At 40.9% G+C, this 72,089-nt stretch overlaps 1 protein-coding gene across 3 annotated transcripts; it reads left to right on the top strand.

Annotated features, from left to right (window-relative positions):
• Window positions 1–25,624: 25,624 nt before the first annotated feature.
• On the top strand, window positions 25,625–71,800 carry ITPRID1 (ITPR interacting domain containing 1). Of its 3 annotated transcripts, none has more exons than XM_086742999.1 (13): window positions 25,625–25,681; window positions 32,083–32,126; window positions 35,401–35,452; window positions 36,267–36,353; window positions 36,956–37,158; window positions 42,778–43,370; window positions 45,545–45,599; window positions 61,580–61,665; window positions 62,079–63,563; window positions 67,144–67,271; window positions 68,099–68,210; window positions 68,881–69,234; window positions 70,186–71,800. In XM_086742999.1, the coding sequence occupies exons 3-13, from the start codon at window positions 35,430–35,432 to the stop codon at window positions 70,240–70,242; spliced, it is 3,183 nt and encodes a 1,060-aa protein (XP_086599125.1). In that variant the 5' UTR covers window positions 25,625–25,681; window positions 32,083–32,126; window positions 35,401–35,429; the 3' UTR covers window positions 70,243–71,800. The 3 variants fall into 3 exon arrangements, with proteins under 3 accessions (XP_086599125.1, XP_086599126.1, XP_086599127.1); XM_086743000.1 differs by lacking the exon at window positions 25,625–25,681 and adding an exon at window positions 30,638–30,745; XM_086743001.1 differs by lacking the exons at window positions 25,625–25,681; window positions 32,083–32,126 and adding an exon at window positions 33,513–33,563.
• Window positions 71,801–72,089: the final 289 nt, after the last annotated feature.

Below are 72,089 nucleotides of genomic sequence, written 5' to 3'. Positions count from 1 at the left end.
TTTTCCAGTTGACACTGTTTACCACAACTGCAGGCCAGGCAGAAAATCAGAGAGTCAATCTGCTCACTCAATGCATCCAATACTGTGGAAAGTCTACTCTGGACTTTGACGTCAGTCCTCTGTTGACATCCGAAATCAGACTCTGCACTTTGTCTAAAAGAGTTCAAGCTCAAGAAAGATGGGTGTGTGAAGCTCATTTTAAGCTACATTTAAAATTCCTTAATCGTAGAGTTGGCGCACACTGAAGGCTGTTTTAAGTCATCGGTAGATCAGTTTGCTCTCCTCCTAATTCCTGTGATAGTGGATGGTAGGATTACCGGTTCCCCAGTATAGCTTTGTAACAACGATGGTTTGACTGGGTGGCTTAAACTGTTTCAAGAGGTATCAGTTGAAACATGAGAATCGTCCCAGGTAATGACAAAAAACAAGCCATACCTACTAGAAGGTGTGTACAAGATGCACACTTCCAGTGGAAAATGGGTATACACGTCAGCACTTCGCCATACCTCGAAACAGATCTTAACTACAGTCCCATGCTTGGTATGCTCTGTGCTTGTATGAAAGAGTTATGCTGGATCATTAGTCCTCAGTTTATGGGACTCTCAGTTTGGTTTCTATACGAGCTCCCTACACTGGTGCTGCTGAGAACCCTGCTGGAGTGTGGTTTAGTCCTGAATCAAAGAGGTACTGCAGGTAAATTCTGACATCATGTGGTGATGCATACATATACATGGTATTACTTTGTTGTTGTTTTTTTAAAGTTGCATTGCCTTACAGAGAAAGGAACCATTAAAATGTGGAGCTAGTTCTCACATACTGTCCAGTCAGCACTTAAAACCTATGAGCCAGATTTATATGAGTCTTTGTGGCTCCAGACTTTTCAAGTAGAGCGATAGCACGCTGCACACTTTCCATATTGGTTGGAAAAGAAACAGGGAGGAGAGTATTTGAGACTTCAGTGCAGTATGATGCTGCAGGAAATTTCTAGTAGAAAATGGCGGGAGCTGCCACACAATCTAGCCTTTCACAGTCATTTTAGCTCTGTTTCGTCAGGAAGAGGTTGCTAGCAGCAGGAGCACGACTGGACCTTTTAAATCATTATCACTCCTAACCTGTATATTTATTGCCTGCCAAATGGCAACAACAAAGTGATTCATCTCATATGTTCATTAAGCAGTGGAGAACCGTGCAGCCTGATTCATAAGATATGAGAACATAAAGGGGGACGTGCTGTTATCTACTGAAATTCGCAGAGGGACGTATGGGAGAAAGTAGCAAAATCCTAGCTTAAGGATTGTGACTGGAGAGGGTCTCACTTTATGGGTACCCTTTACGTGATTTCCCAGGCAGATGTAGATAATTTGTGTTGTTCTCATGAAATGTATCTCAAGGCAGCAGAGGATGGCGTGCACAATATGGAAGTTACACAATAAAAAATTACATTTGTTGAGGTCATAAGGATACTTAGTCAACCACAGAAAACTCTGTACTATCCAAAGCGCTTTCCCAACATACAGTCAGGTCCTAACAACTGTGATCCTAGTTTAATGGCTTAAAACAGCAAGAAAAATGTAAACACCCAGGCAGGAATGTCTTTGAGAGAGTTCAAATCTAGAGCATTCACCTTACTTTCACACTAACAGTATTTTAGCCACTAACCTGTTCTTTTTGATTTCTCTAAACTGGAAGTACCACAGAGGGGAAAAAAAAAATTATTAGTATTTGCACTTCAAGGGAGTAAAGCAGTATGTACTCATAGGCACACAGAAAATGGCATGCATTTTTTTCAGGGCTTATGGAAAGCTACATACAGATTTTGTTGAAAGTTATGGTCAGGTTTTTTATGACCAGAGCTGGATTGATGTCCATAACTGGGATAATCCAGTTGCCACACAAATGGAACACTGGAAGTTTGGATCCAGGCATGGCTTCATTGTTAGTGAAGATTAATTTACATACTGATTTGAATATGCTTATCCTTTTTCCCCCATTACACCTATCACTGAAAAAATATATTTCTTAATGTATTTGAGTGGTTCCCCTAGCCTAAATATTCATTTATTTTCCCTCTACGTTGACATTGCCTCTGGCTAAGACAACTGCACAGAGCCAATGAATATGTAGGGTGGAGGGAAGGAGCTCTTGGCTTTCTGGGGTTTTTTCCCCCAGACATTAAGATTTCATTTTTTATTTCATATGGGAGTTGCAAGCATGTGCTAAGACAGAAGCATGACCCCAACCATAGCAAATATTCAGCCCTAACAATTTTGTAACCAGGTTTCACTTACACTTGTTCAGAAAACTGGACCAGTTAAACCAGAACCGTAGCTGGACTGAGTCAGAGTTGCTCTGCTGTCTTCAGGGGACCTATAGCAGCTGCCGTCATTGCTCTCTGTGACTTACTACAACTGAGGATGTGGTCCCACTCTTTCATGGATCAATTATTTCAAGATGTTCAGAGTGTGCTTCTGCCAGTGAGACAGCACAGTGGGAAGCATCTTGGGCATGGTGTGTCTGTGCCTTTTCATTTGTGTTATTGGAACACCTTGTGTTCCTTTGAGGGAACTGACTCTCAAGAGTGATCATGAGCAGTATGGATAGCATAGCTGTAAACCAAGGAGTTTATATAGGTGGAAATGGAATGCAGATAAGGTATCTTTTTGACACGTCAGTGTATGGTTATGTTTGCATTTCCTGACATGTTGCTCTTTTGTAACTACTTCAGGATTAATAGTATTTGACTCAAGAAGCGTCTCTGATTTTAATGCTGAAGTTTTGGCTTTCCGCCTATACTCCCTAAACTGCTGGGCTTCTGCGGGGAGGGAAGGCTTCAACATAATGTCTAGCAATACTAAGTCCTGATCTGAATTCTCTTGGACTTAAGAAAAAGTCAATCTGTTTATTATGCAGATCGAGTTTTTCCTAGCTTTTTTTGAATCTACATGAAGCTTGGCATGATGTGCTTAAACTAATACAACGGAAAGAATTGTTGAAAAACTCACTTGTGACTTGTGGATCATTATTTGTTATTACCTCACTCAGAGTCCTCTAGAAAGTGAGCTGCAATTTACTGTGTTTTTATACTACTCAGGTGTTGTAAAGAGCTCCGTTTAAAAAAACGCAGAGTAGTAGTCTGTCAATAAAAGGCAGTATTTGCTATTTAGTTCAAATAGTTATGTGCCTGAGACATGCCCACTATGATCAGAAATGCTCTGTAGTGATTTTGTATTCCTTAATGTACCATAGGTTTCATGCTTGGATATCTTACATTTCATGGCTGAATTTTCTTTGTTCTTTTCTGTTCTGTTATATTCTATTTGCGATCGGAATAGGATACTTGGAGTCTCTTCTTATTTGGGGCTTATTCTTTGAATTTCTTCTTCCATGCGAGGTGCCATCATAATCCAGTGGCTTCTGTTCACTCTCCTCCCATACACAACCCTTGTTCTGAAAGACATAGCTCCTGCACTTGGGAATTGATTGCAAATTAACTCTTTGACCGTTGATAACAATTCATTCTCAGGAGTACAATGTAAATTTCTTAATGGAGTCAGGTCGAGATCTCTCTAAACAACAAATTTAAAACTCCACACCTCAGAAACAATTTGTCTAATAAACTTTCCATTTCTCTTCCATCCATTCAAGAAACTCTTGCTTAAACAGTTTTCATGTAATCTGTAATATGAATGAAGGATATATTTTTTTTTTCTGATCATTGGATTTTTAATGGAGTTTTTTGGGGGGTTTTGGGTGGGGTTTTTTTGAGGTGTATTCTACCTCAGGGTATTTGTCTCATACTCAGCAGGTATCCTTTTGTGATGTTCATTTCATAGCAGACATCTCATTACTCTTCACCTTCTAGGAAATCCAGAGAGTTTCCAAAGACTGAAGTGGGAAAGGATTTTACGAATGTCAGAAGCAGCAGTGAACATGGAGGTGAGAAAGGAGTTTCTCTTTCAAGTTTTCAGAGGTATGAGAATCAGTCTCCAAGGGGGAATCACTTATCACTGTTTTTTTTGTGGGAAGAAATATAATTCTTTTCCCAAACTATGAGCCTTAGATGTACAAGCTGGTGAATAATAACAAACTGTGCTATACATAAATTCTAGAAGTAGTATTTTAGTGATGGCTTTAAAGCATGCATTATAGCAAGTACTGACAAACTGATGACCTGATGAAGTAGGTAATAGTATATGGTAGGTGGTCTTCTATCTCAGGCAGAGGAGGACATCCTGGAAGACTTTGATTTAATTCTTGGCTCTGTCACAGTCCTTTTATCTGACCGTGGACAGGACATTTCATCTCAGTGACTCTTTTTTTTTTTTTAATTCTGTCAATTTATTTCTTGTTTTATTTAGAATCATACAATAGTTAGGGTTGGAAGGAACCTTTAAAGGTCATCTGGTCCAACCCCCCTGCAAGGAGCAGGGACATCTTCAGCCAGATCAGGTTGCTCAGAGCCTCATGCAGTCTGGCCTTGAATGTTTCCAGAGATGGGGCATCCACCACCTCTCTGGGCAAGCCGTGCCAGTATTCTACCACCCTCATTGTAAAAAATTTCTTCCTTATGTCTAATCTAAATCTACGTCCTTCTATTTTAAAACCATTACCCATTGTCCTATCACTACAGGCCCTGCTAAAAGGTTTGTCCCCATCTTTCTTATAGGCTCCCTTTAGGTACTGAAAGGGCCACGATAAAGTTCCGCTGGAGCCAGGCTGAACAACCCCAACTCTCTTAACCTGTCTTCATAGGAGAGATGCTCCAGCCCTCTGATCATCTTTGTGACCCTCCTCTGGACTCACTCGAACAGGTCCATGTCCTTATGTTGGGGGCGCCAGAACTGGACGCCATACTCCAGGTGGGGTCTCACCAGAGCAGAGTAGAGGGACAGAGTGACCTCCCTCAACCTGCTGGCCACGCTCCTTTTGATGCTGCCCAGGATGCAGTTGGCTTTCTGGGCTGTGAGTGCACATTGCCAACTCATGTTGAGCTTCTTGTCCACCAGGACCCCCAAGTGCTTCTCCTCAGGGTTGTTCTCAATCCATTCTCTGCCCAGCCTATATTTGTGCTTGAGAATGTCCCAACCCGTGTGCAGGACTTTGCACTTGGCCTTGTTGGATTATTTGGATTATGAACTCGGTAAAAAGGAAATACCTTACTCTGTGCTCCACAGTTAAAAAGAAACTTGAAGAATAATAATGTAACATAACCAAATTTTATCATTTTCAGAGTCTGAGTCAGTTCAGTGAGTAGCATGATGAACTCTGAAGGGCATGTACTTCATGACGCTGTGTGTGTTCTGAAATCTTATGCAGAGGCAGATTGAAATCCTGATATTTTAATGAGGCTTTAGGTATGAGGAATAATACACTGTCATATTAAATGACGGTAGTGAGTTATTTCACCAATTTGCAAGTACCCATAACACTGTAAACAAAAATTAAAAAGCCCTACCCTTGGAAGACTTTGAAAAAGAATCAAATCACACAAAACCCCTTGTATTTGAGAATAGTCTAAATAGAAGAGTTGCAATATTATCACAATAATTTCAAAGTAAAAGGATAAAGCTAGGAAGCCAAGTATTTCATAATGAATGCAGCATATAGCTTTTAAACAGGGCTAACATATGGACCACTAATGTGAATGTGAATGCAAATTAGATACTTTTGATTGCTTGAAATAAAGTCAGCAGAATCCAAGCTTCAAAAAGCAAATTGTGTGGATTTAACTACCTGAGCGCCACAGAAAGAATACTGTTCCTACAATATTTCCATATGAAACAAGGTAATAAAGCTAATTAAGCTAATTCTAAGGCAAGCTGCCCTACGTAACTTGAAGATGAATTGTATTTTTTTTTTTTCTTTTTGGTTTACCTGAATTCCTCAACACTGGTTTGTTTAACCTTTTTAGGACACTCTGCTAATTTTGTCGCCCAAAACTACAGGCACTTTAGAAGGTATGTGTCATTTCTAGAAGTGACACAGCTTACTACAAATACCTTGCTTTTGAGGAGAAATAGCACAACTGGTGCTGGCTGGAATAAGCAGACATTGGGAACTCCTCAGCTCATGAAGTATGATATAGCAGATAGTGTCATAGGGTTTCTAACATGTTCTGGCTCAGGTAAATAAAGGGAGAAGATCAGAGGTTGCCCTAAAACCATGGAAGTGCTGGTTTAACATAGCTCAGCAGGACATACCCTGCACCCAACCTTGCTGGGCTGTGAGCAAAGGGAAAACTGGAGAGTAATATTTATTTTCTCCATGAGCCATTGTCCTTCATACAAAACCAACAAGCTACTCCTGGTGAGAAGGAAAGAGGGCTGCCTAGCACCCTGAATCTGGCACGGCTCGCTGCTATGCAGCAGCTATGTCATAGCCTTGCTGCGAGCAGCCGTTTGCAGGTCCAACAGGACCTGCTGCCAGAAGCTCTTGTGATGGGTGCCCATGGGGCTACAGAGACTGGAGGGTGAAGAGCAACCCCAGCCAGTGGGAGCCTGGGAGCTGGGATATCTCCATTCCAGCTCCAAGTCCTGCTTCCCCAATTCAAAGCAAAATCTTAGGCTCTACCAAAAGAATCAAGAGATTACTTTGTTCATCCTGTCTCCTGATTCCACAACTACCTTCTGTCAAACCATCTCTCCCTCATCAGGGGACACTAGGCTGTGTTCCAAACCACTGTCCCTTGCTGTGAAACCAGCTGGAAAAAGAAAAAAAAAAAAAAAAAAGAAGAAACCAGCCAGTGTTACTGTTTCCACCCCTGGACTGACCATGCTAAACATGACCACACCTACACCCTTTTACCGCTGATAATTCTGCAACTGTGCTGGGTACTCCCTGGATGTCTTCCTACCACATCTGGAGATCTCCTCAGTGTCTTAGCAGCCTGTGCTGGTTTTTTAACATCCTTCCAATACTCGGCCAGGCACATGGGTACGCTAGCCCAAACCCCTACTAGACCTGCCAGGTTTGGGGCGGTTGCATTAACTTCCCTTCATTGCCATAACTTGGGGAAGGGTATACTGATCCCAAACTGAAGTTTAAGGGAAGAGGAAAATGGCTAAATGAGCTCACTTACATCTTTGCCAATCACTTGCCAATTTGCAAATATGTGAATTAGCGCATTCTGAAATTTGCATAAATTCACACATGGAGCTATGCAAGACTTGGCAGCTATGGAACGAAAAAGAAAAAAATATATTAATGGCTGTGCAAAAAGGAAAGGAAGCTGGTTCCAGAATATAAATGTCTTTGTGACTATATGAAGAATGGGAAAATGGCTTTTGAATTTAAGATTGCTTGCTAGGTTCAGGACTGGGAAAACCAGAGGCAGTTCTGTTAGTATCACTGCTACTTATTTGTGTAAGTCCTGAAACTGCACATCAGCATTCCCTGTTCTTTCTTGGGAAAACATAAAAAGCAGTGGTGAAGACTAGGAAGAAAAACTCTTACAAAAAGAAAAATGCATTGATCAAGGCATTGGATGATGTCAGTGAAGTGTTTGGGGGGATTTTCTGTCTCCTATGCTGCATGCCAGCATGACTCACCCCTGGCTGTGCACTTGTACTCTGGAAATTATTTTGATTAAATCAAACAATGTTTCTAACTTACGGCTGTGCTAAAATTTAAATTGAACCTGAAGGGCTTCCTGGACCACTGTTGTTTCAATCGTGTTCACGTCTGGAGCTTAGTGAGGTCACTGAGCCCAGGCTGCAGCGTGACTTGCAGTTTTCCTCCGGAGGGGTCTCTGAGAGCAAGGAGGTGTGTGGGGTTTGCAGCTGGATCATGTCAGCCAATGATTGGTCTTTTCTGGGGCCATTTCTTCCCTCATCTTTAGAAATGTGTGGCAGCTTGAATCGATAGCAGGCCCTTCCTCTCCACAGGGTGCTAACTCTGAAGCACACATTTGCATCCTCACCTATTTCAGGGATGGCTGCTTGCAGGCGGATGGGTAATACATAATCCTCATTGTCTCTGCCTTTCCAAGTGCTGCTGTCTCCCGTTAGTTATCTCTCAGCAGGTAAAACTAGCTGACAATGTCAGTGAATGTCAATGACTTGGGCAGTGTCAGTCCATACCACACATGTTTGTTAGCAGAGGTGTAACTGCCATGGATAGGCAAGGCAAGGAGTGATTTGTGGCCCATGTAGCTAAACAAGGGGTAGCTGATGGTATTTTACACTAACAGCATTGAGCTTTTGTCAGTATATTCGGCTTTAGCTGTAAAGATTGGATTAGTCACTACCAAAGAAGTACATGGTCACACTCAAAAAAAAAAGAGAAGCACTCTGCTAGTCCCAGATCCTGTTATTGTTACACAAGCTGCTCCCTTGAACAGTGGGTCTCAGCTCCGTTGTCAGCACCACAATCTTTCACAAATTGAAAGTTAAAGGCGTAGAGCTGTGTGCAATGCGGTGGTCTGGTATCAGTGTGAGGGGTCACAGAAATCTCTGCTTTGAAAAGCAACTGCTTTTTGACTGCACTAAAAATGTTAAATTTGGATGGAGTTTTCTGAACTCTTAAGAGCAAGACAGAAAAATAAGGAAACTTTATTTTAGGTTAAAATTGCCTTGGTTTTACAAAACTGTATTATTTTACTGAGAGCTTTTTTATATATTATAAAATGCAAATAATCTTTAGGAAAATTTAGGAAAGCAAAAGAGAGCTATTAGGTATTGTAGGTTTAATTTTTAAAATTTAACTGAAAATGCTGGAACATCTTCATTTTGAACTGCCTTGATACTGTAGACTTCAGGAACCTTGCTAAAGCTTTTTGGACCATTACGTGCACACTATTCACAGATAAAAAGTTGCAATGAGTTAGTCCCTGGTTACCCCTGTTACAGGAGTATGTATATTTAAAGGACTGTTCATTGCGAAGAATGTGAGGGTATGTTATACAGGGGAAAGATGGTATGAAAGCTAGTACTCTGTTGTACTTTTGAAATATCTGAGGAGACTTGGAGCCCTCAAAGTCTTACAGGTTCTTCCCTCCCTGATTTAAATGTCATACACCATGCTGAATATGTTTTGATACTATGATCACTGACTACCTTGTAGACTACGGTAATTAATGTAGTAATGCTTCCCTTTGGCATGGACGACACAACTGGAAATCTGTCCAGGTAGAGACAATTACGGAGAAGCAGAGAAACATAATCCTCCTGTCCCTGAAGTGACACAGTACTTATCTGTCACTATGTTTCTTCTTGTGAGAGTCAGCAGCTATTTCAGTTTCTCTCATTTTATTTACTTTCAGGTCATGATTAGATTAGAGAATTCTGTTGTTGTCTCCTTCCCTTAAAATCCAGGAAATCAGAGCTGAGCTGATTCACTTTTTAAAGATCATTTAATTACCTTAATGACGTTGCTTGATTTTTCAAACCTCCTGTGAAGTCACAGGCAGAAGTTGAAATGGTTTTATTTGCCTTGGAGAAAATATAACCACTTTGTACTAAACAAGTGTTTTATGTGTGTAACGCCAAAGCATGCACAGCCTCATCTGTCCACAGCATTGATGAGGAGGCCCCCATACTGTCAGTAGCACCTGGTGATGTGCACATGTAACATCTAGTTTGTAGACAGAAATGCCCCAAAGTTTCAGCAATGTTAAGTATTTTGAACCTGAAGCAGAGAGGAGCCGAAGGGCTACAATATCCTGACAGAATAGGAACATGCTATGCAAAACTATGCATGCAAATATTCATATTTGGGGTGGTCAGCTCTGGGCAATTTACTCTTGTGCAGTTTTTATTTCTGATCCTCTGAAAATAGATTCTCTGTTCTTCAGAAAGGAAGGGAAGATGATGGACCTGAGAAGGACAATGTGTTGCCCTGCTCCCGACTTCTCAGGTGGTCTGAAGCAGGTCATTTATCTTCTCTGAGACTTTGATGTCCACCTGCCTAAGAAAAATATAGTGCATAAAGATAAATCCATTAGAGGCTGCGGGGTGCTTCGAAGCTATTATAATGGAGGTGAAGTATTAAAACTACTGCAGAAATAAGTGCAACTGGTCAAGGGTTATGCATAATCTCCATGCCCTTCAAGTAGCTAGGATTTGCCTCAGTCCAATTTCTGAGGCAAATAGGTGCCAGTGGGTCTATCTGTGCTTGCAGGCTTTAAGAATTTGCTGCCTCTTCAGACTTTTTGAATTAAAACACAGGAGGTTTGTTCTGCATTTAGGGACTAGGAAGTATCCTATCTGCTAGTGAGGCACATCACAGACATGGAGCTGCTGTGCAATCACTTAAAATACCGATCTCTAACAATTTTGGAAATCCCATATGTAGTCTTATATGTGAGACAAAATAAGATCTCATTCTGCTGAGACACAAAATTTCCCTGCATATAGACATTACCCTAGCTGAACTGGGGCATACTGGGTAACCAAGCAGGAAATCGACTCGGTGGATCTAGATAGGCATCTTCTCAGAAAACATTATCAAACATCATTCTGCACTCAGGCTCCCAGATAAGACTGTTTTGCAAAAGATATAAAGGGCACGAGTGATTAACCAGTGATTTGTTCCCATAACAGGAAAAAATGGCAGGGGCTGAGCAGTGTCAGAAGAGTCTCCAAGACATGTTGGGGCCATGTGAGAGAATGGGAGCCCAAGAGCAAAGGCTGACCCAAGGCAGGCAACCTGAGAATGCCCTTTTAGCAGGCTCCTGCGCTTCCCTGAGCATGAAACTTCTGTAAGACCAGTAACACAGCCATTATTATAATTTTTTAGAGAGCAAGGAAGGAAAGGCACACAATCAAGCACTGCAGTGCCTACTTTGCCTGTTTTGCTGTATCTCCCTTTACTCTTCTGTGCTGGGTTGTTGCACGTGGGACCACCAGCACCAGGCTGGGTGCTTGGGTCTGCCAAAATCCCTTGCTGTAAGGCTTCTGTAGTACCAGATGTGCAACGCAGGACCTAAAGCAACTCCTTTTTCTCTCTTTCCTTATTCTATTTCATCTTGTCTGAGAAATCAGAGACTACCTTTCAAGCACAATAAAGCACTTAAGCATGTATTTACATATTTAATAAAGGCATTTTGTAATGGTTTTGATGCTTTAGCCTGTCATGGTGAGAACACTTTAAATAATATTTTCTTCTGTATTTCAGCACTGGCCCTTCCTGACTTTATCACAATTAGAGAAAATAAAGGTAAGAAATAAGAAACAATTAAATACAATCTTTTACACTGCCCCAAAGGCCTGTGATCTGGTTTGTTTCAAGTTCAAATAAAAGTTTGTGTCACTTCTTATTTAATAGCATTGTTTTCCCTTCTCTGAATTAATTCATCCTAGAGGGAGAATTGTCTTTGGATCTTTCTCAATTGCTTTTTAAACTGTTAATAGAACATATAATACTCTAGTGATGCACTGTTTTTTTTTTTTTAACAATTGCCTGTAGCTTAGACATCTACTGAGTTTAACTTCTTCGGTTTCTAGAATTAATGAGTGTTCACACTTTGCTTGATCTCTCCGTATCCAAGTTGGACTAATCATTGACAATAGTTCTGGTACAAAAAATGCATTTATTTGGTGTTTAAATTATGTGTCCAACTATACAGTGAAGTGCTGAACTGATGTGGAGCATAGAGGAAGCTAATCAAACAGTGGGAACTGCATTTTGTAACAAGTCTGAGCCTAGCACTTTTCCTAGACAGAAATACTTGCACATGCGCTGCCCAGTAAGTGAACAGTATTTGGGGAGTATCAGATGCGTTGCCTGTATGCAGAAAGCCTTTGTGATGGACACCGTATGAATAGTGATCCTGGAAGTGACAGATCCAGTATACGCAGACTGTAAGATTTATCCATACTTGCTCATTGCTCTTCACCAGGCACATATTGGGAGAAAAAATTACATTTCACCCAGCAGGAGAAGACAGGTCTGAGGGACCCCAAAACCAGAGTAGCTTTATGCGAATGCCAGGTGTAAGTTTTTTGTTTGCAGAGAAGTTAAATACTTAAGGGTGACACTTGAGATTGTTTGACACTTGATTGAAAGTGCCTTTCCTGTCTTTGATGAAAGCAACAAAATCACCATGTGGACACAAGTGAAAAATGACAAAAGGCTTTGTTTGTGCTGCTCCACTCCATGGACCTAGAAGTGTATCTGTGCAGCTTTAAAATTTAATTTAACATCTTTTTAACTCAGATAGAACAAATGTCAAATGAAAAACGACTGGCATACTTACTGAAAACATAGGATGTAGCAGCCAGAAAGAGTTTCTGCAAATCTTTTGTGTAAATGGTGGCACTGCTATTGCTGGCATTGCTGTATGAATCGTTGCGACACTTGCTGGTAAGTGGTAGAGATGCTTTGACTACTCTACAGGCATTTGGCAGTACACTTTATAACTTTATATATATTGCAGATGATATAGGTCTAATATTTTGCACACAATGCAAGCAAGTACCATGGTCGGCTGAATCCACAGATTGGGTAGATTAAGATACTACGAAGTTATTACCTGTCGTGTGACCTTTGAGGTATATCTCTCCACCTCTGCAAATAGCACCTTGCATGCAAAAATATCTGGTTTACAGGTGGGGTTTTAGTTTTAAAAAGCGTGCCAGTATGAAATGTCTGCCGTAGTATTGGGGAATCATGATCTCAAAACCTTCTCTCATAGCTGTACCAGTCATTGCTTTCCTTACTGTCTGCTACCAGTTAGAACTATGTCCTAGTTATGCCACCAGAGTGGACACAGCAAGTTCAGGTAGGTTGTACATAGATGCAGAGTTTGAGTTCACTTGTCAGAAACTGGTGGTACTCATGTTTGCCAACCAATGTACTTAATTTTTTTTAATCTAAATTCAGTGGTTTGTGATCCATGAGTTTGCAACCAGCCTGTTGTGTGCTGCCTCGAAAGCACAGCATCCTGCAAGGACTCAGCAATGCTGTAACAGGTACCTTATTTAGCACAAGATGTGAACTTTCTTCCCCAAATCTCCTCCCAGAGAAGGATGTGTGGGTCATGTTCCAGTCACGAACAAGCTCAGACCTGGCCAGGATGGGCCACTACAATGCCATAGGAGATGTGGAGGTGTCATGGGCTGTGCTTTGAAGAGCCTTGCAGGAGGATGGGGACAGTTATTGAACCACCTGCTTGTAAGTTGGACCTTGCAATGCAAGAAAAATAAATTTTCTGTTCCAGTGAGCTTGTGTTTGGAGGCAAGACATTTATCCTGAGGAAGAGGAAGCAGAAGGACCATGTTGGCTGGTGAGACAGCTGACTGTTGTAGGCAGAGCTGGAAAGGCAGAATGAGTGTTTCTAGAGTTTCCTCCCATCAATTGCAGAGGAAAAAAAATAAAGTTGTTCTCCTACTAGGTTTTTTATTTCAGAAGAAAATGAGAGAGTCATACTCTCACTGCTGTACTTTAGTCCTTCAAAATTATTTCTGTACCAAATAAGCATTTCAGGTGAAGTTACTGGTTCTAAACAGTATCAGTCTGTTATGATTCCAGTATGCTCCAAGGTAAATATGTTGTTAGTGCTTAATATCTGTCTTTGTTACATTCAATAAGTATTGGGCAGCTACAGTGACTTTCCAAACTCTGTAAAAACAGGTGTTCCTCTATCTCTGTGAGACTGTTAGGAGTGGGATGCATCCCATCTCACTCTGGCTGGCTGGAGTGCAAATTTCTGTGCCTGAGCTTGTGAGCCTGTCTCCCTTTGCAGTCATTCAGACAAATGAATCTCATTCTAGATGTCTTTGTTTTATGGATATAAAATTCCTTTTAGATTTCATGTAAGCAAGATTGGTGATTTTTATTTTTGGTATTCCACTCTTTGCATTTCTGAACTCTATCACTAGATAAACTCTCTCCCATCAGACACTTGGTAGTCCCGTATGCTTTTATGTGCAAGAAAAGGTTTGTACTGATTTAGTTTATAAATATACTAACAGTATGTTAGATGTACTAGCTGAAATATGTTTACCATATTTCTAATTCTTAAAGAGCTCAAATATTTATTTGTATTTATGTATAAGTGAAAAATATAGATTTTTTTTTCCCCCTCTAATTCCCCACACTTTGGGGGAGAAAAGGCAAGCAGTTATGTTTCTTAAAGTTTAGAAGTTTTATGCCTCTACTTTCAGCACAACTGCAATGTAGATGTTGCCAAGTCCTTTGCATTTTTTTTTTTGTGACAAAAGCAGTTTTTAATGAGACATTTGCTGGAACAAAGTGAAGTAGTTGTGTCAATGTTGTTAAGTCCAGGGAGTGCACAGGAGATATTGTGGTGGGATTTGTTTGCAAATATGGTACTAGATTGGAGGAAGATGACCTCCCATTTGAGATATCATCACTTTCTCTTTTTCTTGATCTTCTCCTGTTCTCCCCAAGCATTCAGAAACCATGAGTCAAGCCTCAGAAGAACACCATGAAAAGGAATGGAAAATATTAACTGACTTGGAATGTTTTTCATTTGTCCTTTCACAGCTGATTTTGCAAGTTTTTTTTTGTAATGGGGATCACAAACTCACTTTCTGTTCTTAATGAGCAGTTTTGATTCACATGACTCCAGTAGCTGGAGCTTTAGGAAGAATATCATGATACTTTCATTATAATTGTGATATATTCATGGGAGCTATCAGCTGTGAAATAGATCTGGAGCTGAAAAAGTAGGAGTGAGCTTCCACTTTGTCTAGATACTTTGGGCTAATGGAGCTGTATCCCCTTTCCCTTAGTACTTCCTTAGGAGACTTTCCTGGGTCAGGGAGGCAGCATAATCTCCTCACCAGTCATCTACTCTGCCGCTGCAATCCAACTGCAGCTCCTGGTTTGAGGTTTTCCTGCAATGTCCTCCCCCACACTGATTTTAGAGGAGCTCTTTTCTTGGCTGTACAATCAAAAAGACCAGGGCTCCTCTGTGATGGGAACCCGGGCAGCCCAGGAAGGGCAGAAGTACTGCTTTCAGTTTGAAACGTGCGCATTAAGGGGTGATCTCTGAGCAGTGGTGGGACTTGTAATCATAATTTCTTGTGTGCCACAGTGACCATTTACATTTTTTGAAAAAGTCTCCCTACAGAATTAATATTCAGCATTGGGGAAATATGGGCAGCTTTTTATAGTTTCATAATAATTTATCAGCCTCTCTTCTGCAGTCCTTTGCCTGCTGGCTGCTCTGAAAGCACACAATCAACAAGACAACAGTGAACAGAAATATTTTCAAGAGCAGATGGGATGTACCTTCAAAAACCAGGATTGTCCCAATGAAACTGGGACATCTGGCAACCCTAAAAAAAACCCAAACTAGATGAAATAAAAATTATGAGATGGAGAAGCAGAAAAATATGTCTTTGCATTGATTAGCAGGCAAAGTAATTAATCTCCTTCAACTCCCCATTCGGTCCTTGGTGTAAAACAAGGAGAAATAGGGATATTATTGCTTTGCCAAGCGTTAATTCCTCAATAGTGGTTGCTGAGCAGTGTTTTCGGACTTAGAAGGGATATTTCACATCCTTTCCTCCTTCTTTCCTGTTGCTCCCAAAAACAATCTTCATGCCGTTTGTAAACAAAATCCATACCTCGCTATCTTTGTCACTGGGCCTAATTCAAAGTTTTTCCATTGTCTTTAAACTGCTTTGGATCAAACTCAAGCCCATCTTTACTGGGCATGTTATTGTGCAAGACACCAGCCTGTTCACAGTCCAGTTTGGAACTGACTTTCTCTCCTAGGACTGCTTTATACCAAGTCAATGTATATTGGCCTTCTCAACACACCAGACAGACAAAGTAGCATGCATCACCTAGTCCCACAGTAGGTTTTGGGGTAGAAAATCCACTGAAATGCTGAATGTGATGAACAGGGACAATTGATCTGTCAGTTCAAGAAATTCACATATCTTGCTAGAAAAATGCTTTAGAACTCCAAATGAATGATAGAATTTTGTTCCTGGCATTGAAACAATTTAGAAATTATTTCTAAATTTATTAGAATTTATTAGTATCTAATGCAGTGGGATCCTTACCTCCATTGGGGTGGGGAAAAATCTCACACAGTGTTATGGATTATAAGCTCTGTGGGAATGTTAAACAATACTGGTTTTATATGGTCTTTCTTCAGCAGATAGCACAATATCTCCATAGTGGAAACCTGTAATTAGTAAAGTAAAAAATTAAGTAGTAAAGAGGTGTTTGGCCGGCAAGTGCAAGTTTTTTAATGGCAGTGAGACAACATAGAGAGAGAAATGTTATTCCAAGCATCTTGTCACCTGTAAGATGTCAGGACAACCCAAAAAATCAAAGCTCCCTGATATCCAGCATAGATGTGTTTCCCGATATGATTGTGTAACAGTTAGTTACTACCAACTCTCTTCTCACACACATCTACTCGTCATCTGAATCATTACGAAACTCTCAATGCTCACATTGGACAATTGCACATTTTATCAAATTTCCCATTTCCCTTTGTTTCTATTTTTAATTTGTTACAGTATAACAGTTTAATACTTTCTCGGGTTCGTGCCATAGCCATGTCTAACAGGTATTTCTTAATTTTTAACTTTAAAAAAAAATTATTATACCAGGTTCCTTTTCTAAATAGCGTCTCTTACCTTTGCTAAAGCCAAAATCCTAAAATGCATCCCCTTCCTAAAACTCAAATATCAGTATGTATTAGTTCATAATTTGATCTTTGGGTGAATGGTATGCATGTGTATGTCCTTGTGAACACAGTCATTTTGTCAGAGATGCCCCTCAAGGACAGCTGTGCCACCAAGGCAGTGTATGTGAGGGTGGGATTTGGCCTTCCAGGAAGGGAGTCACAGATGATACTGGTAGACACAAGGATGAAAATGGAGAAGACAGATGGCTCCCATTTGCCCACTGTGTTTTACTGAGACTTATACAAAGTTTTAGTGTCACATAGGCAAGTTTTTCCCGGACAAATATAATTTACGCCATCAGGGTTGCTTAAACTGACCAATCCCATATGCACAAGAAATGTGAAAGCAGGGGTTTTGTTGATATTTCACAGCACAGACTGAACTTGTTTGATCAAATTAAGAGCATTTGTTTAAGCTTTTTAACATTCTTTATATCCTACCCCAGATGATTTTGTTGATGAAGAGTACCCCAGGCACTGGGACTGTTTCAAGATATTCTCTTACATAACAAGACAGAGCCTTTAATGAGCTCTTTAACTTATTCTAGAGTGAAAATGACCTCTGCTGGTGGAAATTTGCACGTCTGTTCAATTAATCAAGTATTATCTAGGTCTTGAAACATTTGTATCCAAATGCTCTTGTCCTGCTTTCTCAGTGTACTTTTTTTTTTGCTGCGATATTCTAAGGGGAACTGGAATATTTCAGAGAGGCTGTATCCAGAAAACTGTCAGCTATCTTCAGTATCAAAAAGGTACAGGTCCAAGAAATATTAAGGAGGATGTCACAAATGCTGAAATGCTAAAGAAAATACAGAATGACCCCCAAATATTTGTTCTTATCTAAAGAATTTTGACTGTGACACCCACTTCTGCGGTATCCTCTCCTTAAAAATAATGAACAAACTCCTAGCAAGGATGAAGTGACGTCACGTAAGTAGTAGTAGAATAATTTTACTCCTTTTTGTATGGAACATATATTTGATTTGGAAGAAGATCATCATTCTGCACTTACTAGTAGAGTCTGTCTTTCTAATCTTTCTATAGGATCCAAAAGGTTTATGATCTGAATCATGTTTATAAAATATGCAATTTTTTATCTCCTTCTATAAAGGGCACTTAGTGAATGATAACAATCAACAAACTTTGCACAGGCAGTAGTATTAATCTGTTGGCAGCCATAGAGAAATAGAAAATTATGGCCGTATAGATTTCCTAGATTATGGCAGTTTTGAAAATGTTGTCTAAAGTCACAGTACCATTTTCTAGACACCAGCTTACTATTTTCTATGCCAATGTCTGCACACTTTTGGTATTGAGAAAGACTTGAACATAATCAAGGGGGAAAAAAAAGGGTTTTTTTTTTAATCCACTTCTTGAAGTTGCTAAGCAATGTTTACCAGTTGTAACACAGTAGCAGAGTGGGAAAATGGGATGTGAAAACGTTGGAGTGTCTTTCTAAATGTGCTTGTTTAAAAGCAATTAAAAAAAAAAACACATTAAAAAAAATCACAGCTTGTGAAAGCTTAGTTCTCATAAGAATCTCAATTTCAACAATCCCATTTTTCAGTAGGGAAAGAAAGTTCTTCAGAAACTTTCCAACTAGATGTCTCTAGGGAGTGTGCAGTCACAGGACAAGGCAGGCTCTGTCATTTGTATGCTGTATTCCCAAATTGTCTTTAGCACTCTGACTTGGAGTCTGCTGTGTGATGAAACAGGGCAGAGAAGACACTACAAGAACCCAGAATGATCTTTTTGTGCCATGGGTTGCAGGAGAACAAATATTAGCTGTTTCCCCATCCAGGTTTGGTTTTCATCACGTTTCTGCTAACTTCACAGAGAATGCTGAAAAAAATATACTTTCAGCACTTTCTTCTAATTTTGTACACTCCTCGTATGCACCCATAGAAAAGCAGATGCATGCACACACGCAAATCACTCCTTGTTACTGACTGTCCTGTTGAAATATGTTCTCTTTTTTTTTGCCTGGTATTCTAGAAATAGCTCTGAAAGGAATAGTTTCACTTCAGTGTCACAGGTCATCAACCAAACTTTTATTTTTATTTGTATAGAAGACATCTGTGGCTTTAAATCTCTGAGGAAGAAGCTGAGCTATTTTATTATATTCTACAAGAGATGTAGAAGGAGAATTTAAAAGGTCATGGAGGAAAAGTCGACAGAAAATCTACCACTGAAGGGCTGAGTCCAGCATCAAGATAATACTTCAGCCTGTGCTTAATTTCAAGCATAATCTGTCTATATGAGCAAAACAGTGGAAGCTATGCTTAATTTTAAGCACATGCTTTGCTGCTTCAGAGCCTAAACTGTGGCTAATTGCTCTGGATACCATAGGGTCACACTGAGGTAAGGAGGGAAATTTGGCCATAGATGTGTTTCTGCAAATCCACTCTGTCTACTGAAAACAGAACCTCGGATTGGTTGGTGCAATCCCACATCCTTTGCAGAGGGTGAGACTGAATCCCCTAGTAATGAATGAGCAACGTTTTAATACCCGATCTTTGGAACAGCCCCCTCTTATTTTCTCGTATGTTCATTAAATTGTGTTCAGAGTAATGATAAATTGCATCGTACTGGCTGTGGCGAAGACACTGGGATACAATGTCTGACTTGGTTAAAAAGCTGTGGAAAAGAGGCTGATTTATTTCTGTTGGCCTCTTTAGTTTGATTTTTCTTCCTTTGCCTTTTCATTACAAGGTACCACTGAATGCCCTGAAAATAAAGAGAAGACAAATCCAGGTAAATTGCTAATCCAGGCTGGGTAATATTTTCCCTCTTAAAGAACAGGATTTCACTAGGGAAAATAACATAATTTTGTGAGGATGAGTTTGCTATATGAACACCACGCAACATAATGTTGTGTTTAGAGACGTCCTTGCAGGCTCTGCTGGGCATCTTGCAGCAATATCAAATTGCTAAATTTGTTTGTCTCTGGTAAAATGCCATGCAATAGTGCAAACTAGTTAGCTCTGTACACCAGGAGTTTGATGGAGCTCTGTGCAGCTCTGTTGTGCTTATATTATTTCCAGTTTTGTACATCTATTCTTAAGCACGAGCAAGGAGCAATAGTGAATGGACTGAAGTTACATGTGAAACCAGTGGTTTGTGTTTGGGACTTCCTCACTGTCGAGGTGCAAAGCCTAAAAATGTGGGAGAAGACTGGGAGGAAGAAAGAGTGAAGGATAAATGACACTTAATGAAATAATGCGTTATTTGTGTGTGTTCATGAATAATAACTAGCTCCTCTCCAGTAGCTCTGTAAGAGCTCCAGGTTGGATTCCTAGGCTTTTCCTTGATCTTTTTTCTAGTCTCAGTAAGTAAAGTGGTATGCATAACTTAATATACACATGCCAGGTTGCTAGAATCCTTATTTTACAAGGGTTGCAGTGTAGAACTGAAGAAGTCAAATTACATGCCCAGAATACTTAGTGGAAGTCAGAGGCTGAGCCAGGCTGAGGATATGTGATTTGCCCTGGGTGATATCTGTGCTAGCTGGTCTGGTCAATATCTCTGGTGTACTGAAGCTGTTGAGAGTGGCCTTGCACCTTCAGATCTGCCCCCAGCTGAAATGGCACACCCTGTAGCAGTTGCATGCTTGGGAATATTGTGCTGCTGAGAGTAGCTTTGCAAGGCTGGATTTGTTGTTTGTCAGGCTGTTTGTTTATTTTTTTCAAGTCTGATGAGAGCAGCTTTGTAGGCTTTGGCTGTGTTGTTATTTTCATTAGTTTTCAAGTGCTGAGTTTGTTTTTGTTAGCTCTCCTATTTGTTTTAAAAGTCTTGTTTGTTCTTGGGATTGATGTTTGAGAGTGCTTTGTGCCATTTCCATGAGTTGTGAAGGCACCAGGAATTTTTATTGCTCTGATGAACTCTGCGACTGCCACCATCCCCAGGGAACCTGACTGACAATTGGTCAGGCTGGCTTCTTGTGGATATCTGGACCTTCATACCTGTAGAAGATAGCGTGGACCAACCACATTAAGGCAGTCTAGTTTTGGATGTCTTTGGGACTTCTTCCCAGCCTGTGTCCACCTCACACCCAGGGTGTTCTGCGTTCACGTACAATGCTGTGCACGGGCAGGTTGGCTTGTGGCATCAATGGGGCAGCAGCCCTCACAACAGGTCTCGCACACCCGAAAATCTATGCCACATCAACTTCCCACACCACTTCAAGAAAAAACTCAACAGTACAAAACTTCCTGAAGGCATGTATTCTTGAAAACCCTTACACGACCGAGAGTAGTTAAAGCATATTTGAAAAACAGGTTTCTTTTTGGCGTGAATGGGAGGGGATTATGAAAATCTCAGCCCAGGTTATGCAAATGTTTGTCCTCTCTCCTTTAGGAATGGGAAAGATCTGAGAGATTTTCAGAGCTGCTGAGCTGAGATGGGAGGAGTACTGGAAAGTCTCACTTGTCCCTCCTCTGGCTTCTGAAGGAGCATTAGAGCATGCTCTGTGGTACCCATCCAGCTCAGGTAAGCCCTGTTTACTTTCCCTTATTCTTTATCAAAGCTGCATTTGCTTTGTAAGCTTACCTCAGTCAAGCACAACTGACAGAAGGATGATGCCAAGAGAAGAGTCTTTGGAGGACAAATTTCCTTTTTTGCTGTTCCACTGCGTGCAAACACATCTACTAGAGAGGCAAGGTGTGTCTAACACAGCACGACTGTGTCTCGTGCTATGTTACTTCGTGTGTGTGTATGGGACAATGCCATTACAGGCAATTAAACCTGGAAGCTTATGTCCCCGAGTAATTAAATATACAGTATCTAATGACACCACTAGCTAAGATATTGAGCCGTGTAGTTTTATTGGTCTGTATAAAGTCAGATTAAGTTATTAATTTACCAACTATACTCTTTGTTTTCTCAGACATAGAGATAGGATTAGCAATTGTTTAAATGACACCTCTGTTTGACTAAGGGCCAGATAAAATCTGGCCGACAACACAAAGGATTACATGTACTTACAATCTCCCTTTCCCCACCCCGGCTATGCAAAGTATACTCTTATCAAGTAAAATCTTTGCCCTCAGGGTTTCCTGTGCCAGTTCACAGGCAGGGGAAATGAACGTTCATGATGGCTAGCAGAGTCTAGTGTGGATGAAGCCTGAACCGGATTTTCAGCAGGTAGTTTTCTGTTGACTTTTGTAGTTTCAGAACTAGACCTGAAGTGACTGTCAGTTATATGGGGAGTAATCTGGGGCAAAATCTCTCTACTTCCAGATGAAAGAAAAAAACAGTTGAAACTTTCTACTGAAGAGAGAAAGAAGGGAGTAATTGTGGTTAAAAGCTCATCAGAGCAATTCTAGTGAACATGTAGTATCTCTAATCTGAGATAGGAGGTCAGCTTCATCTGATTTCTTTCCTTATACCCTGACACATACCAAGCATGCTGGCTTCTGTCTGAAGTTAGCCAGACTGTTTGTGAACTAACCTAAAGCTATCTAAATCTGTTCCAAAATTATGGCAAAATTGGGCATGACCAGCTGCAAGCAAGCAGAATTAGTGTTTGTTTCTCCATGTTAGGATGTCACTGAGATATTAGTGAAATGCTTACCCATCCCAGAATTGGTCCTGGCTTTTTGAACTGTTATCATCAAATAAGAAGTCTGAGCTCTTATGTAAGGGTGGGGTAGGGATGTAAAGGTTGGTGAGAACCAGATTCCACTTGAACTTTATTGCCATAAATAGCAACAAATGTAAAAATAGTTTGCACTGATGCTATGTGTTGAAGTGAACCCTGTAAGAATGACATTGCAATAGACTATTGCTGTATCCTTTATGACTTAAAGATCCTAGTTTAACTGAGAAGAAAAAGCAAATGTTCTAAATTTCAGTTCTGGAAATCTAGCCTTCTCCATAAGAGTCAGGGTGAGTTATTCCTGGCTCTGACAATGCTAAAAATAAAAATAGAAGGCCATTTACCTCTTCTGGAATATCTCTCTGTAACTCCCTTGAAACCAGTGGAAATAGCAGGATATCTGCCATTTATAGATTCAGCACTACCATATAGGATTTGCGGTCAGGCTGATGTGAGGAGGAAGGAAATGCTGCTTTTCCCATCCCTCTTGTGGTTGTACAGGATTAATAGAATTAAAGCAACAAAATGTTTTTTACTAAAATAAACAGAGGACTGAACACACAAAGGGAAGAGATTTATTAATTGGAGGACTGAACCCAAACTTATTTTCAGACATTGAAGAAAACAGTGCTTTTCATAGTTTATTCACTCTGAGTCATTTTGTCATTCAGGAGACTTACCATCCTGCCTGCCTTACTTTATCTTTACTGGCTGGTGTGCTAGTGCTTAAAGAAATGCCAAGAAAACAGTTTCCTAATCAATCTTATTGCAGCGGAAGGAAAGGATCCTACAGGGCCAGAGGATGGGACTAAAAGTGAACAAAATGCTAAGTTCAGTTTTCAAGGAGACCTGCCTATGGTCAGGATTTGTGTTTGCTTTGGTTTGAGAAGACAGGCTGGCACCACCGTTTTCTGCACTTTCCTGTTGCTGCTTGCAGGGTACATCTCGAAGAGCACTAAGAGCAGCCCATGGGCGAAGCATCCCTGCTCTGCACCACTGCAAGGGGAGACTGAGGACTGGAAAGCCCTGGAGAGCTGTCAGAGGCATGCGGAGAGAGCTGCCGGTCCAGGTATTTGCTCTCATTTCAAGTCTCACCCTCCTCCCTCTCCCTTCTTGACCTGCTTTGTGGGCTGGTGCAGAGAGGGAGGAGGACAGCGTAGGCTTTATTTCATTGCAGAACACTCCACAAGGGTAGGAAAAGACCAAAGCGTGTGTGCATAAAGTCCAGTGGTGCTTACACAGGCACTATGAGGCTGGGGCAGCATTTCTGTGTTTAACACTTGCCCCCTTCCCTGTCCCTCTCCCAGCAGCACGTGCACTGAAAGCTCTGACAAAATGTGTCCTGCTGGTAGATAACTTAGCATTAGAACTGCTTGAAATGCCTGAAACAATCCTCAGGGTAGGTGAAGGGCTTGGTCTGGTGATGCTGCTATGCTCCTCCAAAACTGGTCTCAAGGGCACATATTACGATGCCGCTATGGGATCTGGGTGCAAGTTCAAGGAGCGTGCTGACGTGGGATACCAGAGCAAAGAGATAATTTAACCCTTTTGCAAAGCTCCCTGTTCTTTGCTTATGGAGTTTGCTCAGGGACATGACCGCAGTGGGCTTGAGCCCCCTGTGAGCACAGTGTTAGAAAATGCATTCAGGGCTAGGCATGGTGCCAGCTGCTTGCTTTAGAAGAAAGGGAAAAGGCAAACACATCTGGGGCTGATGCTTCTCTCACTCACAGACACTAGCAGGAAACAAGTCCACTGATGAGTGGGATTATATTGGTGCAAAGCTATTATTTTGTGGACCCTTTGGTGGGCCAGTGAAGGGTTGGTGGTCCTAATTATCCCCCCGTACCCACAGAGAATGGTGGCATAAGGATGGAGGGAGATCTGGCTGCACCCTCCTTATCAAAGGAAAACTACTTAGATGGTGCTGGTGCCATGTTACCAGCTGTGGGCCACTCTCCTGATGGGAAGAGCCAAGAAGAGTATCCTGGAATAATATAGTTGCCCCGGCCCGATCAGAGATGTGTCTAGTCCAGTGCTAAGGGAGGAAACAATGTTTTTGCCAAATGTCTGATCTGCTGTTCTGGTTAATCTGTGCCTAAGATCCATTGGAAAAAAAACCCCTTGATTCATGGATTTGTGTTAACTGTTTGGGATCCAGTTCTTTTTTCACTCAAACCAATGGCAATTTGGCCATTTCTATCCACAGAAGCAGATTCATACCATTTGTATTCCATGTCAGCTGAAATAAAAATGATGTGTGACTATTTATCTGGCAGAGCTTAAAACAATAAAAAAGAATTACTGACAATCTAGCAATCTAATAGACAAACAATCATCTGCAATTTATTTTAGGGAAACGACAATTTCCCTCTTATCTATTAACTGTACTGCATTGGCTCCCACTAGGTCTGCTTAGGGGACTGTTCATCTTGCTCATTTAACCGGATTTTGTATAAAATTAAGGTACTTTACACAATACTTCTGCAGCATGAGGAGTACAGTCAGCTAGATAAATACTGTTGCGTAAAAGCCCACCAGTCATAAGACTTGGCCACTTCCTATTCCATTCCAATGTTTGTGAAAATCACTTATTCCAGATTACCAACACACCGATTCAGCTCTAGTACCCCAGGGGGAAAAAGCTGGAAAGCTGAATGATCACCATAACTATCCATGAGATATTTCGCACTAGGTAGCACAAATGCCTCTTGTTTTGCAGATGTGTGTGATTCAGCCTCTTCCTTCTTCATCTGAAATGCAACATCCCTTACCCTTGTTCTCCTGGTACCAAGCACAGACCCAAAGCTGGTGGGTTGTTTTACTTGCAATCAGTCACGAGAAAGAACCTGGGACACTCTGTGGCCAGAATATCAAGTTGGGTGTCCTTCACTGCTCCTGATTGTTTGCAATGCAAATGGGAGGCTTTGTCTCACATAGTGCCATATCCATGGTAACCAAATGAAGACAAGTTTGCATTACTTCCTTAGTAAAGTGTAATCCTTCCCCTGGTGCATGTGCCAAAGAGGCATACAGAGTTAAAGGGACAGCAATATATTTATTGAAAATAGAAGCGACCGAAGCCACTTCTGCATTTTTTTTTCTTTTTTTCCTCTTGTTTCAGTTATCGCTGTCTTTACTTATCCACCCTCTCTTTCCCATCTTTTTCTAGAGTTCCCATTGTTAAAACCTGGACTAGTCCTGATTCCTGCTTTCCCTCTGCCTAGAGGCTAAGGAAACAATCATTCATCCAAATTGCAAACTTAAACACCACTTCTTGGCAAACAGCCTTTCCTTGCCTTTCGTGGTATCTTTGGGGAAAAAAAAAAAAAACAAAACAGGGGTGGAAAGCTAAGCCAAGAACACCAATTCTCGTCCTTCAGTTTTTCAGATTTTGGGTCTGTGGCAGAGCAGAGGCGCAGATACACTAGCCTGCAACTGTTCCATTATATTAACAGCTGGATCAAGCCATAAAGGTTGGAGCTTATCATTTTTTTCATTGTAGTCATTAAAACTTTCAGAAAGCCTTTTTTTTTTTCTCTTCTGATCTGTAAGGTATGATGTGGGAAATTTTTTTTTTTAATTTCTGGTTTTAATTCCAGTTAAAATAGCTTAATTCCAGATTTAAAGAGATTTGATTTTTTCATAGCTTCATAGGCTGTCTCTTTTGACCATCCAGGGTATGTTTTTTAGCAAAGGGACCAGACTCAAACTGAGTGTACCACAAAATCATTGCTGTTGTTACTATTTCCACTGTTGTTTTGTTTCCTTGCTTGTGACAGCCTGTGCACTGAATTTATGCACTTTCCCTTATGTATCTGGGATGCTTAAAATACAACTCTTTCTCTCTCTGTTCAGTGCAGTTATGCTGTTTCACATGGAAACATCTTTAGCTATTGCTACGTAGTGTTATCTGTAATGTTTCTTCTCAATTAAGAGTGAGTCCACGTCATGCTTAAAATGCATCATGATGATATCCTCAGCTTCCAATGTGGTTATTCACAGTGACTAACTCTGCTTGTCTCAACCAGCCCTAGGACTTCTACTTTGAAAAGATCAGAAAAATTTTATATTTTGGCCTCTGAGCAGCTATTTTACCAAAGGCTTCACACAGAGGGAAACCTACCCAAATTTATATTTACCAACATATGAGAAGGCTTAAAGTGTTATTACAAGCTTTCACCACCTAGTGCACTTCCAGAAAAACTTCATTCCCTGGAGTCACTTCACTTATGAGTTTTCACATGGATGTTCCAAGGGTGCTTTGAATATCAAACCAAGTGTCCTTCATTTCTTTCAATGCAAATGACTGGTATGTCAAAGAGACAAAATAAATTAGTATCTTCCTATAGTAGCTAGGATTTCAGTGTGCTTAACCATTTGCAGGTTGATGGGCAGGGAAAGGGGACCTCAACTTCATTTAGCTGCCCAAAGTCAGGGACTAAAGTTGGAGAAAGAAAAGGTTTTTGCATCTCCTTTTGCTTCTAGTAAGACAGAAAGAAAAGAAGAGTTCTCAGTCTTCAAGCAGTGGTTTGTCCCAGTAAATGGCAACTGAAAAGGGTCAATACTACAGACAGAAAACATGATTGTTCCAACTTGAGGGCACTGTGTTAGCTGCATCTTGTTTACTGGGGCAGAGATGGGTAGATAGAGACCATGAGCTTTCTCCCTGATGAAGATGCCTTAAAAAGCATAGCTAAGCAAGAATGCCAAGCACAACCGTATCACATAAATGACTCTGCAGTAGTAGTATGAAGGATCATCTTTGTTGTTTTCCTCTCATTCTTTTCTTTTTTTTAATGGTTACCTACACGCAGTGATTGATTCAGAAACTATATAACTATATGAGTTCATAGAGTTGATAATAACTTCTCATCTGATAATAATCTCAGTTGATAAAGACTTCTCATCTTAGTTATGAGGTCTGAAAAAAAGCACTGTTTTTTTTTTCTCTATTTTGTATGGCAAAACACACATAGTGTTCCACTGTCATGCCAAAACAGCCCAGTCACCATAAATATGCTCGAATACTTTTCCATTTGGAAATGGAATATCTTGGGAATTTAATGACCTTCTTAAGTCAAAGTATCTGAGATTTGCCGCTACCTCCTAATTCATATCTGTATAAGTTTAGCTGCATATTTCTCAACTAACTGTGTGCTGTCTGCTCAAGTATTGGTGCACCTGGATATGGAGATGTTTGCATTCATAAACATCTAAAGAAAGTGGATAAATATTAACCAAGTGTGACTGAGTAATCACTTGACAAATGGAAAGGGAAGAGTAACATTAACAGTGCTATCCAGTAGGTATCATACAGCATGAGGAATATGGTGCGAAGCTGGTGAAGTTCAAGATCCTGTTTCAGTGAAACAAATACACTTTACTGTAGTAGGTGGCAAGGAGAATGGTTCTGTTAAATGCTGGCAACTGAAGTGAGACAAATCTGTCTGGGAACCTGCCATAAACTGTTTATGTGTTTTTCAATTTTTAGAAACTTTTCATTTCTTGCATTCTGTAGTGAAGAGCTGGTATAAATTCCTCACTGATGCAGAGTCCTCAGTTGCTACCTTGAAACCTCCTTGGAGGGGAGGGGGAGAGGAAAAAAAAAATATTTCCAAGATGTTCTCAGTGTGTTATCAAATGAACAAAACACACAGAACATGGAAACCAGCCAGTCATTCATTCCATCAACAGATTTGCAGAGCTAAATTTGCTTCTGGAGAGCAGTTAGAAATTAAAACACACAGATGATGAGTGGTGCTGGCACCCAAACTGTGATCAAGAGGACACTCTTGTCTGAAAAGATGTACCCTATCAGATTAATCATTATGTGTTAATTAATTTGAAATCAAAAGGATGTCTTCTGCTGTCTATGCACAGGAAATTAATGGTGATAGCACTAATTAAATGTAATGGAAGTTACCTCTGTACTTCCCACATCTGGGGCCAAACTCTTTATTGGCCTTCATGTTGCGTCATTTACAGTTCAGTCCCATTGTAGCATCTTACCCTCATTGTACCCTGCTCTAAGAGGCTGTGCAAGTCATCAGGCAAGCAAGTCGTCAGCCAATGGAGAATCAGACCAGTGGATTATTCAGCTGGGAAATGAGCTAATTTCAATTAGGCTAGCTCTAAACTTTGACTTCTAAACCTAAGAAGGTGTGTCACTGCATCTTCTCCGCTGTGAGTCATTCTAACATGAATAAATGGTCCTTCTGACTCACTCTCCCCTTTTACTCCCCCAAAACACTACTGTCCTTTCTTTGACCTCCTACTGCCTGAGCATTTCTCCTGACAACTTCTCTGACAGATGGGAGGTTCCATTTCCTTGCACCTTCTTTTTCTTTGGCCAAATGTAGCTACAGGTGTTTTCTCAGCATTCTTGTGTTACAGAAATACTCGGATTGAGAGGAATTGGAGCAAGCAGACAAGACTCTAGACTCTCTCTGTCAGAGGACTTGGGAACACTGTTTCTGCTGTATATCCCGTCCTCTGCCCAAAGGAGATTGCTGACCTGTTCTTTCAGTCTTTTACTTAAAACTTTTTATTAGTCTCCAAGTCTCCTAAAAGGTAATAATATAAAATAAATCAATGGGTTTGCCAACCCTGTTATGCAATGACAAGTGACTACCTACAACTGAAAATCTAAGTTATTTCAAAGGATGTCAAGTATCCTGGTTTATTTGTCCTGAAAACGTTCACAAAAGGGACAGCAAAACAATTTTTTCCACAGCCTGATGATTCATAGTTTTCTCTCTGGCATCATATCCGGGATGTTGTATGTGACTACGGCAGACATAGACATTGTTCCTTTGGGTTTTTAAGACAGGAGAGTCATAAAAACACTTCTCTGTTAGCTGTCGTTTACCTTGGAGGACTGGCTCTTTGCTCAGGAAGTGGTGGCAATGCCCCAGGTGATGCAGGTCAAGCATCTCAGCAAAGCTAAGTGGAGACATCTCTTCAGTGGCTGCAGAGATGTGCCTTCCTTGAACCAACACTCTCAGAGTCAGACAAAAAAGCCTCCCAAATTGACTAAATAAACCAGCATTTAATAGGTGTTCTCTTTCACCACCATGTCTGCTGATACTGAACCACTTAAAAGCTACTCTTGTGGGGCTTAATCCATTTTTCTCTCTAAATATTTTTGACACATCCTGGCCTCTATCTGTTATCACATGCATCCTCTTCTCACCACCCCTTCTCACCACCTTAGGAACAAGCCTGCCCTGATGTGATTAATAATTGCATTGATGGCTGTGAGAACACTGCCTTACTGGTTAGCTGGAGCATTCTGAAGAGTAGCACCTGGACAGCTATGGCAGTAGCGTAGCTCACTTATGGTTGCAAATGCATCTGAAAATGTGGGAAAAAGTTAAGTTCTGAAAGATATGGGAATTGACAGAGAACAAGATATCCCAACACTAGTCATGTCAGAGGACTTTACATTTTCTGTTATTGTGACACTGAAAAGAAGAAAAAGAGCACATTATTATACTGATCAATGTACAAGCGGGATTTTTTCCCCGCTGGCCAAAAATCTTGCAGTTCAAATGGATACCATTGGAAAAAGGCAGTATTATTTTATTTGCAATGTGCACAGGAAAGTGAGGTGCAAAAGAAAGAGGAGACTTGACACTTCAAGAAGGAACCCATGTTTCCATAGTACCCACCCAAGGGATTTAACCTCAAAAAATAGCATCCCATTATACGATGAGCAGTAGAGCTTTTTATTGACTGACAGGCTGTAAAACTGCTGCTGATGCTTTACAATAAGTAAGGGCAAGGGATCTTTTTCTTTAGTTTTCAGACTTTTGTGAGATGGTATCAGATCCATGCCAATGGATGGCCATAGCTTTGAGATGGACAAGGGAGGGATTCCATTATGCAGCAGAGCACCATGGACATACCTAGATGAAAATTCTCCACTGTCGAAAGTGATAGACCAATAGTGCTTGGTAAGACTGGAAAAAAGGATTCTGCAGATTCTCAGCTTCCCATGGTGACTGAGGGCAATGTCAGGAGTTTTCTTCTGTACTAGTGTGCTCATGATAAACATTCACATTCTGATCTCAGTCACTAACTCCATCTTCATTTTTATTCTCAATCTCTTGCTCTTGCCCACAGAGGTTCTAGTGGAATCTGTGCATCTGTTTGTATTTCCTATTGAAGTGTTAAATTTACACAAATGTATTGTTTGCCCAGGCCACTTTATAACTGCCAGGTACTTAAATCAATGCTCAATGTAGTAACACTTGTGGTTGCAGTTTGCCTCCTTTCTCTTTGTTGGATGGGGAAAAATCACTATATATTGAAAAATCTGATCTTGTTTTCATCAAATTTTCACCTTTATTCTACTGTTTTCACTTAATCCCAATCTTTCTTATGTATTCCAGGATTCACGAAAAAATGAAGCTATACGATGAGGTGGTTAATTGCCATAAACTGATCTGGCAATACTTTACCTAAGTGTTCTACTATTTATTTTTAGAAGACTCTATAGAAGAAAATATTAATCACTGGTTGAATTCTTGTGTTTTGTAAGTTCAGATCACATTATTACTTAATTACTCTTTGCCTGATTTCTCCAATAGGAAATACAATGTTTGCAATATTGAAGTTTCCTATAGGAAAATTGTGAAGCCTGGAAATTCAGAATAAAATATTTTGCTTTGGCTGATTTCAATCAAATAATGAGCTTTTTATTTTGTTGAACTACATCAAAATATTCTTTCACAACTGTTCAGTCTGTACTAATGTCTCCTCCTGATGATCCAGTGCTTCATGAGAAACATATCTCAGTGCTCTGTTTAGTTTCACAATATTCTTTGAAGGATAGCATTTCCCATTATGGGTCTGGACAGCTTTCTGATCCAGCAGTCTGCTACATCATGAGAATTTCACAATCCTGGGTGTCGCAAGAGAGATGTAGTCTGCCGCACGAGCAGGATTTGTGGCGCAAATTGTGGTTACAGATACCTATAACTCCATGAGCCAATGTGCTGCTTCAGGGAAATATGGTTCAACATTGTACTTACTTAAACTTAAATGTATTTTCTTCACCAAAATTCTGATTCTTTAAACTTTTTATCCTTCTTTGGGATGAAAATAAGGTCTTTAAGACTGATATTTCCCATGAACTCTTCAGTATGACTTTAAGGAGTCACTGCTTAAGCAAATGCAACTGAAGTGTATTGGGTTAAAGGCAGGGTTGTACTAAAGAAGCAAAAAAAAAGCCCACACAGCCTTAGGAATGCTGTCTGGAAGTATGGTGAGGACCAAAAAAATAGCAGTACTCTCATGTGACAGTTGCAGCAGCATTTTCCAGTGGCAGGGTAAGGCCAAGTCAGACAAACTCATGCATTGTAAGGCTGGCTATTTTTGTTGGTGTCATTAATAACTACTGTGTCATCATGAAGACACAGACTACCTGAGAGCTATCATACAGCTGCCTCTTACGTGATTCTCTGGAAAGGCTTTTGGTTCCATTCCTCTCGCTTCTGCCCTGGATAAGCTAATTTAATTAGCTGCTTAGTAAAGTTTAAGTTCAGAAGTGACAGACTTTACTCATGTAGAATGATAAAATTTCATGGTCTTTGCCTTAAGCGCAAATGCAAGATTTGAATCTCAACTCTGAACAGAGGCCAATGTATATTGTTCAGAAAGTAGATGGTGTTCACAGGCAGGAAAGAAGGGCCTATGGCTCTGTTTTTCTACCAGTCATCCCCACTCAGCTCATCTGTGCTCTGAGAGCCCTGTGCTGTGCCTGCCCATTGAACTGCCTCCCTCACTTCGTCTATTCTCAGGAAAGAGCAGCTATTCTTTTGGGGATTTAATTTCTTTGTCTTTTTAAAATGTTTTTTTTTTTGTTTTACAGTCTGTCTACAAATGGAGATAAGCCTCAAGGCTAAGGACAGGCAGGTAAGAGAATATAATTTGTCATTTCTAATAAGGACTGTTTAATGACAAAATATCAAGCACCACAGACCTCTGAGAGGGGGACCTATTGGGAAAAGCTGATATGCATGGATAAGCTGTATATTTTTGGAGCTGTAATGAGAAGATTCTCACATGAGATCATCAACAGAAAAGTCTTAGGTTCACCTTCTCCACTGAGCCAGAAGCCCAAATCACCTCACAGCTCCTCTTATATTCCTGAAAATGTCCACACTTTTAATGCTTTTGGAAGCCCAAAATATTGTTTATCAACGCTTCCATATCTACACTTTTTGTTCATTGGGTTCACAACTAAGAGATGCTTTTCAACAATATGTGATTTAATCTTGTCTCCTGTTAATTAGATGTTACTGAGGCTAAAATGTCTTGTCCTCCCTCAAGTATCATAGGCTACATTTTGCTTAGCAAAATATATTATTCATAAGCAAAGATATACTTAGCTGTGCAGTAAACAGAGCACCAATTAGCACCACAGTTGGTTTACCAAGTTTGTTTGTTTGTTTGTTTTCATAAGATTTCCTGACAGATTTCTAAAGGGCATTATTTCCCCCAAAGTATCTTCTAGTTTGGTAATGAGATTCAGTGTTTCTTGTGTCAGGAACAAAATACTTACATAGATCAGGAAATGTAAATACTGTACCCGCCTCATTACTATTTCTATGACCTCTTAAATATGGAGAAAACAATCTCTAGTATTTCAAAATGTCAAGCTCTGTAATAAGGAACTTGTCATAAGAGTCTTGTCGTTAGAGAAAGAAGTGGAGACTCTACCATGAGTGAAATGGCCCATCTTGCACTGCTGTAAGTGCAAAGTTTGTCCAAATCACAAGGTGGACATGGGCTTCTGAGCAGTTTACTGTCACTTAACAGGTTGGATGACTTAGCCTTGGTAACGGTATGTTGGCGTGCTCTTGACCCACAGCAATACAGGATAATTCAACTTACTTAACCTACAGCAAAAGATAGTTAAGGTGTCATACCCAGAGTTTATCTGATTTGAGAGTACAGCCACACCAGCCACTGCCTCTCATCCAACTTGCTGTAACTTACCAAGTTCTGCCGATTTGATCATGAGTCTCAGCCCTTGATTTTTTTGGTGACTTAATACTTCCTACACCTCCTACAAACATCAGGTTTCTCATAATTAAATTACTGAGTTAACACCCTGCCCAGCGTTTCTCAGTGCTAGGTTTTTAATTTGGCAGCACTTGTGTTCATTCAGTCCCAAGTATATGAGGTATTGAGGAAATCACAGCAGCAGATGGTTTGTGGTATAATATTCTGTGGCAGAGAAGAGTGTCTACGTTCTGCTAGGGTAAAATTGTATTAACTCTCACTTCCAGATCTTATTTTTTACATTCTGAAGCATTTTTATAGTGAATCTACAGCTTCTGTTGACACGTGAGTAGGAAATGGTATACAACAAGTAGCTGATTCTCATTCAAATTACACTCAATTTGCTGCTAGAAAATCTGGTTTATGTTACCACAGCAAATTACAGGATGTCAGTAACCTTTATTTTCTCAATTTGGATGGATATCCTTGCACTGAGTAAGCCAAAAAGAACTTGTGTTAGAATTTGCAAGTGGAAGAATAATCCAGTAAAGAAGATGATAGGATGTTTTCTCCTTCTTTATTGATGCAGTTTTATTAAATATAAAGGAAAACTTTAAAAGGTAGGCAAAAAAATTAATCTTGTGGAATGCAGAAAGATATCTACTGTAATCTTAGGCAAATGCTACTCCAGCTTTTGGAGAATCAGCAAGTGTTATTTCAGTGTTAGAAGGGGAAGTGACAACTACAGAGACTGCATATTTGCATCCAACTTATTCCCATTTTGTCATCATGAAATGATGAAAAGTGCACCTTACAGCTCACAGGTATAGCACACTTGGAGTCCAGTAAACAATATAGAATCATAGAATGGTTAGGGTTGGAAGGGACCTTCAAAGGTCATCTAGTCCAATCCCCCTGCAAGGAGCAAGGGACATCTCCAACCAGATCAGGTTGCTCAGAGCCTCATCCAACCTGGCCTTGAATGTTTCCAGGGATGGGGCATCCACCACCTCTCTGGGCAACCTGTTTCAGTGCTCTACAACCCTCAGTGTAAAAAATTTTTTCCTAATATCTAATTTAAATCTACCTCCCTCTATTTTGAAACCATTACCCCTAGTCCTGTCACAACAGGCCCTACGGAACAGCCTCTCCCCATCTTTCCCGTAGGCCTCTTTGAGGTATGGGAAAACTGCTATCAGGTCTCCCCAGAGCCTACTCTTCTCCAGGCTGAACAGCCCCAACTCTCTCAGCCTGTCCTCATAGGAGAGGTGATCCAGCCCTCTTATCATCTTTATGGCCCTCCTCTGGACCCTCTCCAACTCGTCCATGTTGGGGGTTCCAGAACTGGACACAGTACTCCACGTGGGGTCTCACGAGAGCAGAGTAGAGGGGCAGAATCACCTGTCTCAACCTGCTGGCCACACTCCTCTTGATGCAGCCAAGGATGCGGTTGGCCTTCTGGGCTGTGGGCACATTGCCTGCTCATGTTAAACTTCTCATCCACCATCACTCCAAAGCCCCTCTCCTCAGGGCTGGTCTCGATCCATTCTCTGCCCAGGGAGCAGTTCAACAAGTATTTTCTGCTCCAGAAACTCTTGCAATTGTGTTGCAACTGTCTTACTCCTCTCTAACACATTTATAGCATGATGCAAAACCCAGAGAGATCAATAGTAAAGTACTTACTTAAAACATTCCAGTGAATTACACCCGAAAAATCTGTTATACACACAAAAAAAGATGTACTATCATGTGCTGGAATGAGAATTTAAAATAATATATTTTTATGTTATTTTTTTTTAATAAAAGGTAGAGATTAGAAGTTATTTTTAATCATATTTGCTGCATGTATATCTTCAATGGCTCTGCAGCAGGTGGTGGAACCCAATTTGTAGTGCTTAATTTTAAATAGCAAGGGCTTAGGATGTACTGCTACGGCTTTTTGAAACACTAAGGCACTTATTTTCCTCTTCTTTTTACATGTATTGCATATATTTGTGATTAACATACCCTGTTAGTTGAGCTTCCCACAATGGTACTGTTCTGCAACTTTGCCACTTGGGCTAAAACGTTTCCTTATATAACGCAATCAGTCTTTTAGTCTTTCCTCTAGTTTGATACATTTCTGTTTTGAGGGGCAAAAAAAGTAAGAAAATAAATTATTTTTATTTCTTCTTGTTTGCAGTTTCGTTGTCAGTACCAGAAGTAGTACAAATGGCTGTGCAAAGCTACCAGAGGTAGGTGTCAGACACCATAAAAAGCCATTATAAATTCTTTTTTCTTCCTTTTCTTTTGGACAAATGGAGAAATTTTAGGTTTTTTGTTTTTTTTCTTCTCTCAAACTGGTTAGTTCAAAAATCCACATATCCCTCAAGGTCTGTTTAAGATGTGAGCTGATCGATAACCTGCAATGATTAAAAAAAAAGAAACAGAAATCAATGCAATGCTTCCACTATATATACAATTTGCTACTGATCTTCATGGGTACATGTAGGTAAAGTTAAGCTTGGATGTGATGAAAGCATGTCATTTTATGTATTGAGAAAGACTAGCATGCTGCAGGATGTTCCTTTTGTGGCAAGCAGGCTCTGAAAAGCAGTTGTTTCTCTGCAGATTGTCAGATACAAGCTTAATGAGAAGCAAAGTACAGAATTGTTCTCAGGTGCCACTCCTGCTGCTGCAACTCATTGTGCCTTGTCTCTTCAAAACTTTCTTAAGAGCAATTATATCTCTTGAAGTAGATGGCTAGAGAAACCATGCTCCCTAAAGGTTCCCCAAAGATTCACCATCTGTCAAAAGTGAGCCATTCTGCCACCTTTATAATTAGCATTTACTGGTACCTCACACCTACGTTCTCACACCTACTGTAACATACTGTTCTTGAGAATAAGCGTATTGCCACACTCTCATTCCAACTCTTGTAAGGCATTGCTATTATGTATCATTATAAACCAAGACAAAATGCAAGTGTTTACTCTTGGAAAAATCATAATGACATCCCAGAGGAGCACATGAGTAAATAAATTTCATTGTTACTTTTTTTCCAAACAGGTCCCTGCAAGAGTTTTCAGAAAGTCTGGTTACGTCAAGATGCAAGAGTCTCAGCTCTTCCCACTCGCTCGCTAGTGCACCCCAGAGGTTAGTTATCTCCATGTATTTCCAGCTAGGAATACAAGGTATTAGCCGATTTAGAGATCAACAAATGTGAATAAAATTTTGAATAAGCAGTTCAAGGTCTTAGTTTGTAAAAGGCATCTCCTCCTTTATTTTAACAAGATCAAAGCGACTGTCTTAATAACAGGTTTCTGATCTCAACTGGATTTGTAGCAGTTAAAAAAAAAAAAAAAAGGAAGTAAACTTAACTGAAACTGCAGTGGGCTTTGAATCCACTGGAAGATAAAGGACTGCAAGGTCTTACAGCAGCTGCAGCACACCTTACCTGTATTGTGTCTAGAGAGAAGTGAACCTGCAGAGCTGTGAACCTACACCTTTTATTAATGTTCATTTTGCTAAGCTATCTAGATCCCATGCCACCAAATTCCTCTGGAGGGAGGAACGTGTATTAATCTCTTAGCAATGTGAACAAAAATGACTACTTTCACTTAAGCAGTAGTTCTCCACAAGAGGGGAGAAGAAGGGAAGATGATTATTTGACAAAAAACAAGGCCATATGATAGCTACTTTAAGAGAAAAGTGGTACCAAGACAGTGGTGCAAATAATCCTGATGTTTTCACCACAGCATCTCTGAATGGCTGGCATTCTGGGAAAAGGATCCAGTGGAGATTCTTCTTGATTTGGGGTTTGGTACAGAAGAACCTGATGTCTGCACTAAAATCCCTCCTCGGTTCCTCAGTGGTGCTTCTGTAGCAAAAGGGATCAACATCCGAGTGTTTTTGGAAGCTCAGAAGCAACGGATGGACATTGAGAGGCCAAACCTATATGGTAAGGAGAGATATTTTGGCAAAAGGAGAAATTTTAGCATGGGAACTGAGAGAGCAGGGAAAAAGAGGCTTATGAAAGAAAATTAATGAAAAAGGGACATGTATTCAGGAGACATTGAGGATCCTTACGTACATTTTTGTGGCAATGATACTTCTTAATGTGACTGAAATATAGTTTACCTCTCCTGAGCTGTGGACTCTGATTTATGTGCTGAAGCTACCAGCTTGTGGCATTTTAAAACATAGATGCCCATCCCCTGTCAGACCAACTCCACCATCAGAGATTGTCGTTGGTGTTGCAGAAGCTGCAGAATTGAACATGGATCCATTGCCCCAGCTGCTTAGTAGGCAGTATGTTAGTACATACCCACCATCATTGGTGGTGTAAGCCAATATAGAGGATTTTGAATTCAGCCAGGCCCAGATATGGGCTCACATTTCCTTTTACTCTTGGTGGGCGCAGTACCCATCTCACAGGGAAATGTGCAGAGCAGATGACAAGGTCTCAACTTCCCATGACTAGAGCTGCCAGAGCTTGTGCATCAGACTCATAAATCTGTAAGTAAAAGTTAACAGGTTTGTGGTTCAAACATGCCCTAAGATGTAGATGAGGATCATATTTTAAGTACAGTAAAATTACCCCATTTAAAGCACACAGTCTTGATTTTTATTCATTTAGATGGTTTTAGTTCTCATGTTGTGTATTTTGCAGTTCAGAAACGTCCTCACACTGAAGATATATCTGCATTAAAATAGTATTGTTAATTTGCTGATATATCACCCATCTGAAAAGTCCAACTTTGACATCATTTCCCCTCATGTTTGCTGCACAAGATAGCCAGATGGCTCTTGAAATCTTCTGTTTACTTAAGATGCTCAGCGAAGCAGGATCTCTCACATAGCCTGTGCATTCCCGTTTAGAATTACACCAAGGAAGCAGTATGGATGGAATAAGAATTGAAACAGAAATGTCAGAGCATTGTGAAAAATGTGGTTTTTTCTTTTCTCTCTCTCTCTTTTTATAGCAAGCCCCGTGCACACATTTCAATATTTACAGCAAACTGACACATCAAACAGGTTTCTCTGCAATCATTTTCTTTTTCTCTAACTCCTCTGAGAGAGAGGGAGAAAGGGATCAGAGATAACCAGTATGAGTGGATGGTGGATGGAGACCTCAGGGAAGAAGGTAGAGAACTAGGAGGGAATGAAAGCAGAGAAAGAGCCTCTGAGGGAAGGAGTTTGCCAAGGTGTGAATTTAATGACTCGTCTTGCAATCATCTTCAATGGGAGGACTCTTAGTACATGTTAATGGCTTATCTGCACGGGGGAGTTGCTGAGAAGTAAGATAAGATTTGCATTTCTGTTTCGGTGGGTGTGAAGTCCATCAAAACATACTGATCTCGCTTTTGACAGTTTGGGAGGGGGTTTTCACACCATCTGCTTAGGCCTCCTAAGTATGTACCTAGGCTGGGAACATTTAATGGAGAGAGGTGGGATTCATCCTTCAGAGATACTTACCTCTTCTCTTTTCACTGACTACATGTTTCCTTAATACTGTGATTAACCTCAGCCTCATTCACTGCACCAAATTATAGGCATTTAGCTGAAGTACCATCTCAAGGAGCTCAATCACTACAGAGTCTTTCTATCTCCATAGCAAGTGCAGGGAGTCAGGCAACTCCTGGGGTGATCATCCAGTCACCCTTTAAAACATCTCTCAGAAGAAGCCATGTAGGTAATCTTGCACAAGTACCTTGCTACAGCTGGTGTTCGAGGACAGGACTTACAGCTAAAAATGGGTATAGCTGGTTTAGTGTACAAAATCCTGAGGAATATCCTCAAATGGTATAGCAAGAAGTAGGAGGGGCAAATCTGTGTTTATTAGATTCGAAAATGGATTGCACTTTTAGAGCTGGACCTAATCTGTCTGCCTTCAGTACTAATACTGGACCTAAATTTTCAGGCGCCTGCTGAGCCTTCTCTTCTAAGGCAGAGGCCTACATTCCTGTCATGGCAGCGAGGAGAATAGATGTTTTCAAAGGCCTCTAGAAGAAGATTCAGAAAAATACCCTTCTCTGTAAATTAAATAGAAGGTTTAGGTCTAGAGGCATTCCATGATATTTACCTCTATATTAACAATTTAAGGAACCCCAGACCCCCTACAGTCAGAGGACTGCTTTATCAGAGCATTAAAATGAAAGTGCCAAAAGGAGGCAGACCATGTGTCATATCTAGAAATTTCAAGACTGTATTGAACCACTGTTCTCAGAGATGTACTGGATGAATTAAGTTGTTGTCACCCTGTTTGGTTTATTATTACTGAACCATTTCAGTGCAAATACAGTCTGAATCGCTCTCATTTTTCTCTAACCATGGAAAAGGAAGGAATGTTTACTCTGAGTTAGTGAATGTCTAAGAGGTTTACTTTTTCCTATTCTTTGAATCAGCATGGAAAGTTCATTCATTTACTATGACATGTATTACTCTGAGAAAGTGAAAGATAAGGATTATGGGTACAATATGGGAGACAACAAACCTGAAGGATAAAAAATAAGAGAGGGAGGTGAGAGAGACCGAGGCTTTCCATAGCAGAGTGATCCCTGCCCACTTTTGTATTTCATTAATTTCCTAGAGCAGTCCTTTCCTGTTTCTGTTTGGCTTTTCTCTGCTTGTGATGAAAATAGCTTTCTAGGCCTGTTTCATTGCTGATCTGACCTTTAAAAATCCTTATGGATTCTTACAGAGTTACTTGCTAATTGTCTCCTTGCTTGGTGCTGGTTCCTCAGCATTATCAGAGAGTTTTCAAAAGGTTCATTTCACAAAAATAAGGTGTGTTTTCAAAAATGTCAGTCACTCCTTCAGTTTCTCAGCCAAATCCAAAAGAAAAGCTTATTCCCAGTGGTGAAAATTCTACTGACCTCATTAGAAGTGGTATTTGACTTCCTAACTGGAGAAATAAAGTCACTTGACAATCAGAAGTTATGTTAAGTGAAAAGTAATTATATTCCTGGATATGTTGATCCCCAGATTCTTTGAAAACTTCAAGTTTCTGAATGCCTTAGTTCAGAAATCTTGAAATGTTTCCATCTGACACTTAATAATTAAAAAAAAAAACCCACTACATTTCAGTACCACCTTTCCGTACTGCCATATCTAAATGAACTTGGGGTTTGATATCCTGTATCTGTGGATTTTTCACTTCCATTTCTGTCTGTCACAGCTGCTGCAACCCCTCACTGGAGCTGTAGTTCAAGTCTCACTCTCCTCTGTGAGATGAGTGTATTAGGTAGACAGCATTTTCCACGATGCGTGGTTGTTCTGTGCCCACCACTGGTCAGCTAGGAGAAGGGAGATATATGTTAGCCAGTAAATCTACCCCTAGAAGAGAAATGAAATGTAAATTGCTAAATGCATTCTCTGAAGTACAGCTTTGATTCAAGCAAAGGAGGTGTTGCCAAGACTCAATTTGAAAAAATCTAAAAAAAGGAAAATATTTTAATATATGACAAAGTAGACAATGCTGAAATTTCATTTTTACTTTTCCTGAGAAAAACTGAGCAATTTCAGATGTCTTGATTTTCCCACTGAAAATTTTGATTTTTTTTCCCTAAATTCTGCCATTTTCTGTGAAAAAAAAAAGATGTTGATTGAAAAATTCTTGCTGGCTGTGAAAATGTTCTGCTTTCCTTCATTCCACTGTGGGCCTATTGAAGATTTTCCAAATCCTTCATGTAGGTAACTATGTCAGCCTGCATAATACCAGATTTAAGGAAGGAGGAACAAAACTGTGAGCTTCCCCTTGTAAGTTATAAAATGGTTGATCAAAAAGCCATTAGAAGCCCTATAAAAGGTACAGATTCTAGGGAAGATTCATTTACCTTGTTTGCAGAATGGACATTTTCTGTTTTGGCTGAAGTTTCTGGTGAAAATGAATCTGTGTTTGTATCCTTTAATATCTCATCTGTGCTACAGATCTAGACTATTTTGCAGCAGGCTGAAGGGACTAAAGGTACCTTATCAGGCTCTTGCCTATTTGAGGCACGATCCTTGGGGACCACCCCTAGAAACTGAAGGGACTGCTTGCCTGGAGAGAAGTAGTCCATGAAGCAAGGCTGTCCCTGACACAATTTCTTCATGACCTGTGCATTTATTACATTGCACATGAGTGAGAAGATTTTTAATTGTTGCTCATTTCTCTTGTTGTTTGAGTTGTTCTTTAGATGTCTCAAGCTCTTTGAAATAATTTACAAAAGCTAAGCAGTGTGTAAAAACTATTTCAAATTGCAAGTTTGGTTCTGGTTCAAATCAAAAGAAAGACTGGGCTGCTGTGCCACTGTCAGTCAAAGATTGGCATTTTTATCGCCTGACGTAGTGGGAGCCAGATTAAATACTGAGGACAAGATGTGCTTTACATGGAGAGCATGTGGTAGCACAATGGATGTCCAAAACCAAAAATTATTTACTCTGGCACCCCAAACTTAAGCACATGGAATTATACAACACTGTGTAATTTGTGTACTGATAGATCAGATGACTCCTTTAAACAACATCAGGTGAAACCTTTGACCATGTCTTAAAAAGTGGCAGTGACTGCAACATTTTCCTCAGGCAGTGTCTGGGGAAAAAAAAAAAAGGACTATTCTTGAGATATAGTAACTATCAGGAATTATATGTCACGGTATTTGTCCCCAGTGCAAAGGACCAACTCAGATCCATGTTAAATATTAACTTGTTGACTAGTTGTCAGTGCAGCAGCATTATCAACAGCCTGCATGCAGACTGCATGCAGTATATTTGTCTACTCTGTAAGAGAAATGGCAACCAAGAAAGTTAACATTTTGCCGTCTACTGTCCTCAGTGAATCTCTCAAGGAGGGAGGAGTCACGGTGATATATTTATTGCATTGGGATAGGTACAGACACAACTTGCAAGCAAATGCATTGCGTTTCTTTGTGTAAATAATTTGATAGTGTTGTAGTGATGGAAATCTCCAGGATCCCTAGGAGAAAACATTATCTACTTCTCTTTAGAAGTTATGCCATGGAAAAAATGACCGAGAAATTACAGGAGGTTAGTGGAACGAAAGAAATCTGGGAACCTTTATACAACATCAGCTACATGTTTCTCGGGGATAAGTGTTTTGCTTTGTGTTGCTATGAAAATGAGAACATAGCTTCTGTAGTCAGTTTTTATCAGTTAATGACTATATGCATTTTGCAGTTATCCTGGACAACTGCCAGTTGTAAACATTTGAGATGAGATTTTAATAATTTTATTCACACAAATTTTAATAAGTCCTCAAAAATGGCATCCAGGTCTGGCCCAGCCAACTGGAGACTTTCAGGCTGGATTCTGCAACCTTTATTCATACAGAGGAGTATTCAGCTGCACTTGACGCAACAAATTCAATCGTGCATGTTTGTCTAATATAAAGAACTATGCAATGACATCTGTATGTAGCCTGAATGGATCTCCGGAAGTAAATGGAAAAATTTAATAACTTTTGAATGAGGTACTTAGTATGTTTCTTGGCAATGACAAGTTTGAATAATCATTGTACCTGATTATTTCAAATTGTATTTTTAATAACCATGTTGCCTTCCATTCTGCCAAACTTAAGAACGTTTTCGACAGCTGGAAGTACTTGACCACGTAACCAGTGCCCTCTCATCTTTGCTGACCAACGTCAACACCCAACAGACCAAAGCACAGGACACTGGTGAGGATGAGACTGGTCTCTTGGATGCTGCAAAGAGCAGACCTGCGGTCACAGGAGTAAAGCGGAGAAGAATAGGTCAGCTCCTGAAAAGGGCTTCTCAGCAGACAGCACTGCTGAAACAGGGCTGGCTGGCACCTGTGGAAGCCAACTTGGCTATCAAGAAAGAGCAACTTCATTCTTGTGCAGATATTGCTGAGAAAGGAAGAGTCCAGGTGGGCTTTTCTGCACGTGTTACGTTGGGCTGTCTGACCCAGGAGCAAACGCTCAGAGACGAAGGTGCCTCGGCATATCCTACATCCCAGTGTCCACTGGCTCCGTCAGGGAAAACCTGGACTACTTCCCACCTAGCTGCAAAACAGCCCCACATTTCTCCTGCGTGTGAGGTGCCTGCCAAAGATAGGCCAAGAAAGGAGCCGCCTTTGTATGTGGCCCACACGCTCAAAAAACCAGTCGACCTAAACTGCAAGCTGCCAAACTCATTTGAAATGGAAGAGGTGAGGTGGATTTTTGTGTATTGCTTGCTAGCAATGTATCTCCACCCATATTTATGCTATAGATTTGGATTCTCTTTTTCAGGATGGAAGCTAGAGTAAATGACTCCAAACACCATGTGGCAACATTACAGGGAAAACCAGTAGGATTTACACTACTCATTTGGGGTTTTGATTATTTTAAATTTTCTTTATATTAGGATACTGTCAAAGAAGTTGGCAGAAGTTACTGAGGTAGGATTCATTCAGTCAGTATGGTAGTGTAAGATGCTAATGTGTCTTACGCAGTGCTAGGGTTTTTTTTTTTAATAGAATGAAGTTGCAGGAACACCAATACGTATGGTGAAGGATATTTTTACAGATCCAGTCATTAACTGGCCTTGGTTATTTTTTCATATATTTTTTTCCCCTAAGTTCATTTTCTGGTGTGTGCTTTCAGAAAGTTGCATCACAAAATTAGCCTCGGTGTTATAGCAATGTTTGAAATATTTTATTACTCTGTAAGCTGAGTGGCCTAAAACCAGAGTAACTCAGAACTGCAGCTTTTTTTCATATCCAGTCAGCAAAGTCCATGATACTCAGCTATCTGTATGTTTTAGCCACAGTGGGCTGTCGGTAGGGGTTCAACATGAAGTAGCAGAGACCATGATACTTTCCAGTCCTTCTCTTACATCTAGAGTTGTTGTGTGAGCAGCAGTTTTTCTGTCCATACTGCAGAAAAAGGGCTATGGTAGGATATTCTCCAATGATACAGACTCCACTAGGATGCCAACAGGAATACTCTTTCCTTTCCAGACATCCTTCAAGAATGAGGAGAAGGGAGGAGTCCAAAAATCAGGCTCTGCTGTGAGAATCAAAGAAAGGAGGAGAAATCAGATGGTTGTCAGCCCCTTGCAAACATATGGAGCATGGGAGGGAAGGAGGGAGAGAAGGAAGGGAGGGAGCAGAAAATTACTGGAAAAGGTGGGAGGCTTAAAAAAATTTCCAGTTTTTAAAGCATTGGAAAAGGTCAGGTTAAGGTGATGGCATTCTTCTCAAGCAAAGGATATTTAACTTTTCAAGTCCTTCCAAGGGTGTATTTTTCTGAGAAAGGTTTGGTTCATCCTTTGTGTCAGCAGAGCTGACAGAGCATGGGCCTGATTATCAGCTTTGGTGCGGAAGAGGGTGTCTTTCAGAAATCTCTGGCACAACAAATTTATAGTCCCAAAGCAGCCCATATGTCTTTGTAAAGCACTTAGCATGCTGAACTTGCAGCTCTGTGACTAGAGGCTCACACAAAAGTGAGAACATTGACAGAGCAGGAAATGCAGATGATTGTAAACTCCCCAGTCTGATGTCTAAGACAATTTGGTGAATGCTGTGTGTTCAAATTAGACAGGGCATATATTGGTTAACTTCTGAGTATTCTCTACTACATCATTAAATTAAGGCTGTAAGAACCCTGCACTGGCTGAAACCATCAGGCCACCTAAATCATTAGTCTGGCAATGGCCAGTAGCAGATATGGGAAACAGAATAACAGTCATGTATGAAGCCATTCTTGTCTTGTATTCTTCTAGCTTTTGACAATGAGGGGCTTAGAGATTTCTTGAGCTACAGACTGCATGGAAGACACACCTAACATGCATGTTCATGTTTTACTTGTATCTAATAGATCCCTTTTTCTATAATGTTTGGTTGTTTGTTGTTTTTTTTTTTTCTGCAGGAGTTTATGCAGCATCATGACATGATGCTCCTCCTGATACTATGGAAGAGTCAAACGGGTCTTCATTCCTAGAGGAAAAAAATTCTGACCTTACATACACTCTTTGGCAAGAATTTGCCTCCATATGGTTACATTTCCTTGACTTTCTTCTATTAATTCATATTTTTTCCTAAGGACTCTTTCTCTGAGGCTATTCAAACAAGATTGTTACATGTTGGGAACCTTTATGTATTGATTACTTTGAGCAAGGCTTGGAAAGGTTCTGAGACTAGAGCCTAGTTTATGACAGGAACAAATATTTTTAAAAGGATTCAACCAAAAAGGAACCATCTGAAATATTTCATGTTTTCATTTTGAAATGTCCGGAATTCTTTTGGTTTTTATTCCTACCCTCCCCCCCAATAACAAGGCATACACTTATAATCATTACCATCAATAATAATTTTTCCTCCTCTCTTCCTTTTCTTTTAAGATTCAGAGTTTTGAGGATGAAACTCCATGTGGAAATGCTCCTGACACCACTTCAGGTGAGTGTTAAGAAACAGACCATTTGCCAGTTTTTAAAACGCTATTCCCATGTAGCTGCTTCTAAACTTATCCAAACAGTATGTTTTCCCTCTGTTTCCATAACCTCTGGCATTTGGATGCATTATTCTAGACATGTCAGTCTAGATGATATGATTTCACAAATCACAGAGCTGTAAAATATCCTCAGCTTGTCAGGGAGACACAACGAGTGCACACAAAGAGGGTACCTCACATGCACAGCTTTGAGTGTGTGGGGTCCCTCCCTGATGCTTTAAGCAGACCTCTCTCTACTCTTCCAAGCGACACCAAAGCTTCACTCCTGCTTGGTGAGTTATTTGCCAGACTAAGATGATCCCTTATCTGCCAACTCTCAGATCCCTAGGAGAGAAGTCAACCAGGAGACTGGAAGTAGTGGCTCTGCAGCCGCTGCATATGCAACTCAACCAGGATTGTGTAGCCGGGATGTTCTGGTGGCAGCGTGGCCTCTATGCCATCATGAGTCTCCTATATCACATAGACTGCCATCACATGAGCTGACGTAGCATTAAATCGTGTGTTAGAAAATAAGTTATTTGAGGGGTTTATGAAAGGATTAAAAGCAAAGCTGTTAGACCAGATGTTATGCTGTCATTTTGGGCAATCTGAGTTTGGATCCTGAGAAGCGTTTTCTGGCAGAGGTGGTGATGTTGAAGAAATGGCTGTTCAGCCTCCAGAGCAGGGAGCTCTTGGCCTTACTCTCTAATGACCCTTTCCAACCAGTGCTTAGAGCAGTACTGGCAGTTTTGTTTGGGTTTTTGGGTTTGTTTTTTTTTTTGGTTTTAAATGAGACAAAAATTTAATGTGAAATTATTAATACACAGCAAGAAACGCAGATAGCAAGGGACAAAAGTGAAAGTTTGGTGAACCCTCACCTTTTGAGGACTACATTAGATCACTTTTGGAGAGCCAGCACAAATAATTAGCAACTCAAGTTCATACACAGGAATCTAAAAAAAAATTCAGATGTCTACTGGTGCTGGTCATTCACAGATGCCATTAGCTGGAGTGATAGCTGGATTTGCAGGAGTAAAATCGTGAGCTTGTTCAAGGTGGTGGCATAAGTCCCTCTGACTTCAGTGAGGTCAGTGTTTTCACCAAAGTCAATGGGGTTTTCTTGGTGAATGTAAGAGCTGAGTAAATGTGATGGAGTATATAATGAATTCCTCAGTTCCTGAGAGTTTATTTTTGTATTCTGTAAGCATACATTTGCTGTTTTGTTAGGGTTGGTTTTTTTTTTAATGGTGTAATAGATTGCATACCTATGATTTTCAATTGCTCTTGCCACACCTTTTGGCAAGGTTGTATATGTCCAGTCTGCCAATGTATGGCTCCAGTGACTTTTGGGGCTTAATGTCAGGCTATTCAGACTGTGATTTCTCACCTGAGTTACATGAGGTTACTTTGATTTTGTTTTCTGATAGATGCCTTGACCTTCAGGAACAAAGGCAAGCCCCATACCAGTAGTCTTGTTCATATTAGTCAATTGTACAAAGAATAGCCATTTCCCAGGACTGGTGCTGTGAAAAAACACCATTTGGACAAAAATTCAGTGAGAAATTAAAAAAAAAAGAGAATGTGGACATAGCCTAGTGAGGAAAAAAATCCAAATGTAATAACATACCCACAAATATTATTTTCCTTTCTTTGTCTATCTCTAAAAAATGACTGCGCTATTTAATGATGAAGGGTATTGGTTAAAGAATTTAACAGATTGTATAGGTATATAAATCACAACACATAAGGGGAAAAAAAATAACTACATGCCCTGAATACTCTTCTAAGACATAAGAATAAGCGTGTATTTAGTAGTGATTTCATGACAGTAAATGCAGAAAGTAATTATTTGTTTTTAATTCTGGTAAGACTATCATCCATTTGAGTGATCAATGAAAAGCATGCAAGTAAACTGCACTTAAGTAAGATTTATGCCTTTGCAGAACATTAATACTATTTTAGAGTTCATTTAAACACTGGAATATCTCTCTCTCTTTCTCTTTCTCTGTTGTTTTAGTGTAATTTATGCTTAGCCTAAATTTAAAGTGGAGATTTCTGGCTTTTTTTTTACAGACTTTTTTTCATATTCTTCCTCTTCTTCCCACTGCTCTTAAATGGTGTGCCCCTCCATACCCATGGGAGTTTTATTGCAACTTCAACTTGCTGTGCATCATGGAAACAGTCTAAAAATTACTGCTTGTGAACGTTGTATTGTTAGTAATGAATAATGCCTAGCTCTTTAAAAGATTCCTACCAAATTAATCAGAATTTGTCTCAGACCCATAAGTAGAAGCTCAAAGTAGGTACTGAGTGGGAAATAAAGTTTATCAAGAGCCTACACAATGAAAACAGCTCCCAGGAGGGCATGCCTGAATCTAGACTTGGCCTCCAAATTCCCTGGAGCACAGGCTCCTTATTTTTCAAGGCTCATGCAGTGCCTAATACCATAAGGACCCACTCTTATGTGGCTGTGGCTCTGTTGGAAACAGTATGAGTGATGACGAAGATGTGAAAGCCTGACATGACCCTGCTGAAATGGGAGCTCACCTGGGTGGGAAAGTGCGAGGTTCCCACTATGAGAAGAAATAGAGATAGATAGGAACAGACTGCTTTGCCTAGATGGAGCATATTAGAGACGGGTGACTTATGGAAGTACTTGTCCCAGTGGTATTGTCCCTTGGCTCTGTAGCCTGGCCTCAATTTTAGTCCAATTGCTTCATTTTCCACACTCCCTATGAAAGCCAATTCCCTGGCTGCTGTGTGTCTTCTTTATATTTCTCCATAATGTAGATTCTGGCTGTTTAACTGCAGTAGGCTTTATGATAAGGCTTTTTTTTCCCCCTCTCTCTTGGCAGAATGCTGAGACTTAATTTTAAAAGGCGCTCAAACACCCCAAACATCCCTGAATGACATACAGAGAAAGCAGAGTGTTTTCTAGCTCTGTTTTAAAAAATATTACAATCTTTTTTATTAGGCAATTTTATCATTGTTATAAATAAGTAATTGTACTGGGGAGAAGGGATAATCCTTATTTAATTAAATTCATCTATACTCCCAGGTTGGCAGCAACCAGACATATGTGAGACTAATACCCACAGCCTGCCTGTATGCATGTGCAATTAAAAATTCACTCTACAGTAGCACTGGCAGTTTAGTGTTGCTTTTGGCATTTACAAATTCTTTTATTTTGTGACTTTTTTTTTTACCATACACATATGCTGGAGCAGATGTTGCTTATTTGTTGTTTATTCAAATCTGTAGGCTCTGGCAGCTAACTCCATTGTTCTGTAATGAAGCTTTATTCACTGTCCTGTATTAGGACCCAGCAAATGCATGACAGGCAGAGTTAGCTCTCAGCAGGAACTACAGTTATTGTCCTTACTTATTGGCTGTTTATATTCTAAAGCTCACCGTTGAGGAAGCTGGCTGGGCAGGGTAAGGGGCTGGGGATGCTGTGTGCAGAGGAAAATTACTTTACTCCACTCACTGTATCTTTGCCCTGATGAGGTGCAGGCTTGCACGTAAACTCATCTGTGTTGCAGAGATTTCATATTCAGCACTTGAAAAATAGAGCTGTTCTCCCCCTTCACCCCCTCTTCTGACTTGTTCTCCTCCCCCACCCCTGCTGCTCCTTCCTTTTTCAATTAGCCTTTGTAAAGCACTGGGTTTAACTAAAGGATGTTCCAATGTAGCTCACCCCCGTTAACTCAGCACGTGCCTGAAAATTCATTAGCAGCAACATCTATTAGGGAAGCATCGGAAGTCGGTGTTATTTCAATGCACGTCGTAGTCACCCACTCCCCCTTGCTCCTTATTTACTTCCTCTCCCTCTGTGGGGAGGCCACGCAACCAAGAGGCAGGAATTCCTACGCGGTGCTGACCCAAGTGGACACAGAGCTCCTGGGCTCTTGAGTGCCAACAGAAAGGCATTAGCCTGCTGGAAAAGCCCTTGGTAGCCCAAGAGGCAATCAATCAGGAAAGTAACCACCTCCATCTGGCTCACTGTGACATGGTAGCTCACTACCAAAGCGCTTGTGATTCATCTTGTCCCAACGAGTGATGCCAGGGATTGCATACACCCATTTTTTTGCAGCAGCTGGGAACGTCCTAGCTTCCCCGCATGCTGAGCTAACACATTAGCTCCTGTGACATACCAAGTAGCAATTCTTTCAATTATCACACCTTCACTCCTCCTACTCACCCACTCCTCTGATGGTTTGGCACCACAGGAATATTCACAGAATGCAATTGGTATTTCTTTTAATTGACTGAGTGCCAACAACGCGAATCCTGTTTATTATCTATTATCCATTGTAACGTTTACCTGCAACTGAAGGAGCAATGTCTTCAAAAGTGCACGAAAAAAACATGCATATTTCCTATACTTCAAAGAGTACAGGACTTTCTGGGTACCTTTCTCTATTTTCAGCATAAAGAAGTGAACAGGTATTTAGTATTTCATACTTGCTGTAGAGCCTACATCACAGTTTTTCTTCACATACAACGCAGTGACTTTTAGCTTTAAGTACAGGTTAAAGGAAAGGGAAAGGCAAAGAGATGGCCAAAGGGAAGACTTGCTAAAGCTGGAATCAAAATCAGGAGCTGAACTTAAGAATCTCCTACAACTACTCTTGTGTTGATATTGATATTTATACTCAACTTTGGCGTTGGTTAATGACCACATACAGCCTCCAAATATGAGTTGTCCGTTCATAAAGCATGATGAATAATAATTGATCCATAATAGATAGATCCCTCTTTGCAACAGTTTTATCTTCTGCAGATGACCTGGCACAAAGGAGACATCCACCTTCTTTAGCTACTTTGGGTTGTCTCCATTTGTTTTATGACATCACAGCCCATATTTTTAATATCTTCTGCATATGAACCATGTAAAGGCCTTCTTATTTTTTCCTGTTTCTTACATAAGGGACCTGTAAGTGAGAATAAGAGGAAGGTGTATAATTTTAATGCATTTTGTAGCCTGAAGAAGTCTGGAGGGAAAGTCATGTGGTCCCAGAAAGAAGCAGAAACTGCCAGGGAGCAGAGACTGAGACAAAAGACCAAAATGAAAAGCAAAGTTGTGAAATGATGAGTCTTTGAATCTTCCTGCATCTTCTCCCAGTCCAGAAATATCCCGAATTGTCTGGTCCCCTCAGAGAAGTCCTCCTAGAAAGGCAATTTATTTCTGCAGCTCTTCAGAATACTCTGGCTGCTTCACTTTGGCAGAGTCCTCCTTGGTGTATCGAAAACACATGCACATGTCTAAGTTCAGCAATGGATATAAAGACCCAGGAGGTGGTGATGCCACGTTCACCAGTAGCAAAGAAAGGAAGTCTGGCAGACTTTTGAAATAGCGTCCGGAGGTCGTGCCATCCACCAGTGGTGTCAGTAGGCCCTGCCTGCAGCCCTCGGCTCTAAGCAGCCATCCCAGGAGCTTTAAGGAGCTGTATGATTTTCAGTGAGTACATTCCTAAAAGTCATTGCACATCTATAACATTTCGCTGCATGTATGTGTCATATTTTAGATCCTGCTGCGGCAGGCTGATTCATCCTAGTGGGAAAGGATATGCACATACAGCATACTTAAGGCAGATGGCCCAGTGAAATTTATAAATCCTGATGTTGTTAAAATCTTAGAGGGGAAAAAAACTAAAAAAGCCCCAAATTTAGGTGTCCAGGAGGACAACCAGATACTTTGACAACCAAATAATTAAGAGATATCAGTCTAGATAAACACTGATAGCCTTTTAAACAGTAAAACTTCTGCAATGGAATCTAGTTGTGCTAAAGTTGTGCTGAGAGCTTGAAAGGTCTTTTCTAATGTTCCCTCCTCTGCCTTTTCTTCCTATGGCCTTAACAGAAGGTTAGAAGGATCAGAGCCTTGCCTGTGCGGTCACTGATTTACATGTTGCTGTATTAATTGTTTCAGTTCACAGCCTGACTCTTTGAACCTTGCTGCAAAGTTTGAAATCCCAACTCTGCATCCAGCTCAGGCTTCAAGGCAGCACTGTGAGAAAGTACATACTTTTTCTGATGGCACCACATTGCTTTGCCATGGCTCCTATGAGTGGGTTGATCCCCCTCAGTGTCAGTGACACCTGTGAGAAGGGGTTCTTTGGTGTTATGCTGGGTTATCTCTTATGCTCTGGAGAACTTTGATTTCTTTATGGATGAGAAATATGATTCCTATTCCATAGATCTTCTACATACATGCTAACTACTGATTGATACTTAGCATTTCTCCTCTGGAAGATAGCACTAGCAAAGAGAGGTAGGCTTACTAAGCCTGAGTCTTAGACTGCAGGAGCAGGGACATCTCCAACCAGATCCGGTTGCTCAGAGCCCCATCCAACCTGGCCTTGAATGTTTCCAGGGATGGGGAATCCATCATCCTTCTGGGCAACCTGTTCCAGCGTTCTACCACCCTCATTGTAAAAAATTTCTTCCTTGTATCCAGTCTGAATCTATCTCCTTCTATTTTAAAACCATTACCCCGAGTCCTGTTGCAACAGGCCCTAAAACCTTTGTCCTCATATTTCTTGTAGGCCTCCTTTAGGTACTGGAAGACCACTATAAGGTCTCTGTGGAGCCTTCTCTTCCCCAGTCTGAACAGCCTCAACTCTCAGCCAGTGTTCACAGGAGAGGTGCTCTAGCCCTCTTATCTTCGTAGCCCTCCTCTGGACTCACTCCAACAAGTCTGCAACAAGAAGTTGCAGGACCTAGCGAAAAACATAGGGGCTTTTCAGTGATTTTTCTGAAGGGTCTCTGTAAGGGTTGCTGGAAGCCATCCTCCCTTTTGTGAGGTGCTCTCAGTCGCAGAAAGCCCTACGAGACTCCCTGTGATTGCTTGTTTTTTATTCATTATCTCTGTCCAGCTGCTACTGGGAGAAGTTGTGATGTAACGTGATCTACAGTGTAGGCTGATGACATTCAGCTCTACCTCTCATTTTCATCAGAAGCAGACACAACCATCACCCATCTCTCCCGACATTTGGCAGCAGCACGAATCTGAATTAATGACAGTTGGCTGGAGCTCAGTTGAAATAAGATGGAAGTGATACTGACTCTCAAGGAAAAGTAGGAGGAGGACCTGGCAAAGTTTGAAGCTGTTTCATCAGCTGAGGGAAGATAAAAGACCATTGTCAAAGTGACTGCAATTTCAGGTTTTGACTAGATTCATCACTACTCCTAACCTCCCAGACTGCAGAAAGATCATTTATCACAGAGAACTGCCTACAGTGTTCTCTCTTTTCCTGTCAAATTCAGCTCTTAGATTACTCATTTATACTTTTATCATTTCTAGGGCAGTGTGTTCTTGTGTAGGACAGGCGGGACGTGACGGGAAGCTCTGACTCTCAGGGAAGGCAGCTGCCTTGCTCCCGAGCATGGCAGTTTGCAGCAGTGAGTCTGCTGCTCTCAGTGGCAGTGTGGGAGATTCACAATGTCGATCTGTATTACCAAATCTGACATGACCTTTGTTCCCAGCTACTTTAAATACTTTCTCTAGCTCCAGCCAACCTATTAAAGAGAGTTTCTAGAGTCATGGACCAAATTGTCCTGGGGATATTCTTGAAAGGGGCGAAGGTGAGGACTCCTGGATGGTGAACTTCTGTCACCAGTGCCCACAGATGTCAGTTCTGACCCTCTCTAGAGAGGCACAGAGTGGTTCACTAGTGCAGGGAATTACATCCTTTTCAGTGATGCACAAGGTAGAGACCATGCTTCTTCCTTTGCCCATATTCATCTCTGATTTGGGTAGGCAGGAGGGGAAATGAACATTAAAAAGAAAAAATAAAATGTTTTCTTTTTTTTTTTTTTTTTAATGAGTAGCTTAACAGAATATTATCATCTAATTCAGTTCTTCTCCAAAGCTTCCTTCTACACACTAACTCAGGACAACCTGTAATGTGAGAGAGTGAAAGAAAGAGCCAACCCACCCACCAGCCCCAGGCGTTTCACAAAGGAGTATATTTATACCTGCTGTCGCGGCGCTGACTGTAGTGTGCAGCAGATGTACTGAAGCTAGTTTTAAATCAGTAAATATGTGCACCAGCTTTAAAGCACAACAGCATATTGTGCAGGTACCAGTAGCTGTCTAGCCACAGCATCAGGGAGCTGACAGGGCACCCCCTCACCCTGCTTTTCAGACAGGTTTTCCAGCCTGGGCAGCGCTCCAGGCTGCTGTGCTCTGCCTGCTGACTGTGCTGTGCCATGAGCACGCTAGACATAACCATACCATACGCTGAATCTTAAGCCGAAAACTTGGCTGGAACTTGATGCAAAACTGCTTTTTTTCCTCGGGTGTTTTGGAGGAGGAATAGAGCCAAATGCTCTGACGATAGACGTAGATTTGCTACCTAGCTATTTCTGTCGTGCCCTGGGCCGGCATTGTTTGTGTCTTTAATGCTCCGTGAGCTGGTTCCCTCAAGTGCTTATGGCTGATATCTGGAGAGCATCTAGGCCAGTGTCCTTCTAGGGGGACATGGGCATGCAGAGCTTTGCAGGGAGCTGGGCAAGGAATGGGAGGCTGCACAGGAGGACAGACAAAGCTCTGTGTGTGCGCACTCCTCATGCCCCTGGAGCTATGCATGTGTCTCCTGCTAACAATGGAGCAACCTGAGCAACCTGATCTAGTTGGGGATGTCCCTGCTCCTTGCAGGGGGGTTGGACTAGATGACCTTTGAAGGTCCCTTCCAACCCTAACCATTCTATGATTCTATGATTCTATGGCCATGACAGCCAGACCCCACAGAAAACCGCATAAAGAACTGCAGGGCTGAACATGGAGATGAGTCAAAATATCGTTAGCTGTCACACAACATATGTGCCCACCACCTTTCATTATCCCCTGGCCCTGTCTCACCTCTTTGGGATACAGCATCCGTGCACTCGTGTCCCACATGTGAGGTTGTTGCAGTCATGGGGGCTGCAGGGCTTTCCGCCCTTGTTCACAATGAGTCTGGCTTCATGGTCACAAAAATAGAAGTATACCTGAAGTACTCTATATGCCAGTGGTATCTAAAGCAAGGGGGAGAAGAACATTGCAGACTGGGCGAGAGCTGGGTTAACTGGATTTTAACAAGCAGAAGGAAGTACCTCAGAGGAGCCAGGTTTTGTTCACTGAGTAAGCTCCTCTGACCATAGACTGTTCTGTTCCATTCATACAGCACCTACCGGTGTGGTGGGGCACAATGAATAATAGATGTTGCTTTATGTAGAGCTTTTTTTTTTAATATATTTTCATCCAGTCACACTGTGTTAGATGCTTGGCATGAAATTCCCCTTCAATTCAAAGGGAGGAAGGGATAGACAAATTTCTTAGCTGCATTTGTTTTGGAATCAGAGCTTTTGCCACATCTGGTGCATTTTGGAGTGTATTATTTGCTTTCAAGTAATATGACTATTCTAATAACACAGTTAATCTAATTTCTGCCATAATGTCATTGAAAAATAAAATTTGCAGAAGGGCATGGATAAAAACTCTAGTTCGTTGCTGGCCTTAGGAACCACAATTTGTGGTTTATGTGCTGCTGCCATCTGGTGACTGTTCTCCTGAAATGCAGCACAAAACTGAGACATCTCTACAGAGAAGGGTCAGTGCTGCAGCCCTGCTCGAAGGACAAGCAGTCCTGGACTGATCTCTCTTACAGGAAAACTGTAGAGCTGTGTATTGCATTTGGTTAGAAAATAAATATCACCTAGATCTTTCTCACCTCAGTTTGCTTGGTCATCACCATTTCTGCAGCATGGAAAGTGAATCAGCATTATATAAGTAAGTTGTGCAGGAATATTAAAACAGAGACTAAGAGTAGACTTTTCCTTTGGGAAATGTTTATGAAATGTTTATGTCCATAGTCAACAGCCGGTAATCGGTGCAGTTGCCTATGGGATCTACTTTTTAAACTAAGGACAGAGAGCACAGTAGACTCTGAACAAAGCAGATTTTATGAAACATTAACCATAAGATGAAGTTTTGCCACATGCATGGAAACTGATGTGAATAGCAACATTTCTTTACCTGAAATGCTGTAAGTTGTACAAAATAGTTTCTTCTGGTGCACCAAAGTTGAGTGAGCTTCAGAAAGCCCACTATTCTGGATAACATCACAAAAAAAAAAAAAAAAAAAAAAAAAAGAAAAAGCTTCTTTGTGGCTTATGCAGAATACGTATTTTCAGGGGAGTTTTATTAGCTCTTAATGTCCGTATAATAGAGTGTGATACTTAAAATTGATGGTGCCTATCCTCTCTGAGTAGCAGAAGAGGGAAGTAAGCTGCAGCAGTTCTTCCATCACAGGGACCAGACCATCTGTAACTGTGCCATGCAGCTGATGTACGCCTCTAGCATATAGCCAGCTCATCCTGCAACATCATTTTGTGCGATGCCACAGGCAGGGCGGTGTTGTTAGGGGTAACATACGGATTTATCAATTTGCAGAGCAGGCAGTGCGAAATGCCTAAATGGGAAGGATCCAGTAACCACTCGAAATGAACCTACTTCTATCTTGAAAATACTGTTTGAAAATCTATTTTTGAAAGTGCTTTTTTTGTCCTATAGGACAGAAATTCTTGATTTTTTTGCTTTCCATGTTACAATGTTTTGGAGAATCAGAGCTTTCACTTTGTCCACATGCTGCCGCTAGAGCCATAGTGCTGAGCAGCTTTGGTGGACCAAGTACTTTTGAGTATTTGATGCCTGTGTTTGAGAAGCAAAGCACAAAATATCCAGAATGTAATAAAATATCTATTAAGTTCTGGCACTTTCTGTGGACATGGTGTCACCTTCATTTTCCTCATCTCTTACTGCAGTTGACTACTCTTGAATTCAACTACTGTTGAAAAGGCATGCTTCATAAGGCCCAATCAGTGAGATATTTGTGTGTCCTTTTAACTCTGGGTATGGGAATATTATATGTAGACTTAAGTGTGAATCTTGTTTCCCTGCTGAATTTAGCCTAAGTGTTTAAGCTGTAGTGAAGCTAACGCCTTGAGAGTTTTGTGCGACTCATTGCAAAATGCCTTTGCTTATATAGTGAAGTGGAAGAGTCTTATTCTAAGTACTTCAGGCTTCTTTTTCTTTTACAAAATATCTGACTAAATTGTGGCTTCTGTGGGTTATTTAATCCCATGTATATAGCAGATATTTTTAGAAATATTTCTCCCCATCAATGGCTAGCAACATTTAAATAGCTACAAAAATATCTAAAATTTGAACAACATTGCTAGGTTGCAATTGGCCATTCTGGTTTTTCCTCTGACAGGATGAACAGTGCAGATTTTAATTTGTAAATTTAAAATTCAAATTTGCACAAATGTTCTTGCATTTGAAGTTTTTCTGCCTATGCTTCCCCACATAATCAAAAGATATAGAAAACCAAATATAGAAGTGCATTAATCAATGTTAATGTGATTCAAAAGCCATGCAAAAAAAAAAAATGTGCCATTATTTACAAGCAGTACAGTAGCTCTCATGGCGTCTTTTGCAGTTTGCATGTATTCTCCAGGCTGGAAACTAGAAAGAGATTGTGTTATTTGCAGCCAAGTCCACAGAAAATCAGCTGCAGAGTCTTCAGAGGAGCGTCAAACCATACTCCAGCACTTATTTTTTTACTAATTAGGGAATATCCTTTCATTAATGGTGAACCTAGGAGCCCAGTAGTTTCAGAAAGTTCCTGCACTGATGGCTGCTGAAAATGGAAGCCCCTGCATCTGCATGCAAATAAGGGGAAAGAAAAAGTCTCTTAATGAAATTGGTTTGATGAAGTAAAGGGCTGGAAAGCTGTGAGACCTTTGAGCTTTGGAAGGCATGTACGTTTTTTATACAATACAAAATGAAGCAGAAACCTGATTACTAAGTTCCTCTAACCTATTTTTATTTAAAATTCAGGCAGAACAGAAATGGGATGCAGGAGCTAAACTCTCCCAGTTCAATTAGCACAGAAAGGCAAAGAGCCAAGGTTTTCCTCACCAAGGTCTTCAGGGGCAATTCTCAGGTTTCCTCTTTCCAGCATAGCCAGATGTATTCTCCGCACAGGGCCCAGAGTTGTAATTTTTAGTTCATAGTTGAATACTGGTTTGCGTCTCTACTTCTTCTCCAAACATACTTTATCTTTCCTTGGTGTGATGCTCTGCATCAGGTTTGGGTGTCTCCACACACTAGGAGAACTGATATTTTGGTTCAGTGGTTGAACCAAATGATGAGGGGAAAAAGCAGTTTGGGTAGACTAGAAAGAAAATACGTTTTGCTTAATGTTCAAGTGATTTAACCCATTTTTTTCACCTTTCTTCTTCAAATTAAAAAATGTGGTTTCTTTCAAAAAGGGGAAAAAAAAGTCTTTGAAAGAGAAAGGCAAGAGCATTTTTTAAAATGTCACAATAAACTATGTAAATTTTGGCCATCTTGTATCACTCCTAAAGACAATCTTCTGGTTGCTAAAAGACTTTAGTTCATTTAAACATAAGGAATTGTTTCTGTGAAGAAGTAGTGTTCCTAAGGTCACCTTGGCCACAGCTGGAAGGGCTTTAGATGCTAGTTTGTTCTGAGACAAACCACCATCCAGGCATCCAGCCTGGACATTTTCAGAAACCTGGTAGATAGAGGAATTTGTCCTAGGAGCCCTAGCAAAGACCTACTTTGGACCCCTGCAAAGAATCAATCTCCTTGTAGAAACTCAGGCTGTGGGTATCCTCACTAGGTATTAGAGCCTGACAAGAAACACTACCGTTATCATTGGCAACCTCTTAATATTACTGAGAATTTCACACAGGCATGGTCTAATTTGCAGTCTCACTTAACCCCTATTTGGGACAGTATGAGGAAATGAAGTGATAGATTGGCCCACTCCTCACCCAAAACACGGTTTCCCCAGTATGCAAATGCTGCCTCCATTATGCAAACATTACTTGGCTCTGGTATACAGACATTAAACCAAACTATATTTCCACAGGTTGAAACTGAGCTGCCTCAAATTGGAAAGGCTATCATGTTTAATCTAGTTTCAGCACGGCCCCAGCCTGCAGTGCAACCTGCCTTGCAAACACAGCCCTGCTCTGCATTTCTCCTGGGAATGTGTTGTTCAGCTTGAAGTACTTCTGGGAGCACTTTGAGAATCTCTTCATAGCTTTTTCATCTCACCTTGAATTGGAGGCCCATATTCATTTTTACTAAATCTTTTTTTTTTTTTTTCAGACTTCCACTGAAATCAAGGGAATTTTGACTGGCTTTGAATAAAGTGTTAGAGAGTTAGAAAAACATCTCATCTTTTAAAAACTCCTTATCTTCACCTGCCTACCTTCGTCAGAGCCTGGCACACTGGGTAGGATCTTGCAAGTCAGTGTGGGATGTAATGATTAAATTAAGCATCTGAATGTAGTTGGAAAGGAACTACAGCTCAGACCCTCAGAGACACTGCTTTGCACTGGCTATATGGGGAATTTAAGCCTTTACTCTAGGTGTATGAGTTCATTACACATCCAATATGTAGGCAGGTGCAAATTAGGGCCTAACTCAGGTGAAGGTGATTACTTGGTCTGAGGACAGAAAATCACAGTAACAAGCACAGGTGAACTGTGCTTAACATGGTTCTCCAGGTTTCTATTTTGCTAACATAAAAATTGTAGAAACTGAACTTATGCTCAGAACAGTCATTAAGTGCTATTATATTACCATTTTAAATACATACACAGACAGCCTTTAAGAGTGGTTTGAGTCTTGATTTATGTATGTACCTTGCACGTTTAATCAGTGAGAGCCATGATAGCAGAGCACACACCACACCTCCTTCCAGGGCAAGTCCAGGGAGACACATGGAGGTCTTCCATAGCCCAACTGTAGCGATATTAACTTGATCTGCAGACAATTCATCCAGTCTTTAATGTCTCACCTTGTGCCTAAAGATCAGTTCAGAATCCACCATCAGATATTTTGGGTAGTTCTCCAGCTAGTGCATGAATACAAACATGGGCGGGAATGTTGCATGGTTGCCATACACAAAGACAATTGACTGTGTTGTTAGAACAGATGCGTCACATTTATTGTAATAAATGGGTCAAATCTGGCTATAGTCACCTGGTTTTGACCAGATCAGAAAATGAATCTTGATAGCAGTGACTCTTCCATTAAAAGTTATGGAGTTTTTCCCTACATGTAATTTCTAGTAGCATGCTAGCTACTTTGGTAACTTGCATGTCTCAGGAGAAAAACAGGCAACTTAAAACACTAGGTAGTCTGCGGATAATGTGGCCTTCTAACTCTGCAAACTTCAAAATTTGAAGGTCAGTTTTTATGTTTGTAGAGTACAATTGAGTATTTGAGTATTTGAGGCTCAAATAATTTGAGTCTCAAACTGGTTGGAACTACAGCAGCTGAAACATTTCAGCTTTTCAAAATTTTCCTAAGCCTTTTTTTCGTCATTTTTATGTACAGAAAACTATAGGCCAGACCGACACACTGGAAGCAACAGCTGGCAAAGATGCAAAGGGTAATTGAAACAGCTTTTAAAAAAGTTTAGAGAATCTCTAGAGCAGTCTCCCTGGGGGAGAAGCTGAACCACAATGTTGTTTGTAGGAAACTGCAAGGATGAGTTTTGAGACCACCCACAAAACAGGCAATTTTCAGGAACTTCACTGTAGATTTTGTTTTGTGTGAGATGGGAACCACATATTTCTCATCCAAAATAGGAAAGGGACTGACTGATATGCTGCTGAAGATAACAGAACTCACAATGCAATTAATTTTAAAACCATAAAATGATACCTGGTTTTGATTTTACAGTTCCTGCCTACAAATAGATTGTGTGATTTTCATTATTTGATGCCCAAGATACATTTAATAAAGCCCATAGTCTGTTAATGCATGAAAACATAATTTGTAGACTTCTTTTTTTTTTTGCATTTTCCAATTCACACGAATTAAAATTAATAACTCAGGCCTCAGAATTGCTAAATGAATTGTCACATTTTCATGGATATAACCAGAAGATAAAAGGTCTTGGGATTCAGAAGCTGTTATATATGCAAGGAACAAGAGAGGAAGTGTATTCAGATTGTCTCCATCCCTTCCCTCCCCCAGCAGACTTCCTCAGCCTGCTCCCCCAACTCTACTTCTGTTTTGCTTCCAGCTGTCTGAGAATGAGGGCTTTATCTAAGGATGAAGGTTATCTGAAAGTGCAAGTTATCCATGGGCTGGGAGGTACTGGATGTACAGGATAACTGAGGACTTACTCTCAATCATTTGTACTTTGAAAGAGGTTTGGGTTTGACTCATTAAATCAGACAGCTCATGTTGTATCATGTAATTGCTAAAGCTGGGGTAAGAATTGATTTAGCCAGATAATGTGGCTGCTAGATTAGAAACCTTCTCTGGAGTAAATCTAGAATATCTTCCTCTTGTCTTTATATCTTGCTATGCAACCCTGCATCATCTCTACTTATTACTGTGATTTCGTGTCCTCAGACTAAAACCAACACAGATAATAGACAGTGCCTCAAAGTAGACACAAACTGGTCTAGGGAGAGGCTAGGGTCGCTCCCTTTCCCTGCAGGAGTCACTTGGTTGAAGCCATCGAAACTATGTAGGTATGTCAGACTTGGTCTGAGCCAGTTCTAGCAGTCAAAAGTCAGTATTTTTAGCGAAGGAAAACAAGTGATTGGCTGCATTATAGGTTATTTACATTGTGTATGTGGCGTGAATATATCAAAATCTGAAATCTGCTGTTGATGATCACACTGGTGAATCAGTCAGTGCTTAGTAACATCAGCAGTAGCTATCCTAAGCACATTTTGTTATTTTTTCTGGTTGTAGAAATATTGCAGATTTCTGGCCAGGATCAAGGATATTTCTCTAAATGTGCATTTAAAGTGCTCCTGCTTAGCTCTGTATTCATTTTGGCCTAGTGATGCTTTCTGCCTTTCTTCCTAATTTTTCCTATCCTTTTGTTTTCCCCAGGAGAGGTGATGGTGACAAGAACAAGCAGCTGCCAGTCAGACAGCAGTGGGTTCATGGAGGAGCTGCCAGAACCTGTAGTTTTGCAAGTAAGAAATGATCAAGGGTTGTTGGTGGGTCTATAAAAACTCCATAACCCTGGCTGAAGTAACATTAAAAAAAAAATAATGTAGTCATGACGTCTTCATGAAAACAAATTCATTGTCCTAGAAAACCTCAGAAAGTGAGAAGCTTTCTCAGAACTTTATGCAACTCTTCCACCCCACTAATGCAAGATTTGTTGAAGGCATTAGAGAAGAAATATTACAAGAATCTTTGATTCTTTGGTTCGTTGGGTTTTTAAAGATGTTTAGATATGTATTTAAAGATGCCTCTGTGCCCAGGGGTGCCCATGGCAACATAGTGGTGGGCAAAGCAGTGTGATAGAACAAGTATAATATGTCAATTACTCCTTCCTTTTTTTTTTTTCCTCTTTTTTTTTTAATTTTTTTTTTTCCGTCAGAATGTGTCTTTATCAGGAAAGATTAATTTTATTTCTGATATCCACAATCAAGAAACAGCTCTGTCACATAGGACAGAGTTTCCAATATTAAATCAAGATTTTCAAAAAGAGCCAGGTGATTGTGTTGCTAAGGTCTTCATTACAGCTTGTGAGAGCATTTTGACAGTACCTGGATCAACAGAAGCAGGCCATGACCAAGGAGAAGAGACTTATCTGCTTCTGACTGCAGAAAATGGAGAGTATGAGGCCTGTAATGCTGGACCACAGAGTTTTGTACAAGAAATGTTATGTGACATGGACAGGAGAGAGGATAAAACTGGAAGAAAGCAACTGGGAAAAGAGTGCATAAAAGAGTATACTCCTTGTTTTCAGAGTAATAATAGGGATGAAGAAGATCCTAGCTCCTCAAAATTCAATCATCATTTATATTTTAGAACAGGACACAGAAAGGTGAATGGAACCTTCACTGAACTGATTGATATAAACCCTGCAGTCATCAGTGAGAGCAAAATCAGTGGTGAACATGAAGGTGACAGGTGCCTGACTGAAAAGGATGTTGGAGCTGCATGTCGTGAAAGTGCCCATGGAGGTCGTACAGAACATGTTAAAGGACTGTGGTGGGGTATGGAAGTGGTCAGCAAAGATGGTACCCTGCTTGCAGTGAATGAGGTGACAAATGGTCAGAAGTTTGGCAAAACAGATGGTGATTCAAAAAATACAAGATGCTCACCCAAAATGGGACTCCCAGAAACTCCACAGCAAGGTTCAGCAGTGCAAAGTTGGAGCAGTGCCACTTCAAGCTGTTCTCCACAAGTATCTCAGAGGCATCTCTCCTGCCTAGCAGAAGGGTCTGTGTTAAGTTCATCTGAAGATCAAAAGACTGGTAGCACAGGGAAGATGTTAGGCGCTAACAAATCAGAAAAAGGAGACACTGTCCAAAGTGATGAAATGTTTTCTGCTCCTCTGAAATCTGTTACTGTTCAGATGTCTTCAGGGCTGGAGTTTACTTCAAGGGTGAAGTGCACAGGGCAAAATGCTCCTTTCCGTGAGACCCTTGCTAGAGAAGATCCTGTGAACTTCTCTGAGGGTGATGCTCTCATACAGTTAGACCCAGCGGCTTTGAGGGACGGTGTGAAGCAGACCACTGAAGCCTCCAGCCAAACCGACATCCATGCTGGGAAACCCAGGTGGCTACCACTGCTTTATCCACCCCACACTCACCTGACAAAATCAGCCTCTCTTGACACTGTGCTTTGTGGCAAATACAGCTTACACCACTGGGGTGAAACCTCTGGCACCAGGGGTGCACAGGGCAGTCACTGCTGTCACTGCTGCTGCTGCTACGGCTGCTGCCAGTGGACCTTTCCCATTGCTGTCTTTCCCCAAAACCTCATGGGCTGCTGCTCAAACCATGCCACCACAGAGCTGCAGCTCTGGAAAACACTGATGCTCCTACAGGACACTGCAATGCGTAATCTTGCTCTGGTGAGTAGGTTTCTTCATGTACGTGGGCAGCTAACACCCTTATGAGCTAAATGTACAAGTTTCCTTTTCCTTTCCTCTCCAGCCATGCTTGCTTCGTTAGTGAGACATATCTTGGGAACACGACTGAGAAAATGAATGGGGAAAGCAGCATTCCCTTCTGGACAGAAATGGCAAATCTGTGTACCTTCAGTTTTGTTGGGTTGCTTGTTTTAGTAACATGTATATCAGGTCAGTCTTAAAATGGTTACTGTGAACCGGGTGATGAAGTCTACAGGTCAAATGAAGAGCTGAGGTATGAGAATGAGTTTCGGTGAGTTCCTGTGAATCAGCCGAGTTACAGTAACTGACTAACTTATTGGGCTGTAGAAAATGCAAGGTTACATGACTTAGTGTAATCCTCTTACTGAGAACTCATTTAAGTTATATTACTTAGTCTTTATTAAAGACTAACTGTGAACACCCAGACCGATACCATAAGCCAGACTACTCTAAATCAACGTGAGCTGCAACTTTGCAGAGCCTCGAGCCATTTTACCATGGTAGAATAAGAAACCTGCATTAAATCTAAAGTCCCACTAAGATGAATATTTGCAATAAAAATACCGACAGTAAAAAGTCACCAGATTTTTTTATTTCTTTGTTCAGAATTGCTGAGGGTTCTCAAAAGTTGGGAAAGACTCAGAGTGTGGCGGGGAAGAAAGCAAGGAAGGGAGTCAGGAGTGGCTTTTGCATCCCGAGAAAAAATGTGGAAGGAGCATCATACCTCCTGCTAGTTTGCAGGTGTTTCCATTTTTCCTCTTGTCTTTGCTCTTCATAAGGAAATGAAACTTGAATCGTTCTACAAATTGGGGAAGAAAATTATTCAAGTTCCGGGAAGTGAAACTAGTGAATTTTATGTTTCCACATAATTGAATATATAAATCTGCACTGTCTTGTCTTTGAGCAGTACATTGAGCAGTGTGTAGGCCTTTTGTCATCTACCGTGCTGTTGCCACAAGATGGCAGTGAGTCAGTACCTTACTGGGGACCGGGAAGCCTTTTCCCATGGATGGAGCACCCTGGTACCTCTCTTCTAACGGGGGCTAATGGTGACTTTTCTCCTCTGTTCTGTGGGCAGGGAATGTGGGAGGAACAGACTTTTCACCTTACTGCTATCCAAGATCTGTTCTTAGGGATATGGCTCCACACCCAAGTCACTGTGCAGTGAGTGAATCTACTGAATATTAGTCACTCAGTAGAGAATGCACCGATGCCTGCTCTGTACTTTGCATTAAAGTTGAGGTAGTTTCTACATCTTTTACTGAGAGAAACTTACTCTCATTATATCCCATTTACTAAGGGCAGGCATGGGGAATGCAACCACCATGGAGCAACAGTTAGACAGTAAATTTACCTCGTTTACCTGTACCTTACTTTAAACAAGGTCTTGCATGAGGAGACTGGAACAGTTAGTACCCCCTCCATCCATCCTGAGCCTAAACTCTGAATAAATCCATGTGAACTTGTGCTCTGTGGTACGCTCAAAGAGGCCGTGCCAGGGGAGCTGCCAATACCTCATCTCTAAGGGTTGGCACAACTTTTTACCAAACCTACCGACATTGTGCCTCTTGTATCTTTTGCATGGTGCTTTCTAGGTTTTTATTACCCTTGAGGAACCAAGAAGAAATTTGTCTGTGGCCCACTGACTTCTTCTTAGTGACCTGAATGACAGGAACTCTTCAAACTCATTTGGGTACGCTTTTTTTTTTGATGGCTAGAAGTCCTCACTCTGCTCAGATTTGGCAGCAGGTAGAAGAAATCATGATTACTATGTATGTGGGCACTGCTCACTTGCACCCCACGCGCTCCCATCTAGGAACAAGAAAACTGTCTGAGAGGATCAAGATTGAAGTTCGGGGTAGGGGGCAAATGAGCAATCAGACAACACTTACTCTGAGGGTGCTCATAACAGATCTGACTGCCGCAATGGGGTGCAATTGCTGCCCTGACCCACAGCATTAAGAGCACCAGCTGTGCTCCACATGGAGCAGAAACAGGAGAGCTCACCTCCGTTGCAGTCACAGGACTGGTGCTATCAGACCACTGTTAGACTCTAATTAGCCCTTTCTAGCACAATCTCATGGATGTTTGGGTTGTTACATTTTTTAATTTACTGCTATGGGGTGGTTTCTCCCTGGGTCATGCACCCCAGGAGTATGCCTGACATAGCAGCTGCATTGAAATGGAGATTAAGAATGAAGTTTCTGAAATGCATGGGGAGCATCTTTTGCCCTGTATCTGAGGTGATCCCCCAGCAGGGAGGGCTTCTTCATGTTTCAGGCCTTGCTGGGACTGAGGAACACATTCAAGCACACAAACACGAAGAGAGCATCAAATGACATGATTGCAGGAACCCAGGAGATCAGGCATTTCTATACTTTGCAAACATACCTCTTGTTCCCTACCAGTTACAGTGGTCAGCAGTGGAGTGCAGGTTTCTACTCTGTCTTCTCATGGCTTACAAGAGAACAAAATCTGCCAAGATGGGAACATGCCTAACAACTTCTTGCACTCAGAGCAGTTTCAAGAATAACTGGGGAGCATGCTTTCAGAAGGCAGACAATATTGTCTCCAAAATAATTTGGATTATGCTATCTGCATTACTGTCCTGAACAAGGTGTGAAAAGTTAAGGAAAAGTCTTTAATGTGCCTAGAAACTTAGACATTTTGATGTCACTAGTGGGCTGCCATTGTATTAGTCTTGTGCTACAAAGTAGTAACTTGCAAATCTTCTTATAATTTTTGATATACCAATCCTACTCATTCATATCCCCTGCCTTGAGACATTGCTGATGTAGATGGCTACATCAGGGTAGATGTAGCATACTACAGGGTTGAGCAGTCATACTAGATGCCTTCTGTCAGTGAAGAGTCACAGTTATGGCATAGATCCTCTGACCTGTTACAGAATGAGAACAATTGCTCTGTTGCAGTACTTGCATGTACATTTGTTTGGTTAAATGTCTGCATTTGGTTAGATAAATCCAGTTCTATGCTTCTAACTGGTAATAGATGAGAAATTATCAGTGTGATACTTAGCAGAAACCATTAGGAAAGACACTTTTCCTTTTCATAGTTCTTATATACCTTCCCTCTCTCCCTCTTTCTCCATTTCAAAACAGTTTCTACCATCCAGTTGACAGTAATTTAACCTATCATTAAACCATAGCAACTCATCCCACTCAAATATGTCTGACAACAGTGAAAAAAAAATCGGAACTTGGCATGTTGTATCAGATCTTTGATCAAAGTCCTTTTCCCCTTCAGTGGCAAAAATGAAATTCTCATTGGCTGGAGTAATGCCAAGACTTAATCCTACATGCATTAGGAGAAAAGGTGGTGACTGGGATGCAAGAGATGCATCCAGAGCAAACTCACTTGAAGTGCCATCTGGACTTTCAAAGCAGCTGCTCACACAGTCTCTGTTGTGTGGGTAAGAGGAGGACCCATGCCGTTTGCGCTGTCAGCTTCAAAGGCATTTGACATGGAAGTGCTCAAAGAAAAGTAGTAAAGTGGGGTGTCTCCTTGCTTTTCTGTGTAGTGTACCCTCCATGAAATAGAAGCAATGAAGAGCTCCTGCCAGCAATTCCCGGAGAAGCTGGGTGAGACTGAACAGCACCTGACCGAACAGCAGGCCCTGTTTTCCAACGCTATGCCAGATGAAGGAAGGTAATGGCAGCCCAGCACACGTTCTGAAATCCAAAGCTAGCATCAGTAACAGCCCATGGGCACAAGTAATGTGTCTGGTCACTTGTGTTACCACAGCACGTCTGGTCAGTGAGGTGCCACTGTGGGCATCCTGCAAGTGGAGGAGGTGTGATGTGGTTTTTTTCTCAGAGGAAAGTCTGGCTTCTCTCCACACTGTTCAAGGTTTTTAAACACAAACATTTTGAAGTGGAAGATTGCTCCATAGGTGTAGGCTAGATTTTTAGCATGGAAATACTATGTTTTAATAGCAATAGGAACTCCGGAACAGATGTCCATCAGCTGAAGCTCAATATCCCAGGTCAATGCTGGGTTTAGGGAAGGAGATAGAAGTGATCTCTGACAAATCAGTCCATTTAGGTCATGTGCTCATGATCAGTGCAGGGACGATGCAGGAAAACTTGAACTAGCTCTTCATGGACTCAGCCCAAGTTCACAGTGATGACCAAGAAGCCTCAGGTTCGTAAAAAGTTACTAGGGGCTTCCATTCTTGAGCTGCGTGAAGGTAGGGCATTTACGCAGTCTTTTTGCTGGTGATAAATCAGAAGTGATAAACCTCCCCAGACTCAAGCTGGCTCTGCAACTACAACATGTTTAATCTTGCAACTGGGATAATCAAAGAAATGAGAGTCAAGAAGACAAGGGCTGTTATTTATTATTTTGTAAGGTATCCTGTGATCATGGGTAAAAACAGGACAGGAACAGAGGGAAATACAGGCATTACACTGGGGCTAAGGAGGAGGAGGGTGTTCACTGCTCACTCAAATGTGCTTTCGCTGCTGTCCCTACAGGGAGGAAGGCAGAGACCTGCAACTTTTACGACGAGCGGTTCGTCAGGAGGTTGCAGAGCTGCAATTTCAGCTGAACAATCGAGCTTGGCAGGTCAAGGAGAGCATCCTTATGGTACGTTGCACAAGCCACTGCTCTGGTTCGTGTGGGGAGAGTTTCAAGCCTGTCCTGCTATTCAGTGTTTGAAGTGCTAACCCTACATCTGAACAATCCCTTCAGTGCCAAGAAAAGGAGAATTTCCAATAACAGACTTACAGTTTACATCTCTGACCTTCTTTCTTCTAGGCTATTCTACTTGAGTTCAATCATCTCAGAAAAAGTGACAATATTTTAAAAAGTGTCTGTATCCTACTCTGCTCTTGGTTTCCAGAAGAAGGGGACAGGCACCCAGCCTACATAATTATTGTAAAATGGTTATTGGTTTTGTTCTTTTCTGGACTAGCTCTCTGTTTGATAAGGAAAGGTAAAGAAATGATTGTCAGGGGACTTGTCTTTGATTCTTTCATTACAAGCTTGGATTAGAGGGTCAAGATTGCACTGACCACAGATTGAAGTCCATTTGCAGATTTTCCATTGGGCAATTAGAGCTATCTGTTGGAATAAAATGTCCTTTAGGCTTTTCTTCTCCTTTTTATGGCAACATCTCATTTGACAGATATTGCACGTCTTCTTCGGACCAAGCAGAAGAAGCAGGCATGGTTCATATACTCTTGTGCATCCTGCTTGATTCCTTTTATTATATTCTTATTACTGCAATATGCTTTTCCTTCTATTTTCTCTGCAGCAGCTGGACCAGTTACTAGCAGAACAATCCCATCTGTTTTCTGAGCTCGGACTCTCTGATTGGAAGGGAGAAAGAAAACCCCAGAATAAACAAGCATTTCCAGATGCTGCTGACACTGCACATCCTCAAAGTGGTTGTTCAGAAATGGTGCTCCAAAGAGCTCCTGGCAAAACCACCACAGCAACAGGCTCGCTGTCTGCCCAGCAGCCTGGGGTACCCCCAGCTCAGTTTCCTACCAGGACAACACCTGAGCCAAGTTCAGCCGAGTCTGCCCTGCAGGAGCTCTCCACCAGTAAAAAGGAAATAAAAGGACCTCCTCAAGCAAAAACAAACATTAAGGCATTTATACACAATGTAAGGAGATGTTTCAGTCTCACCCTCAAGGTGCTAAGTGGAAGGGATTGCTGACCTGCAATGCCATTTTATTATGCTGTGTCTCATTGCCACAGCCTAGATCAGGACCCTTTCCTGCTAAGCCATACGTTTGTCTGAAGGGACGGAGCCTGTGTTTCAGGGCACTTTCCGTCTGCATAGAAAACACAGGCAGAACTGGGACTGGACCTGCCTTGATATTTCTCAGTAAACTGTGGCAATGATCTAGATGCTCCAAAGAGAAGAATGTATAAATACATGGATGGTATTTGGCTTGCTTGAACTTTGAATGCAGCTGTTTGACTAATTAGTATATTTAACTCTCTCCCATCATGTGAAATAAGTAATTTATGGCTTCAATTTGCAGAGACAATTACCCAGTTTTACAAGGACAGTAAAGGCAATGAACTGGAAGGTTTGTTGTTTTTCTGAAGAAATTCAAAGTCAGCATTTCTGACTGATCTGATCTCACAATGTAACCATAAAAAAAAAAAAAAAAAGTGTGGCTGCCTTTCTGAACATGAAATAGGTCTAGAAAATCTTAGATAGTTGCCTTAGGATTTAGTAGTCTCTTCCACCTAAGCATGTGTCACAATTTTTAAAGGATTGATCATTCTCTTAAATGAACCATGACAGTTAAATTCTACTTAAACTTCATGTAAACACCATGGGATGGAATGCTCTTTATTGTAGTGTTATACTACTTTCTTGATTTATGTTTATAATACCACTGATATTATCAGTCAGAAGCAGGTTCTTTAGCACATAATTCAGCGAAAGAGAACTGTAGACAGTGAGGAACAAGGAACTGAAATATTTGAGGTCACATTTTGTCATTGTTTGCACCCCTTTTTGTTAAGGCTAATCTTGGTCATTCTCTAAAAACACACCAAAAAATAACACTTTTTTTTTCCTTTTTTTTTTTTTTTCCAGTTGAAGAAATCATTCCAAAATTCTTTAGGTAATGATTCAGCAGAAGGAAAAGACTGATGGAGGACAGACTGATGGATTTTGCTTTGAATAATTGTGGCCTTTTTCCTGAAATACACGGTATATCACAGAAACAAATGAACACAACATTGCATTATAGAAAGTTCTGATCCCAGCAGTTTCATTTGCAATGAGATGACTGGCCAGAAGAGGAGGCATTTTAAAAGGATGTTTTGAAGAGAGGTGCTATGTATTTTGCTATTCTGTGACTGCAAAATTTACTACACTTCTATTGGCAATCACGTGGGATAAGGCTGTTCTTTGCAAAGTCATTCAAAAGGAAGAGGAGAGATCTTATTTTTAAGAAGAAACTTAAGAACTTACAGACAGCCCAAGAGATACTACTAGAAGGTATTGTCATAGCCAGTTATTTTAACACAGTCCTTCAACCAATAATAATCCTCAAGCCAAGACTACTTTGTAGAGCCCTAGAAATTTTCTAGCTTTTAACTTGCTACTAACTTGCCTCTGACTAATTTTGTGAGGCTTGTATCTGCTGTCAGTATCAAATCAGAAGCTCACTGATGGTATAAAATGTTAAACACCTGCTCTGTCAAACTATTGCTGTAGGTAGTCTCCTGGCTGTTCTCTTTCTTTTCTTATTTGCATCACATAAATCCAATTAAAAGCAAAATGAGATTAGAAACACAGAATTTTCTATATTATAAACCTTGAATCAGAATCTTGGTTCAGTTTTCCAGGGAGTGCGCTGAGCCTAGATTTGTGCAGAGAAAGTCATGAGAAAAGACCTCTTGGGTTTGAATCGCAGCAAAGAAATTCAACTAGTTCATTTTCAAAGCAATGCAGTTTGTACTGCTGCTTTCAATTTAGCACTTGCCAGGCTGTGAGATGTCCTGTTGGCTTGTTTGTTTAATGCTCTGGAGGGACCTTAGGTGTCATTTAGGCTTTGGTGTTGCAAATCACAGCTCTGCGAAGGTGCAAATAGAAGTAGCATTTGCACACGTTTAAGGAGAAAATGGAGTCAAACATGCTGAGCAGCCTCCAGGCTCCCTGCACCTCTACGTTTCCACAGATGTTCAGGGTAATAAAATGATTGGGGGAGAGAAGTACATAACACAGGAACTGACGATCCCCCACAGCCTGCTGGGCCATGAATTTTACTGGTTGAAATTTGCCCCTTTCTTGAGACCCCACATGGGATTTGTAAACCACTTCTGCACTACCAAGTATTTGAGAGTTTATACGTCAAGATTCGTAACTGTGATAGTATCTTCAGGAAGCATACAAATAGGACCAAAGCATCCTTCACCTAGGTTTTGGTGGAACAAGCAGTCAATTTGGCTTAGTATTTTCTCTCTCCACTGGCTTGTGAACTGCACTTGCAGATGTTGTTCCTCAGTTTGTGGAGGAAGGCAAATAAAGAGCATAGTGAAGGATGTACAATGATGCCAATGCTGAAGGTCTCCTGGAAGAGAGGATGGCTAAGAAGCTTCCTTACCTCAGCTGCGCCAGGGCTTCGATTCCTCCCATGAAGCAAGATGGCTTTTTGCAAGTGTCACTGCAGCGTGATGCTTAAAAGCTCCGAAGGTATGATATGCTGCAGTGTAGGCAGCTAGGGTCTGGCAGCCGGAAGATATCGCGCTGTACGGGAAGATAGGACCCCTCTCTGGATAGGCAATAGCGTTTAGTCTATGATAGCCAATAGCATTTAGTCTATGATGTAAGCAGACGGAAGTGACGTAAACCCAAGCTATATAAGGCCGCGTTACCTACCAATAAATGCAATTTGCCGTCGACCACATTGGTGTCTGCGAGCTGATGGACCGAGCGGCCTGGGGGTGGTCGCCACGCCAACAAAGGCAACAAGTGGTGCCGAAACCCGGGAA

The sequence above is a fragment of the Chlamydotis macqueenii genome, chromosome 2 (assembly GCF_036417535.1).
Source record: "Chlamydotis macqueenii isolate bChlMac1 chromosome 2, bChlMac1.mat, whole genome shotgun sequence".
Classification (NCBI taxonomy): domain Eukaryota; kingdom Metazoa; phylum Chordata; class Aves; order Otidiformes; family Otididae; genus Chlamydotis; species Chlamydotis macqueenii.
Note: the sequence above shows the minus strand (reverse complement) of the source record. Positions and strands in the feature narration are given on the sequence as shown.

Bases quoted from the DNA above. Each gene is read 5' to 3' on its own strand.
- ITPRID1 (XM_086742999.1), top strand. From the start codon at position 35,430: ATGGCTGTGCAAAGCTACCAGAG. The intron at 36,354-36,955 runs GTTAGTTATCTC...TTTTCACCACAG, and splicing joins CTCGCTAGTGCACCCCAGAG to CATCTCTGAATGGCTGGCAT. The intron at 61,666-62,078 runs GTAAGAAATGAT...TTTTTCCGTCAG, and splicing joins CAGAACCTGTAGTTTTGCAA to AATGTGTCTTTATCAGGAAA.